The following is a 65,284-nucleotide window of genomic DNA, read 5'->3' as shown; positions in this document are numbered from 1 at the left end:
AGATACCTGCCACATTCTTCAGAATGTAGAAATCTTTCTTTCTTCTATCTATCTTTCTGGTATCTACACACATTTGGATGGCATAGATCGGACCATCTTTCCAGAAAATATATTTCCCATTAATTTGAATAAAGGTAGAAAAGAAGAGATTCGGTTGGGTTTACTGTTCCGTAGCCGTAGAAACATAGAGCACGCTATCCAAACTCAGTCTATATTAGGTACAACATTTTCCGAAGCAAACCTCTTGACAAATTGAATTTAGAGAATCGGAATAAATTAGATAATTAGTTAGACATGTAATTAGCTGCAGCGTATGCCTAGTCGGGCATGCCCGGCTTGAGTACTTCGACTTATACAATATGATTTTCCTAACAATTTCAATTCACTTGCAAGCAATTAAAAAGGGCCGATTGTTGTTGACGTTAGTTGCCGTTGTTGTTGTTTGTTGTTGTTGTTGTTGTTGTTGTTGTTGTTGCACTCCCACAGTTGCAAGTTGGCAAACACGTTTGCTGGACATTAGAATGTGACGCGGTTCAACGAACTGCCGCAAAGAGCATTATCCAGCTGGAGGAGGAAGTGTTGTATGCCCAAAGACGGGCAATAGAAATAACAAAGTCAATAGCCTTTAAGTTGCTGCCACAACAAGCCAGAACGACAACAACAACAACAACGACGAGTAAAACAACAACAAACAGCAACAGGTCTAGGCTGGATGTTGTTGCTCCTGGCCCGATCATTGCCGCTGACAACGCTGCGGCAAGCAGGCGTGCAACAAGCCCTGCCACATAACTGGTTTTTTCCGATGTAACCGAAAGCCAAAGCCTGGCCTAGCCTAGGCCCGGCCATAGATAGATAGATAGTAGACTGCAACTGCAGTACAGCATCCTGCTGCAACTGCAACTGCAACTGCAACCAGTTTACGTACAGTCCGACGTCCGACTCTCGACTCTCGACTCTCGACTTTCCACTATTCATCGCGTCCGTGTTATTGCAGTCCAAGTACATGAAGTAATTGCATGGAGCAGGCCTGACCCCAGCCGTGATGCTGCTGCTGCTGCTGCTGCTGCTGCAGCTGGGGCTCCATCAACTGTTGGCCGGGGCCGGGCAATGAACTGCCACTGAAAAGACAATAGGAGCCGGGCCACAGCTCAAGCACTTGCCTGTGGGCAACCAGTGCGGGGCGGGGCGGGGCAGGCTGAGGCCATCTGCTGGAGCCAGTGTTGTATTGCTAAATTGGAAATAATTGCAGAGACGCAGCAGCAGCAGCAGCAGCAGCAGCAGCAGAATGCACGTGTGCAGCTCTTGTTGTTGTTGCTGTTGTTGTTGTTGTTGCTGTTATCGTTGTCATCAGTTGCTGTTGTTGTTGTTGCTGTGGTTGTTTTTCTACTATGACATAAAATACGAGACAAGAGCTGAACGCGCTGCAGCAGGCATGGATAATATGAGCAGAATCAGAGACAAGCAACAGCAACAACAACAACAACAACAACATGCGGAAAATGCTGGCGAATAATAACAACAATAATAAAGTTGTGCGCAATGCCAAATACAACAACAACAACAGCTAGAACAACAACAGCTAGAACAACATAAAGGAACAAGTTCAACGACATTAGGAGATTAGAGAGCATTCACAATGCACAACAACAAGAACAACAACAGGAACAACAACAAGAACAACAGTAACATGCACATTTGAATGCGCGCCTATGTGTGCGTGTGCATATGTGTGCGCGTGTGTGTGTCAGCGAGAGATTCATCGAAGCACTCTGACGTCGACGTCGCTGTCGACGCATAAAAAAAACAAAAACAAAAACAAAAAAGTCAACGACATCATATGGATTTTCGTTAAGTTGAATGACAGGGTTGCGCGGTGCGGGGCAGAGGTTGCAGGAGCTGCCTGCATATAACAGGCTGTTATTAACAGCAGAAACAGAGAAGAAAATAAAACACAACGAAAAAAAAAAAAAAAAAAGAAGAATTGTAAGAACGCAGTCGGGGACAGGAAAAATGTTTTTCATTGTGTTGCCTTGGAAAAGCTGACTGGCGGGCGGACGCAGCAGGCATTGGAGTCATTAGAGTTGCGGGAGACATGCCCCATGCGTTTGCATAAACAACAACAGCAACAACAACGACAACAACAGCAACAACAGCAACAGCAACAACAACTGTAAAGTCAGGCCATGCAAATGATGCGCTCTGTCTGGCTGCTGCGACGTGATCCATTGGGGCCGAGCTGAGGCCGGGTGTCGCCACCCCAAAGGCAGCTTCACATTTTGGCGTGTGTTGCATAAAATGCCGCACACGGCTGCGCTGCCGTCTTGCTATTTACAGATACAAAAGATGCAACCCCTACATAGCTGAGAGGCTTGCGTTTAATTTGGATATTTCATTACGATCAAGAAGAAATCAGAGACCCAAAAGCGACGTCTGGGCGGGACTATGGGGAAAACTTTCAAAGAAAGTCGACTGCTGTATGCTCTCAGACTTGACTTAGACAGGTGCTGCTTACTTTAGACAGGACTAACTTTAAGGACTCGATCTAGTCATGTCTGTCTAAAGTTGCCAGAGACTGTCAAATATATGCTCTTCTAAATCTATATCATAAGCATATCATTCCGTATAGGGTTAAGTTTCTAATGACAGTTCACTGATGGGTATAGGGTATCTAACAGTCGGCTACACACTTGCTAATGACTCTTACAACTGTTAAATAAAAATTAAACCAAAATGTAACCTTGTTCTATTTACGACACACTCATTTTAATAGAGTATTGCATGGATGCAAGTTCTGTAAGGAATTCGTTATGGCCAACCAGTTAGGGTATAATTAGAGTAGCTGCTGCGGCGGCTGCTCAATTTGATTAGGTTTTCAAAATCAATTCCCAAAGTCAATTCTTATTTGTTTTACCGCCTTTGTGAGAAAATAAACACGGACCATCCGCAGACGCTGCAGCCCGATCTCGGTTGCTGGTTATTCGAACTGAGAGCTGGCACTGTGAAGGTGGAAGGGGCACGAAAAACTGGGGGGGGGGGGGGGGGGAACTGAGACTGGGCCTTTCTTTCATTGCGTCTCGCCTTTGTTTGTTATCACTTGGAGTTTGAGTATTTTTTACGAATTGATTAAGGCGACGTTTGTTTACAAGCAGGTAAACAGAAAGTGCTGCAAGTGGGAGAGAGAAAGAAAGAGAGAGAGTGGGGGAGAGCGCGGCAAGGCAATAGATAGAGCGAGCGAGCGAGAGAGCCGGCAAACTTTGCGTTTAAATGCTTTTACAGTTGAATTGCAAACATGTTCTGGACGCTCGTAAAGTCAACTGCGTCTCCGCCGCCGGCTCCGTCTCTGCCTCGTCTCGTCTCTGTGCTCATTAAGCAAAGCATGACGAATAACTGCAGCGTCAACGTCGACGTCGACGTTAGCACACCTGACAATTTGTTAATGAGAGCAACAGGTTCAGCGACGCGGCAGGAAGCGAAGCGATAAAACCAAAAACCAAAGCAAGCGCAACCGGGCTGCCATGATACGGCACGGATGTCCTGCTAAAGTGTATCCAAACCAGAACCAGATCCGCAGTCAAAGGTAAAAAAATATGTAAATAATGCAAAACATTTTCTCACCACGTTCCGCTGGCGGCGCACTTTTTAGGCTTCCCCCCGTTGCCGGATGGGGAAGGGCCACGGTCGAAGCTTGCATGGGAAATGATATGTAAAAAATGCAACAAAAAAAAAAACAAAGAGAAAAACGCGAGAAAAACTATGCACAACTAATGTGTGTGAAGATCTGTGTGCTTTCTATGCGAGGTGGTTTTTTTTTTTTTTTTTTTGTGCCGCGGCATGACATGGCCAAATATCAGGCATATATATACATATATATATATATCTTGAACCAAAACAACATATGGTCAAGTCGGGAGATGACCTTTTTACCGCGTCCACACACACACACACATATATACTTGGGCCAGCCCATTTGTAGTGAAATTTAATCAAGCGTTTAATGCCAAGGTGGAACGTCGAGGAATATAATACACAACACGGGCTGGCAGGGCGAGGGCGTTTTGTGACTCGTTTCTACTGAATGCTGATGCTGTACCAGAAACAGAAACCAGACGCTGTCTGGCCAGATCTCCACCATGTTGAGCCTGGGTCTGTGCCAGCTTGATGCCTGTCAGTTGTCTGTCTCTCACCTAGCGAGGCTGGTTAATGACATTCTGAGTTAATTGCTGCTGCTGCCATATGGGCCAGGGTCGTAGCCGGGCTCGGGTCCGGCTAGTACGGTAAATAAATATGACATTTCCCTGCCGGGCAACGTAATTTGACTAATGCCGAGCCTGGCAAACCGATCAAATTGGGGGGGAGGGGGTCGGACCTTGCTGCCTCGCCAGCTGATCGATTCCCGTTGATCCGTTAACATCGGATCGGACTTTAAGTAAGAAGTTTGTTTTTGAAACATGAGAACTTCGGTTAGTTGGACGTGCTTCAATTTACCTGACAAACTCAGCATTTACCTTGTAAGTGATAACCTTTTTTTTTTTTTGTTTTCAAATCGAATGGAAAAAAATAACACAACTTTCTAAATGCAATTCAAGCGTGTAATAAAACGTAACCCAAATCGTTTATCGAAAATTGAGTCGAAAGTAATTTAATTTTTTCAAATCAATTTCGATTAAGTAAAAATCTATAGATATAGATCGAGCAGTGCTTGTTTAAGGGCTTTCCCACAAAGTCTAAGTGCTTATAAAAAGTATTTCTTAAAATAGTATTCCGTCCTCTTCTAGATTTCGAATCGGATTCGGGTACATTTCGTTCCGTTTCCGTTTTTCTTGTTTTTTCGTGAATTCGAATCAATTTCGAATCATTTTCATTTCAACTGTTTCTAGCTGTTTCTTGGAATAGAATAGAAGACAAACTTGAAAACGATTTTCCAATTTAATAATCAAAATTAATAACAATGAAAACAATTTAGTAACAATTCGCTTGATGTTAAGAAACATATAGATTTCCGACAACGATGCGAAATGTAGAACAGCAAATACATTTGATTCCGAATCAGAATTTTCTAGATTTCGGAATCGAAAGAAAAGTTCAGCAAACAATTCGATTTCAGAAAAGTTTAATCGGAATCAAAAGACAAATTCCCCAATCCGTTTCGATTTCGAAAATGTTGATCGCATTCAAAATACATTACAATTCCGAAAAGTTTTCGATTGATATCGAAATCTAGAATACGCAATAATAGTTATATTTTCTTTTAAGTGTAAGCTTATTGTCATTGCCGGGGCAAAGTATTTCCGGAACCAATTTATTTTCTTCAAATAATAGACATAAGTTTTCTAGTTTTTAATTATGCTATATTAAATTTTGAATTTGCAGATTGGAAAATTAAGCAAAATACAACTCAAAAACTTTTTTCAGTGACTTCGAATAAACTTTGGTCGCAGTCAAAGCGTAGCTTATCTCTTTAACAGAGCATGTTACATAATTTGAAAATGTTAACAAGGGAAACTGTTGGGATTATTACAAGATAATGCCTTGACTCATTTGGCGCGCTTTTTTCGATATTTGTTTTTTTTTCTGTTTAGCAGCAGCTAGTTACAGGTAATGTCCTAGGGGCAACAATAGCTGCGGCAACGGCAGCAAGTGGGCAGGTACGCTGCGGCAGCAGGCGAAGGTAGGAGCAGAGGCGCTGCGTAGGACGCAAAAAAAGAAAAAGAAAAAAAAAAAAAAACAATATATATTGGCAGCAAACCAGTTTTTATAATGTCAATTCGAATCCTACACGTTCGCGTCCATGTCCAATCCACACGCATTAAGCGCGACAGTCGCAAGTCGCGACGCGTCCAAATAATGACGACAATGCCAGCGCGGGCAGCGGGCAGCGGGCAGCGGGCAGCGGGACGTCGGCAGCGACGGCGACGATTGGTTGGCGTTGAATTTGATTTTGATTTCACCTGAGTGGTTGTACCTTAGCCTGTTGCCTTTTTGCCTGTTGTCAACCAACGCAACTGCATTGCGACCTACGATTTTCGACTTCTGCTTCTTCTCCTTGTTGTTGTCGTTGTTGTTGTTGTTGTTGCCTTTGTAATTGATGATGTTTACGTTTGGGTTGCCGTTGCCGCGTTTTGTCGACGCAGTTGATTTAAAGATTATGCACCTATTGTGCGTGGGTTTTCGTAGAGTGCCCGTGACCGGCATATTAATTCGGAGGTCTTCATAATTTCTAATGTGTTTATCAAATGGCTTATGCTTGAGCTGCAAGGGGATATGCACACACTGAGCAAATCATTTAAATAATGCTTAATAATGTTTGCACATTTGCATATATATTTGTGCATTTTATGTCAATCGAACTATTATTAAAGATTCGTTTGAAAAGGAAGCAAATCAACTTAATATGCTTAACTACATATAAATACTTAAATCTCTTTATCCTGATGGACTGATTGACTGACTGATTGACTGATTGACTGACTGACTGACTTATGAAGGCGCATGTTGACTCGCGCTTTTGGGAAATTCCACCTGCAATTGTGGAATAAGCGCGAAAACTCTTTTGTTTGGTATTGGTTTCGGGTAAAAAATATCACTTATAAGGAAAATGAAAAGAATTACTTGCTATAAGTTTTGTAATATTTATTGACCGTCAATAACAAGCGTCAATTCAATATTGATTAAAATAATTGTGCACTACAATATTTTCTAGTTGAGAATATTACATTAAATGTTATTTAAATGTCTTACGAGCACTATAAAAATAACGAATCGATAGCGTAAAAAGCATATTCAACTTTATTATTATTTGAATTTCTGTTGCGCGGTTCTTTTAAATCACCCGCGTTACGGAAAATTTATAAGGTTGCCAGACTGCATTAAGACCACATAGAAAGGTGAGCTAGGTTTTTTCACCTCAACCTATGTTAACAGGGTGGACCTAAAAGAATTGTTCTTTGATGTTTAATGCTTAATTCATAAATATTTATTACCACATGCAAGTTCTCTTAAGCACATCTTGCTTAAAAGGATATACATTAATTTAACTGACTAAAATATAGCTTAAAAAAGTGCTACCAGACTGTTAAAATCAGTTCAATGTTTACGTTTCAGCAGATGTTCAACATCTTTGTTGTAAATTCAGCGCTGCCACCTTACAGGAACAGTCTCATTCACAATAGGCGAGCCCGTGGTACTCTAGTTCCGACACGGCGAGCCGGTTCAGTTGCCACCAGTTCTTTGCCAATCAATTTACGGGCCGTGTTTGTTTTAAGTTAAAATAAGTGAACAAATAGCAATATTAAATAAATTCTACTATAAAATTAATGTGCACAACTATCGACTGAGCTTCTAGCGAACGTGGGAATCAAATATTGGATATGTCTCAAGCCGTAATATAAAATTGTGTGCAAAAATTCGGCTGTGCGGTGCTGTGATTGGAGGGGTTTGTACCTAAATGAATACACGATATGTATGCGGGTGTGTGTGTGTGTGTGTGAGTGTGTGTGTGTGAGTGTGTGTGTGCGTACGCTAGTATGCCCATCGGTTGAGGTGGGCGTGGGGGCGTATGGGAGCGTGGGAGGAGGCAATGATAGCAACGGCAGCCACTGAGCAATGCAAATCCTTTGTAAAAATACTCAACAAAGAATCAATTTCTTAATTGTGAGGCGGTGGCACTTGTCGCGACAAGTTGCCTACCGTATGCATGTGTGTGTGTGTGTGTGGTAAGGTCGCCCAGTTGAAAGTGTCAAGGAATTTTACAACAACGTCGACGGCGGCGGCAGGCAAAGGCACTCACGAGCAAGGTAAAACCTTCGCCCGAGACCGAGCCCCAAGCCTCGAGCCATACCGCGCCCAATGCGCGCTCTGCATTAAACGTGACCATATATATACGTGTGTGTGTGTGTGTGTGTGTGTGTGTGTATGTCCTGGCCAGGACCTGATCCTGCCGTCTGTGAGAGCTGTGAGTGCATTCCAAATTGTTGCATTTGCCAACCTCTCAAGTTATACGTAAACGCAGTCCCGGATATCCAGAACCTGTGAGAATTTTTATGGCATTGCTTACAATGTTACGATTACAATTTTTTTTTTTTTTTTTGGCATTTTTACACGAACTTCGCTACGCGCCTGCGCTTTGAGCTACCCCCCCAATCCCACCCCGCTCTCCCGCTCTCTCTCTCTCTCTCTCTTTTGCACTCTCACTCTCGTAGTTTTGGAGTACCATCCAAAAAAGTGTGTTTCGACTTCAAGTGTGCTCTGGCCCATAATAAAACCACAACTATTATAAGCTTAAAAAAAAGAAAAAAAAAAACAGAAAAATATGAGAAGAAAGATGAAAAACTTGTCCAGCATTTAGCAGCTATTGTTACGAACCATGCTGGACAGTGTAGAGTGGCAGAATGCCTTGTTTACATTTTGTGGACGAGCAAAAGAAAGCGTTTCCGTTGCAAAATTCAAATCGTTAACTGTCAGTTAAAGTTCCTTTGGCCGTAGGAACACTTTTCGGGATCTGTAATTGATTTGGGTTTTTGTGGGCACCTGTGATTGACACATCGGCAGGACCTGATGAATGCCCATTTTGATTTCCGTTTACTTTGTTTCCTGCGCCTTGTTTACTTACATTGCCAACTTTTCTCTGTGTCATTTTTCAGTTACATGCGACGCGATGAATCTTTAACAACAGCAACAACAACAACAACAACGTAGCAAACAACAACAAAACACACACAGACACACAGACACACGCACAACTCGAAGGACTCGAAGTTCATTGAAGTTTTTGTTGGACTCAACTGTTGTTTGACCAGCAGCATTAGGAGCTAAGGCCGGAGTCGGGAGACGGGAGCCGCAGCCGTGGTGCAGCTCATCAATATTCGAAAAAGCAATTGAGCCAGGCGGGCGCACCCATTAATTCATCAATTATTCAAAATGACCGAAGACGAAATTCTCTTTGACGATGTCTACGAGCTGTGCGAGGTTATTGGCAAGTGAGTTTCCATTTGTGCCCCATACTTCTGCGCCCCTAGTCGCTGTGGCTGCCACAGCTCATTATGTGTTGCACGCACTAAATCATCTGTCGACGCCCGACATTTGCTGACTTGGCCAACAGCAGCCTGCCCCGACAGTTGGCCAAACAAGTTTCGGGTGCCGACTCTTACATTATGCATTAATATATTTATGTGCAGAATTTTCGCTAGTTTTGACACGAATATGTAAGCTTCGCGCAGCTCTAGTTGGCAAATTTGCCAGACTTTGGCCCGTTAAGGTCAGAAAGGACATTCGCAATCAGTTTATAACTTTTACTAAACATTTATTACTTTTTACATTCCATACATGCGATTTCAACACTTCGCAGAGGACCCTTCTCCATTGTGCGGCGCTGCATACATCGAGAGTCCAATCAGCAGTTCGCTGTCAAAATTGTTGATGTGGCCAAGTTTACGGCTAGCCCGGGACTGAGCACAGCGGGTGAGTTACGGCAAGCACCTTGCCCCGCAGCACTTTGAGCGAATAAATTATAATTAAGCTGCGCGCAAATAATATACAAAATGTGCGGTAACAACGGCAGAAAATTAAGAACGTGCCGTTCGCATTGTACGCGACAGGGTATTAGTCCACGAGGCCAATTAAAAAGAAATTGCTCAAATGAGCTGGCGTCTGGACCTCGGATATTGACTAAATGATATATGGCTGGCACATAAGTCAGCCCTAAATCCATTAGAGCTGCCGGCCAGCTGGTGTCAGACAAGGGCGCCGGGTGCCGGGCGCCTTTTGGGGGGAGGGGCGGCCATACAAATGTTACTTATTCTAATATCAACTAATTGCGCGCCATTACAGATCTGAAACGCGAAGCCACAATATGTCACATGCTGAAGCATCCGCACATAGTCGAGCTGCTGGAGACCTACAGTTCCGAGGGCATGCTCTACATGGTCTTCGAGTTGTAAGTAGTACACACACAACTTTCTATACATATATATATATATATATATATATACATTCGAATGTGGGCCACTTAAATATTTCATTTTGTCTTGCTTGCAGCATGGAAGGCTCCGATTTGTGCTTTGAGGTTGTGCGGCGTGCCGTCGCAGGATTTGTCTACAGCGAGGCGGTGGCTTGGTGAGCATCGACACATCGACCCATAATTATAGTATTATAACAGAAGTTCTTACTTCAAATCCCAAGTGATCTGATGCTATATCAGGGCAATCAATTAATATTTAATGAGAATACTTAGGGTAAATGAATGAGGCAACATTTCGAATTTAATTACACTATGCAACAGAATTCCGTTTCTTGTTAACGCTCAAAAGATTTGGAATCTTTAATAATGAAATGTAGCTTTTCAATGTAAATACTTTTGTAAAATTCAAAGGCAATAGATATTGTAACAAATATTATTTCAAGCATAATTATATTAGAGGTCCCAAATCTAAGAATATCACCTTAGTATCAATAGATATCAATATGCTGTTGCATAGTGTTATTAACTGTGTTTCAATGCCAGCAGAGGCAGCTTTTTAAATGCAACGTTCCAAACAATTCCACATAAATATTTTAATCAGATTGGAATGTTTTTAATATTAACTACGCTGGCATTGAAAAACCGCTTCAAATTCTTTTGGATAGCTTGCAAGATTGTCGTGTATCTCGAAAATAACCTTTTAGTTATTTATAGTTATTTCACACACTCAGAAAAATTAATGCTAGGAATTACAATAGATTCGAGTTAAACAAACAAAACAATATGTCAGCTATCTTAGAAGTTTATATTTTGTGGAAATTCTTTTTTCTATATGTAAGTTACAACTAAGTTAAGCTATGTCCAAGATTTGAATTTGTTTATCTATTATTTAGATATAATTTTTTAAAGCTGAACTGCATAAGTTACATTTCCCTATACTTTATTATTCTATATAGTTTTGATTAAGTTAAAGCTAAACATTTGCTAAAAAAAACAGTCAGCTATCTGTAAGCCAACCAATTAGGTTGCTTTTATAAGTGTTGCATGATTTAATTAATTTTTGTATTGTTATTGCCAACAGCCATTATATGCGCCAAATACTGGAGGCACTGCGTTACTGCCATGAGAACGATATACTGCATAGGGATGTGCGGCCCGCTTGTGCACTTTTGGCGACAGTGGACAACTCGGCGCCAGTGAAACTTGGCGGCTTCGGTTCGGCAATACAATTGCCGGGCACGCGGGAAACCATAGAAACACACGGACGCGTGGGCTGTCCGCACTACATGGCGCCAGAGGTGGTCACAAGGCGTCTCTATGGCAAAGGCTGCGACGTTTGGGGTGCTGGTGTCATGCTGCACGTTCTGCTCTCGGGTAGGCTGCCCTTTTTGGGTTCCGGTGTGCGACTGCAGCAGTCTATAGCACGCGGAAGGCTATCGGTAAGTGGACAAATGATTAAAAATATATAAAATATAATAATAATAATGTTAAACAATTTTCATTTTCAGTTTGAAGCACCTGAATGGAAGTCGATTTCGGCCAATGCCAAGGATCTAGTCATGAAAATGCTCGCTGCCAATCCACACCACAGACTATCGATAACCGAGGTGCTAGAACATCCCTGGATACGTGATCGCGACAAATTACAGCGCACGCATCTGGCGGATACCGTTGAGGAATTGAAGCGCTATAATGCGCGACGCAAGCTCAAGGGCGCCGTGCAGGCCATTGCCGGTGGCACCAACATGGATCCGGTCTATGCCACGGATGCGGATAGTAAGTCGGAAAATATGAAATCGTGTCGAGCAATTGCTTTAATTTTGTTTGCCGCTTTACAGTGCCAATTGCGGGCGCACCGGACGAATGGGCAGACGAGGAGGCGGGGATTGAGGCAGTGCAGCGCATACTGGACTGTCTGGATGACATCTATTCGCTGCAGGACGCGCACGTGGATGAGGACGTGCTGCGCGATATGCTGCGCGATGCTCGATTGCAACAATTTCTGCAGCTTTTCGATCGCATCAGCTCCTCGGTCATCACGACCAACGGCCGGGCGCCCAGCGCCGAGGCTGTTGCGCGCAGTCGCGATGTCCTGGAGCTGTTGTCATCGGCTAGTTCCGCTGGGGGCAATAAGTATGCCAAGGATGAGCTGATGCAGCTGCTCTCCGCGCCGCACTTGCAGGTAAGTGCATTTTTATTGTATTTATTCTGTATATGCATATTTACTTAGCATACATTTTTGTGGCTGTGTATTTTGTGGCAAGCTGTCAACTGAGGCACATGATTATCTACATTGTTGCACTGTATACTGTATGATTCATGTTAGCTACCGGCCATGCGCTCTTATCAATCTATGGTCCACTCTGTTGTTCGGTTTAACATAAGCCAAAGCAAATTTGAAATGTATTTAGTGCCAGCAAACAAATGCATAGGTAAATGGGCACGAACAGCCACCACCACCACCACGACCACCACCATAACTATTCGCTCTTGCAGAGCTGTCTCTGCTTGTCGCAGGCAGTCACTAATCCTGCACTGTGCACACACACTCCCAGGCATACAATGTACATACAATACACAGGCAAATAAACTGCGCCAGCTAATGCAACCAAAATACAAACAATTTAATCAGAATAAACCTAAATGAAATTCGGACGGTACGGCTGCTGCTGGCTGGACTGGACGGCCCTAAATCCTGTGCCAGTGCCCGTTCCTATAGCTTTCTCCCTCAGGGCTTTTTGCGCACGAAAGTATGCTACACAACTCAAGGGCCCATGTTGTTGTTGTCCTCAGCGGCAAGTGCCACACATTTGCAGCAGACCAACAGAAAAACATTTAACTACAGAGAAAAAGGTCGTATTTAGACCGTTTGCATCTCAACGATATTTAAATACACTCAAAATATTAACAATTAATTAAACATAAGAACTGTAGTTCGAAAGGCGTATAAGAAAATCCTTGCTATAGTTTCCGCTAAATAAGTTTTAGTTATTTGTCTCACAGTCGTATAACTGAGAATTGAATATTTTTTTTCTATAAAATTACTTTCAAACATTAAGCGTAGGCAGTAGCGAATTAATCTGCTCTAAATTTCAATTTGTGTCATTGTATTGAATAGTTAGCTGTTAGATGTACCCGTTTCTATGCAGAGTATGTAATTGTAAAGCTTTTTTTCAGCCTCTTTTGCCAAGCTCTGAGCCTGGCCGTATATTGATATCAACTTTATAACTCTGTGCCATTCACTGTCGTTAATTGCTCCTTGAAGCAGACTACACTTTTTTTCTGCTGGACGGCAGTGCTTTATTCTCGGCATACCCTCTATTTGCAGAGCACATAGAAAGGCATGCTAACAGCTTGACAGCATAACTTTCTGTGCTGAAAATTCACATGGGGATTAGCGCTCACTCCAATTTGTCGTATTAAAAATGTGTTGAAATAAGAAAGAAATTCGAATGCTTTCTCTTCGTGAAAATTGGGGTAAATATAGAGAAATGCAATTATATATGTGTTTATAAATATATCTTAAAATATATGAAATAGGGTGTTCTAAAATATTTGCTCCAGAATTTTTCAAGAATATATCTCAAGATTTATTTCCATAGCAGCCACTCAATACGAGCTAACTTGTCCTTCCAAAGGTCTTCTCTATTGAGATAATTATATTATATATAGAATTATGCATTCTTGCTAGTATTACACTTAAAGTTATCCCGTTTAATATTCCAAATCAGCTAAAAGGCTCAAATTGTTTAATTACTTTGGATATACATTTAAAAGATGGCATTTTTCTCTACGAAGTATCTCAGTTAACAGCTTAGTTGTTAGTAAGTAGTTAACAATTACAGGGTATTTGCCAGCCATGACTCGAAATGCGTTAGCTGTTGCGCTGGGCCGCGGTCAGTCCATCTGTCTATCTGGCTTTGGTTTGTGTGTGAAGCAAGCTGTGCTCGTGTGCCAGCGTCTCATTTTCATAAATTCATGGCAAAACAAGGAGAAGAACAAAAAAAAACAGAAGAAAAAAAAAATAGTATGATATAAATGGATAAAAATGACAGACGAGATGAAGAACTGCACAAAACGCAGGCCCAGCGAGCAGTGAGCGATTGTGTTAATGCTGCGTCCAGTCAGAGAGCAGATTGCACGACGTGTGTGCGTGTGTGTGTGTGTGTGTCTAGGGTGTTGGACGTCGGGTAGGCGTAAGTTGAAACAGAAAAAAAAAATAACAATAATTATTGTAAGGACCTCGGGCGCAGTCGAAACATCCGCTGCATAATCTCACTCTCACACTCTCATACTCTCACACTCTCTCAGCTCTCAGCGCGTTGGCGCTGCAAAGTGCAGCGAGAGCTGCTGCTGCTGCGGGGCAAATGCATATACGTGTGCATACACATTTATATGCATGTGTGTGTGTGTGCGTGCATGCGTGCGGGCGCGCGCGAATGTGTGTGTGTGTGTGTGTGTGTGCGTGTAACTGTATCAGTGTGTGCGTGTCACTATCCCAACCGAGCATTCGTGATTGACTTAAACAATAAAGCGCGCACAAATTTCAGTTTAGTTTGCGGCGCAGTCGCCGCGAGGGAACGACGACGACAACAACAACAACAAGAGCGCTGTTAGCCCGAGCCGCGTAGCGCCCCCAGTCGGATTTATTTGGCACTTGGCAAGTGACGTGTGAAAGAGGCGACTAACGAGCGATTTCGCGATAGTCTCTGCCTACCCCCCCTCCTGCCCACTGCTGCTCTGTGGCCCCTGGCCCCCAAAAGGGTTAGCAGCTGGTGCTAAACAAAGCTCTGGGAATAAGTGAGATAGTGAGGTGAAACCTTCGTCAAGTCAACTTAACTTTACTCGAGTCTATTTCTCAAGTGAGTCACTTTGCGCCGCGCACCTCTCGCTTGACCCAATTAACGGGACGCGGACGCGTATGCGAATCTGGATGTGGATGTGGATGTGGATGTGACTTGTCTCTGGAGTGTTTAGTGTCGTGTCAGTGTGCCAATTACGCGCGAATTTCCGCAGTAACCTCCAGCGCAGCAGAAGCACGTTGGCCCCGGGCAGAGGTGCACGCTCGAGCACGGGCACGGGCACGGGCACGGGTCGCGTTCGTAGCCAAGTTTATAGCCACGTGTTTGGCGTCGAAAGCCACATGGGAGCAATTGACAAAAAGGCAACCGCTGTCATTGGCGGCGTTCCGAACTCGAACACCCGCCATTTGGCGCCGGGACGGATACGGGGTCGACTGCGCCTATATAACTCAATTTAAATTCAAATGTGTGCCACAGTACGTAAATAAAAAGCAAACAAATTATAAAGCGGACGCCAATATCGAGCAAAGCAAACGAAATTAGCATAGAACTTTTGAATGGCGGACGAGGCCGTTGAGCAGGTGGAGAATGTTTGTTGTTGCTGCGACAGCACATCCATAATAACCGCAACAACAACAGCAACAACAACGGGAACAACAACAACAACAACGCCACAATACAGCGTCTTTCAATGGATCGGCCTGGAGACGGCCGAACTCTTGCCCCCGCACATAACGCGCTACTACAACAACCTTCATCTGCAGGTAAATTATTACGGCAGCAGGTGTAGACGTCTCTGCCAAAATTATGCTGCTCGCTAAAGACTTTTGCTGGCACAGTTAACAATAATAATAGAAATAAAAATAGTAAATGTTGAGCTGAACCAGTTTCTGGTTCATTTCACATTGCACATTTTATCACAATTTCTTTGAAATTTGAAATATATATTTGTTTAATTTTTCACTCTGGAACGTTGTCCATGAAATATGTGTTTTAAGTTGTTGTCAACTTTAAGGGTCGATGTATCCAAAATTAAGGACTTTATTCTAATTGATATCAATGTGATTGAAGCATTGAAAGTTGTTTGTGTGTTAATACTTATCTCTACATATATCTATAATCTATATAATTATCTATAATTTTCAATTGGTTGCATATTGTCAGAGATTCACGAAACTGCATTCGGAATCATTCGACTTTCACAATATATGTCGGAATAACTAAAATAGCTAAAGGTATTTAAGGCCTTAAGATAGCTATAAATGAATATTTACACTCAAGGACCTCTCTCTCTCTCTCTCTCTCTCTCTCTCTCTCTCTATATATATATATATATATATATATATATATATAAGCAATCAAACCAATTTATAAATACTCAAACTAAAAGCTGCTCTTAACTGGAATATGCCAATTATGCAACTGAAATACGCTAAGTAGAGTTTTTGGTTAGTGTCAGTTACCTGTTCGTAGCACTATTTTTTTTCCACTTAGTTACGAACATATCTAGATGCCAATATCAATTTGCAAATGGCCATTGAATTTGCATTTATTCTGGCTGCCGTCGTTGCTTTATTGCAATGCCCAATGTACCTTTGACTTGTTTGTGATTTGGCAAAGGTACACAAAGCAACACAGATAATCTATGTGCGAGTGTGCCTGTGTGTCTATGTGTGTATGTGTGTGTGTGTGTGTGTGTGTGTGTGTGTGAACTGCCTACGAAACGTGTCAACAAGCGTACAGGCTGCACCTGGCCAGAATTGGCCCGTACACAAGCCAACGTTATGGGCCACATTACGACCCTGTCCGGCCCACTGACACATTAAGCGTACCCCTTTTGGCCACACACACACACACACACACACACACAATTGTCGGACTGCTGCTGTTGCGGCCAGTAAATGTTGTTGGCACCTCGATGAAATGACAAATTCGTTGCCAAATTGCCCTTTGACCAAACGACTGCGACAGCTTTATGTTAATAGTTGATTGGCTGAAGTTCTCTCTCGCAGCTAGTATTACATGTGCTTTGGGCCTTGACCTACACTATTTGTGCCTTGACGATGCCCTGTTTACCCATACCCTGGCGTAGGCAGGCCTTGGCTCGAAATGCATTCCGAATCGCTGCAGCACTTGACGGGATTGTATAGCATGGCGTGCACACTTTATTGTGCATTAATTAAAAGCCTGTTATGTTGCGCATTAAACGTGACAGCATTTGTTGGGCACAGGCGCTGGCAAGGACCTGCTGTTGTCCTTGCAAATCAATCGATTGTCTGTCTCTGTGCAAACATTTCATAATTATTTGCCAGATTCCATAACTTATAAGCTGCCCAGTTTCGCCAGTTTCGCCAGTTTGGCCAGTTTGCCTACCTATCTGCCTTTGAGCATGTTTGCACACATTCTTGGCCTGCTGGGCAGCTTACCACAAGTAATTAGGTTGTGGCTAAGGCATTCTTTCCTTTTGCCCATGATTCCTTTGGCCGAATGCCCGCATGCGGTTGTCAAATAAGAAGTGGCCAGAGTGTGTGTGTGTGTGTGTGGACACAAGTCACCTACTTTGGCTTGGACTATGGCCGCTGGCATGATTTAGCAATGCGACCACAACCGAAACTAGCAGCAGCAGCAGCAGCTCGATGATGTTGATGATGATGACGGGGCGAAGCCGGCGATGATTGGGTTAACGACTACGTGGCGCAGACATTGCGCCATAAATTACGAATATTTTTTGCAAGCCCTTCACGTTACTTGCCGCTGCCGCTGCCGCTGCCGCCGCCGCAACTGCCTCTGCCGCTGCTGCTAGACAAATAGCAGCGCTGTCTGCGTCAACGCTGACAGCGCTGCTGGCAGCATAAGGCTGCCTGGCCAGCCAAAAATTGTACGTTCAGCCAATGTGCGCATGCCCTGCACAGCATCTTCTACAGATTCAGCAGCAACAGCAGCTACCCAGCACCCAGGCCCACCCACTGGCTGGCAGCGTAATAGACGCCATATATGGTCGTCTCTTTTGCGCTCAGGCGAAAAGGACATAAAGCTGCCATCTGCACCGGAAATTGATTGCTAGGTGAAAAACTGAAGCTGCGGCTGCTGCTGCTGCTGCTGCTGCCGACGCTGGCTGCTGGCTGCATTCAGCTGGGAGAGCTAAGCAGCAGACAGAATTGTCGAACGGCTGCTGATAACTCAGAGCTCAGTCTATAATTGTGCACCTTGCTGGCTGGAACTGTGGCAGTAAACCGCGAGCCTTTGCCTGGACAGGACGGGTACGCAACAACAACAACAACAATAACAACAACAACAGCAGCAACATTCAGTACGGCCAGCATTTAAACAACAACGACAACTGCTGCACACACACACACACACACACTCACACACAGACACAGAGCATCTAGAGTGAGTGTGTGCCATATATCGAGCTCATCCTCGACGTCGCCGTCGTCGTCGTTGTTGCTGTTGTCGTACTCGCTGCCATACGGCGCAAGCGAGTGCAAAAAAAGAAAAAAAAAAAAAAAAGGAAATGAAATATGTGAAGCTAAAATGTACGAAAAGCAGGCGAAACGCAAACTTTTTAATTTTGAAAAGCAAGTGCACAAAACTTTTCGCAGCCGAGCAGAAGAAATAGTTTACCAACTGCTGGCGCACAAAAGTAGGCAGTGAAAATTTGGTGGCCATTGGCAAAGTAACAAAACTGCTTGCAAAAAAAAAAACAAAAAAAAAGAAAAGTTGAACACAAATTGATTTTTACACACCACATGCTCGAAAAATAAAAAAAAAAAAATCAACGACAAATAAAGTCAAGGAAAATCGACACACACACACACAGGCACACACACACACACACGCACATGCGTTCCTTTGGCGACTTTTTCGTGCCATTGAATTTAAGGTCGCTGCGGGCTGCTGATTTTTTGCATATTGGTTCGAGGCAGCACACACACACACACACACGCACACACACACACACACACGCGCGCAGTTGAGTGTGTATGTGGGAGTTGGTCGTACGCTGGCGAGGCACGAGAGTCTCAAGCGAGCGTTGTCATTGACGGCAGCGGCTTCGTGCGAAGCAACAACCGCAGCGTCTCCCTATTCGCTTGGCATTCTGTGTCCTGGCGTGGCGTGGGCGACCAACCGGGCAACCAGCACTTCCAAAATAGATTTGCCCAAAATTATCATTATCAATGATTTCGCAGACGACAAACGACAAACGAACGCGTTGCAAATTGAATTCAATTAATTTGATTTCATATTTCTGCCTTGCTGCTTACTTGTGTGTGGTTGTGTGTGCGTGTGTGTGTGCGTGCGTGTTTGTGTGCTTGCGTCTGTGCGGTTTGTGTGGTTTTTGTGAAAATTGAATAATGCAGGCTTATTAGCTTATGCTCTGCAACTGCTTTCGTCTGTTGTTTAGACAAGTGCACAGATCAACCCTCAAGCAAAAATAATATATATATATAAAAAAAAACAAACTCTTCGCTTAATTTCATTATTGATTTTGACGCTCAGAGACAGCAACAAAGCAAAATGCTTGCAATAAAATAAAATAACTAAAAGAACAACAACAACAACACAACGATTTAAATGCGCACAACAATAACAACAACAACAGCAGAAATCAACACAAGAACTTCGACTACGGCTACAACTTTGCAGTAAGTATGAGCTGGAAAGCTGAGCAACCCCCGTAACACCTGAAGACCCCTCCCCCCGACCACCGACCACCCGTCGTCGTTTCATCTCTACACTCCACAAATTTCGTTCACTTCACTGCCTCAGCTCAAGCACAGCAGCTACCCCTCTTGCCGCTCGACTCCTATTTCCCACCTCCGTTTCCTATGCCATTTCCTTCTACTTTTGCCTTATCAAAAAATGTGTGTGTATACACACACACAAACACACACACACACACACACACACACACATAGAGTCGCTGCCAAGAGAGAGCATTGCACCAATACACAGATAATGTTTGGTATCATTTATACTTGGCCCCAGCCCAACTGCAATACCCACCCACTTTCATACACAGATACTGCTCGAGACTTCAGATTCAGACTCTTAACCCACCCACCGCCCCTGTCCATGCCCCTGCCCCACCTACTTGCCCGCCCGCCTATTTATTAGACTTCAGCAACATTTGTGTGTTGTTTTTTTTCTTTTTTGTTCCTTTTGCTTAGCTGCTGCTGTTGTGTATGAAAATTTCTGTACATTTTGTTGGCCGTTTCATTTTTGTTTTTCTTTTTTGAATATTTTATGAATTGAATTTGGTTATTTTATTCGCGTATGTTGCGCTGCAAAGCTGCGTCTGCCGAACTCAGCCGCTCCCTCCATTTACCAGGCCGATGCGAAAAGCTCGGCACGTTCGCATTCAATTATGGTGCGGAAGCGACAGGGCCACATTAGCATACTTAAAATGTGGCAACGGAAACCGGCGAAACAAACATTTCGGCACCTTTGTGTCCCTTATACAAATACCTTAGACACGCCTGACCTGCCCACCTGCGTGTCTGCCTCGACCGTAAGGATAGACATTTAAAAACATATTATTTAGGCGTACACAATTTCTTCTTAATTTAATTCGCCATCCACCAGCCTCGGCGCCTACGAGCTATGTATTTAACATAAATAGTCTCGCATCGTTATTATATACTGGCAGTCGCCAGGGGAATTCGAGTAGGGTCGAGTTTTAAAATGTCTATGTTTTTGTTCTTGTTTTCTCATTTTGTTGGCTATTTCTACAAACGGTTTTTCGTTGGGCCGTTGGGCAAATTTAGATAGCGTTCGCCTCCCATGGGTACTTTTTTCTTGCTCTTCTTATCTTGCAGGCGCATAAAATGATATTTTTGTTTTGGCCCGACAGCCCAGTTTGTTTTAATTAAAAGTCTGGATTTGGCAGCAACAAAGCAACAACTTGACAACTTTATTGAAATTGCACTTTTACGTTTTGTTAAATGTATTTATTATTAGTATTATTATTATTATTATTATTATTATTGTTTTGCTGCTGTGCTCAAAGGTGCCCCACATACATAGACCCAGTAGAGTCCATTAGTTTAGCTTAGCTTTCGTATTTCCTTCCCCCTCCCCCAAACACACAAATCCCAGTTTCGACTTAACCCTGTATAGATTTTGTTTAATTTTGGGCTTCTCAACAATTTTCTTTTGCAGAACTCGCATGCTAAATAAAAAAAAAAAAAATAAAATAAATTAACCAAAAAAGGCAACTCAAAATTTCCAACTAAATTCAACTAACGAAATAAATAGTGAACTTTACACTAGTAAACATTTTAAACACAGCAACTAAATACATAATAATAAACACAATTGTGATGCATAAACATTAAAAAAAAAAAACACAGCAAAAAAAGCAAAAAGAATTTAAACAAAATAAAAGAAAACCAACTTTAACCAGGATTATAGAAACGCGCACAACATAAATCAATTAAAGGAAACAATAATTTTTTTTCTAAAAAAAAAAAACGACGCCAAGCGAGCGCACATAAATTATTGCAACATACTTCCAAATATACATATATATATTCTATATAGATATATATATATATATATATATATATTATATATACGTATTTGTACAGACATGTTCGGTGATAGCCAAAGAATTTAAAGAGACAACAACTGGAAAATGCTTACATGTTGCCATAGTTGTAATCCCAAGGCGCATCCATAAAAGGAATCCACCTACAATATATTTGTTGATAGTTTATTGTTGTTGTTGTTGTTGGCTGTGATTGATTGATACATGCAACAAAAGCTGCCGAAGCCAAGGAACAGCAGCTACAACAACAAACAGACGAATCCAAACATTAACAAGAGCAGCATATCAGAGAGCTAAAGGATTTAAGCCAGGGGAACAGACAAAACAACATTTACTCGCGCCAATCCTCGCCACCGCCACCGCATCGATTGCAATGCTCTGGTAGCCAAGACAGTTTTACCGTGGATCACTACTGTGGTGGCGGCGGAGGCGGTGATACACACGCTGCAGCAGCGGCAGCGGCAGCGGCAGCATCTGGAGCGGCGGCAGCGGCAGCGTCGACTGGTCAATGGTCAGCGGGGGGCGTGACAGCATCCGGCGGCGTCGGCATGTGCCAGCATCATGGGCTCACATCACAATCGTTGATGTCCGGTGGCTGTGGCTCGCACATGTCGCTCCTGGGCGGCGGCGGTGGCGGCGGCAGCAGTGGCAGCAGCGGCATGAGCGGCAGCGGCGTCGGCAGCAGTGGCCAGGGCATACCGATAGCCCAATGCTCGGCTGCTGATGTTGCCATGCTATCCGGGCATTGCCGCAGCATGAGCGGTCTCAGCTCGTTGAGCATGTCGGCGCCGCCCTGCCCGCCGCCGCCGGCGCTATTTAATCCCTGCAGCTCAGCGCTGTCACTGCAGCAGGCTGCCTCGTCGCGCTGGGGACCGCGCACCTCCTGCCCCGTGCATAGTCCGTTTCGTGTGCGTGTGCCCAATGGCTCCATATGCTCCGGACATCAGGTGAGCCACGCACTCTCACAGCGTATATACCTGTATATACTTACCTGTATATACTATAGACTGTGTCTAAAATCCGTTAAATAATTGCATTCACCTAAAAACGCTGCCGAAACAGCTTGCCACAACATTTTTTGCGCCTTTCAGTTTCATTTCGTATTTAAATTGCTTTAGAAAGCCACATGTACATATCTATGTAAATATAAATATCTATGCGATATATACGATATATCATGTGCTTGTGTGTGTGTGTGCGTGTGTGTGTGTGTGTAACCAAACGCTTGACTTACACAACTACGTATTCTGTTCTTCTTCTTTCTACTGCACGCTCCACTGTTCCACTTGGAAACTGGACCCATCCGCAGGTAAGCAAATCCGTACCGGAAACCAAGTGCCCAACACATTTGGGCAACAACCAAAAATGTGTCAACGACATGTAAGATTAATTCATTTAGCTGACCCACGCGCAGCCATATAAAATGCCAGGCCAGCAGAGACAAACATGCACACACACACATGTGCACACAGACACTGACACGCACACACACACAACGCAAGACACTTGCCACACCTGCCACACTTGCCACGTGGGCGGCTTAATATATTTCGCAAACATGTGCATGCCCTGCTAGAGGGTATTGTAATTTTGTCATTTCGTGTGTAACGCATAGCAGGAGACATCTCCCCTATATACTATATATATATAGATCTGCTTGATCAGTATCAAAAGTCAAGGCGATGTGGATATGTCCGTCTGTGTGAAGTTGTAAATATCGGCAACTAAAAAATCTAGTAAATCAAGCTAGTTTATAAGATTTTTTGTATTCACTTTTTTCTTAAAAATCGATAAGTATCGATATTGAAACATGCTCTTTATATCATAACTTACAGATTATACGAGCTGGGGACTTTAAATTAGTGAATGGAGATTCACATGTAGCATAGACAGTGTCACAAAATGTATTTGTTTCTCAGGATGGTTTTTCAGACATTCCATGACTTTAATTATTTATTATTATAATTTATATTTGACATATGGTATATATACTTAAACTTTATTCTTTCTTTCAATGAGTTCTTGAGTTCGGCTCAACATCCCAGATCAGACTATCGATAATTCCTCGTATACTTCTACCTTATCCTACTTATACTTTTATCTTGTACTCTTTTTACTACTCTTCATCTGTCTTTTGACTGTTGGGTTAAGATTAATTAACTATTTGGATACTTTCCACGTACTGCTCTAAATGAAAAAAAAATTGCATGTTTCAGCTACCAAAATTTCATAAATAATTAAGTTATTCAATCCTCCAATGCAATGCATAAATTACCGAGTTTATCTATGTTCTTAACATAAAAGAATGTGTGTTTGTTTGAATGGCCTTGGTATCGATAATTGCGAAGTGCTCTTGTTAAATTCTATAATTGGAATGTGTTTTTGCTGCAGGCAGTGTTTGGTAATTAACGTCTATTGCACTCGATGCACTAATTTGATGAATGCTGTGTTACATTAAGTGTAACGCAGTAATGGTATATTGATTTATAATGACGTATGCTTGCATAGTTTGTAAATTAATTTCACGAGTCCGACTTAATGTGGCATGCGTAATAACCAAATATGAATTGTGATTGCAGTTTCAATTATCTAATTGATGGGGCGCAGGTTAATGAAGTGCATATTATTTTGGGAATTTAAGAATGGGCATGTTTTCCATAATATAAATAAATAAAACTCGTGAATTATAGTATTATTATATTAAAGGGTAAAGGTTCGACTTCTTCGCTTCCACTTAAACTCTCAATTTATTAAGTATAAATGCAAGCGAGCCAAAATCAGTCGAGATTTATTTAATTTAAAAGTTCTATTTAATGTCAATGTATTGATAGACATAGCTCTATAGCATATTGTATTTGAGAGACATTTCTAAGATTGAAAAAAGGCTAACAAGTCAAAATTGACTGTAAATACTCTCGGTGCAAAGTTAAAGAACTTAACTCAAATGTAAACCTAACGCATAAGAGCAGGAAGAGGAATGGCATTATGATTCTTGCTCAAGAAGTTCAAGTTGACCAATTTGTTTCATGAAACAAAACAATATGTTGATTGTAAAAGACCCATCGTGTAGCCCAATGTTAAGCACAATTATAGTTCCATGTCGCATTAGGCAGCTAAACGCGAGCAGCTGGAAAAACAGATCATTAGCTTACGGCGGGATTTCTTTGTGGGACTGGCACAAAATACCTAATATTAATACTAAGTAGGGGAGCTTGCGTTTTACATAATAAGCACACGCGTAAACTTAGTGACTCGCATAGTTTTGCAAATTATATAGAGCTCGATTCACATGATTGCCCAAGCGGAGCTCACAGTGGACCCCAAAGTTGGGTTCAGGTTTCGGAACCCAAATCAGTGGCAGGCGCAGGATTTGGTTGACTGCGCCCAAAAGTAGGCAGCACAAAGCACAGGGCGCAAAATAAACAATATGAAAACAGAAACTAATATAAAATAACATTAGCTCCATGACATTTACAGGGCGTGGCGGGGGCGTCTATCATAATTCTCGGTGCTCTGTGACAATTGCCGTTTAGCGCTGTTTCTCTCCGGCTCCGGCGTCAAATTGAATGTCACTAATGCAATTAGTTCACACAAAATAATTCTCTTCCACTCGATTATAGCGCCTAATATGCCTGATGTCAGTTGTATGTTCCATCTATATACAGTATATACTATATGTGTAATTATGTAAGCATATATATATATGTGTGTGTGTATATCATTTCCCAATGCACACACACAAAAGCGAACGGCGGCAGCATGAAGCAAAAAAGCGAAATGTCGTCATATGCAAAGTAGGCAGCGCATGGAACCATTACGCCTTTCAATTTCTCTGCCAGCCGGGCCACATTTACATAAATATTACACAAGCCCAGGCACAGGCACAGGCACAGGCGAGGGCACGGCAATGATGGGGCTAGACTCTGGGGCAGCATTGCAAATAGGCTCGTTATGCTGTCTTGCCGGAGCCGGCAGCCTTGACAGCTTTTGGGGAGTTAATTTCAAGGCGTTGTTGGCCCTTTTCGGCAGATCATCCGGCCCGAAACTGTCGGCGAACTACCAAAAGGTGTGGCCCCGCCATTAAGTCGTGTTTAAAGCTAAGTTGTCTGTTGTGATATTCACGTGGCTTGGATAAAACCTTTCTCGGCGCCTTGGTCACGTTTATGCAACTTTTCGTGCCCGAGTTTCATTATATTTGTTAGTTAAAAGCTTTGCTACATAAACAGATACTTTGCCTACTTTCAGGCCCTGTGCTCAGCAAAATGTCATAGTTGCGGCCATAAGTTACAATTATTCCATATAAAAAAAATATATATATATTCAATATTTTAAAACTGAAAAGAATTTGGGACATACAATAGCCCGATTGTCGAATTTTATATGCTATATATAAAAAGTGTTTCAAGTATTGGATCAAGCGCTGCATTGCCGTCGATGGGGATAACTTGGAAGGGAACAATATGGACTTAGATGAATAAACTTATATTTTCAATTCCGAAGACTTTTTGATCCAGTTGGCTTATCACATTTATCGTTGCGTTGTTTTTGACGTTGTCTAAACAAACTTTCAACATCGTCTGTCGCCATTTTGAGTTCGAATTTTTAGAGTTCACTTTCTAGCCAAAAGAAAGCGTCAGTAAAAATTTCCTCCAACGAATTATACAAGTAGTTAATATATTTATATATATTATAATTAATATAATATATAGATATCTAAATATCTATATTTCTACTTAGTCTTAAATATGCAGCATTTCAACACTTGCCATCGCTTTAAGCACTTAAAACAAATCTTTTCAATTATTCTTATCACAATTTAAGGCGCTTTCAATTTTAAATAATAAACATTAAGAGGGAATAATGGATTGTAGATAATCTGGTTGCTTCGTCGCTTCTGATGAAAGTTTTCTTATTTGAAAATTGCAATTTGCATTTATTTATTATTTGCTTTTGATAAGCGAAAGATTAATTGTGTAAGCGCAAAGAATATATTTGCCGTTACAAGTTTTGTGTTCAGGCACGTGGAAACATATTTCATTTATAAATTTTTGTTGCCTGTAAAATTATATCATACCTAATGAGATTCTATGCTCTTAAGATTTATTCAGTCAGAGAGCAACAGAAGCAATTAACGAACCTCAAATGGATTTGGTTGATAGGTACACACACACACACAACCGCATGAGTCCAATTGGGATTTTGTGGCTATTTAGTTTGTGCGTGTGTGTGTGTGTGATGTGTTTGGCGGTAATCATAAGCAGATTTGCAGCCCACAGCTGAAATATTGCCTCTTAGCATTTCTCAAAGTGTGTTGTTAATTTTTGGCTGCTTCTTCTTTTGCTTTCTGGCCCATGTCGGCCATCAAGAGTGAAAAATAAGCGCCTGATAGTAAGTCCAAGTGCTGTAAACTTTTTAATGGTTTCTGGCTTAAGCCCCCGTTTTTATGCACTTGGCTCGCAGCATTATATGCCTTTTGAGTTTTGCCTTTTAACTAGCTTGAAAAGTTTTGAAGAAACTCCAAAGAGCTTTTGCCGTCATATGTGTGTGTGTGTGTGTGTGTGCGTGTGTGTCCCGGTTGATTCATTATTGGTTTGACTTGGCCCCGAAAGAGGAAAAAGTGCCTAACTGACAAACAGACCGACTCTGCTGGCTGTTTGCCTTGACACTCTTCATTTGTGAATGCGTTAATTGCGCAAGCAAGGCACTTGCCCTAGTATGTGTCTCTCTCTCTCTCTCTCTCTCTCTCTGTGTGTGTGTGTACATAACACGTATGTAGATGTGTGTACACACGCTGGCACTGGGCCAGACGCAGCTGTTGGCGTTGCTGTTGATGATGATGAACAAGCACAATGGCATGAACAAGCAGTCAGAGGCAGTTCCAACAACATCAAACAACAATGGCGATTACAACGCCAAGTGTGTACATTATTTTGCAATTTAGCAGCACACACTCGCACACACACACTCGCACACACACATGCGAGATTCGTACATGCGCTGAGCATCTCAAGGCGAGCAAACAAGAGGAAGCACAACAAAAACAACTGCCAACCACGGACACAGGCAAAAAACAAAAAAAAAAGAAAACAACAAAAAAAAGTCGAAAAAATAATTAGTTTACTTGTTACAAAACTCAGTTATCGCCCTTTGTGTCGCAGCGCTGTTGCTCTAGTTGAAATTGAATGAAAGCAAATACATATAAATAAACAGGCACATGTGTAACAGAAATATATGTAGTCAAGTATTGAGTGTGTCCTTTAATATAATAACACACAAAAAAAAAAAAAAATGTGGACAGCAAAAAAGTGTTGCCTAGCCAAAAGGCGTCGCTAGAAAATGATGCCATAAGTAGATGCCATGCATGTGTGTGTGTGTGTGTGTGTGAGAAAGAAGAGAAAGAAAAAGTGAAAGAGAGAGACATTCGTGCCTTGACTTCTGTGCCCCTCTCCACCGTCATCGCGCAACAGGAAGCAGTTGACGCACCTCAAATAGATGGCATCTGATAAGTGCATACACACACGCACCCAAGTCGAACGGAAATTCGTGGCTTTTTAGTTTGTGCATGTGTGTGTGTGTGTGTGTTGTGTTGTGTTTGCCCGTAATCATAAGCAGATTTGCAAGCAGCCGCAAACAACCGGGCGAAATTTCGCCTTTAGCCATTGTTCGAAACTTGTAGTTCGTTTTTTTTTTGTTTTGTTCTCCTTTTTGGGTGCATGTCGAGCGTCAAAATTGAATGATTTTCACCTGACAGCAGCGGGCAGCACGGGGCTGATGCGGGTTGCGGAATAGATGGGTACACGGAGCACAGGATACAGATGACAGCGTGACAACGGCGCCAGATCCATTGTTCAACTGATAAGGCAACTGAGCATATTACCTGTGTCAATCATCGTACAGGTACAATGATGTACGATGATGTACTGCGATTTGGAGCACCAACTAATAGGCGGGACATAACATATATATATATATGTATATATATATATGGGATAAGGACAGCGAGTCGCCGCTCAATTACCGTGACATAGTCGTACGGTGAATGTTGTGTATGGAGTCCAATGTTAACTGTAAGACTGTGTCTCGGTGGTTGTTAGCTAATCAACAGCGACACATGAGACGCTGACGGAAACGCAAGTGAAAATTGTTCAAGTTGGGCCCCCAACAAAAAAAAAAAAGGAAGAGTGTAAAGTTCTTTCGTAAGTTTTGCTTGGAGCGAGTGAGAGAGGGAGGGAGGGGGAGCTCGCTCCTGGCGTTGTTTCGTTTCGTTTGCTTGCCAGCTTATCAAACGTCAGGCGCAGACATGACAGACACCCTTGGCACCCAAACTGACAGCTTGACAGACGCCTCTTCAGCCAAGAAACAACCTGGAAAAATATTCCATTTCACAAATTAATCATGCATATGATGCGTGCTCATTAGGCCATGTCCTGGACTGGGCTGGCTAGCATATGTCTATAAGCTGGCCCCAAAACTTGCGCCTGGTTGCGTTTTTGAGCCCCTTCGCGCCCAACGGCTGCTGCAGCAGCCCTGATAAGGCGCCAAGTGTCAAAACTATGAGCCAAGGGCTGCCAGCCGGAGCACAGCCGGGCACAACAATAAAACGTGCGGGCCAGACCACAAGATTAACTGTCGCACTGACTCACTCACTCTGGTTGCTCTGGCTGGTTGTCCTGGCTGCCTGCACGTTGTACTAATTAAAATTCGGCATTAATCCAGATGATTCAGCTGTCAACATTCTCCCGGCTGACTGTGTAGCTGCCCCTAATGAAGCCCGCTGCTGCGGCTGTAGCCTGTAACTGATGCCATTGCGGCCAGTGTCAGCTTCCCGGTTCCTATTGCTCTGACCCATCCGTACATAATGTACGTGTGTAATTGAAGTGTGGCCTGGCATATTAAAGAGCGAAAGAGCAAAGTTGTCGTTCTCGTTGTCGTTGTTGCTGCTCCTGTTTTTGCTGCTGCCGCTGCTATGTAATTATTAAAACCAACAAATAAGGTTTTTGTGGCTGGTGTGAGGTTTTTGTGGCTTGCACGTATCCACGTTGCTTTCTCTACTGTCGGGTGGGTGGCTTAGCGCAAAGCTGATAAAATGACCAGACAACAGACAACAGCCAGCAGCCGTGAGCCATAACTGACAACAAAAACAACAACAACAACAACAACAATGCAGTTCTATAGAACAGTGCTGTTCATTTAGCTGCTCTTCTTACCTGAACTGCCACATCTTAAATTACATTTTACTTAGCTGTGAGCTTGAAGTCATAGTGTTCTGTTCGTCTTAGTTGCATGATGTGCTATTAAAAAAAAATCATTGAAGCCTTGTTCATTCTATTTTAATGAAGAGCTTTACTTACTTTAGTTTACTTTGACCCCCTAGGACTCTTTCTTTTTGTTGCGAAAAGCGTTAAAAACTTCTGATCTTTATTGAATGACTTTGAGGCCGTTCGAATGGTAAACTATGAAAGCTGAATACAATAATTTACCTCGAGTTTTTTTATTTTTCAGTTGAAATTTCGCACAATTCCGTCCTAGTTACATTTATTTCCCATAAGCTAACTACAGTATAGTTTTCCTAGCTCCTACATCCAACAATGGATCTGCTTAAAGATTTGTCTTTTAAGATTTTCTTTAAGATTTGTCTTAAAGGATTTGTCTTTTGCGATGCTTGCCTGAATCCCTCAAAATTGAAAAAAAAAAAGAATTCATGGCTAGAGTTTATTATAAACAGCGCAGCACTTCAAGAATGCATTTGACATAATCTGGATCAAATATCGAAGAAGCATCAGAGCGCGTTTTTTTTTGCATGCATGTATGGATAAAAGCTTTTATGTAAAAGTAGCTCAGCTGTCACTTAAGGCAGCTTTCTGCCACATATTTTATTTTTTTAAAGTATCGATACCGTTTTAAACGATTCGTGAGATTCATAACTAGTCTGTGATAAATTCATGAGGCTAGTTTTGTTTGCAGAAAATAAACTATGAAAGAATGGTAAATACAAGCAAAAGATGCTCGGTTTCGCCGGATTTAGCACTTCTTCGAATATACATATACATTTTAAGGAAAATTTAACACTTCAAAAAAAAGTCTTTGCATTAAACTTAAAATTTAACCTTAAATTTGTTTTAATCTACACATGAGAACAAATTTGGCTTGGCTAAAAACGCCTTCGCTCTGCATTTTAATCAAATCATTTTCGACCTTATTTTTCCCATTAAACAAGGGCTCGAAGGGGCTCAGAAAAGCGAGCCTAAATTTATAGGCTTCACTTAGACACATATTTTCAGAGCTCAATTGTTAACCAATAAAAGTTGTTGGCTTGCTTAAATGGAACAAAGCCAAAACAAGTGAGCAAGCGTTAAATAAAAGCTTGAATGTTTTCTCTCACAGTCAAGCTGTTGCTCAACACTGTTAACCAGTGTCTCAAGTCGTGTTGGGCCCTGCCTTGCTGCTGCCTCAGCAAAGTTCGCACAAAATACACACACAGAGTCGGAGCCAAGCAAACAGCCAAATGCGGAGCAAGCGATTGTTTAGGATCAGGCCAGTATACATGGGGTAAACTAATATCTGCATATTGTGCGCCTCGTTGGGCAGCTGGGAGCGGGAACTGAGGACGGGTGTCAGCTGCTGACCGAGTGTGTGTTGGTAAAACTTTAACAAGCACTTAAGTATTAATCATGGAAATCAAAGTCAGCTGCGGGCCAGGCACACGTACCAGCTGAACATGTTTGTATAGACTGTATGAGTGTGTGTGTGCGTGTGTTCGTGTTAGCTTGGCCCAAAACTTTGTTGCTGACGCTGGCGTTGGCTATCAATGTCACAAGCCGCCGGGATTCAGATTCCGTGGCGGGGCACTGGCGACGACTAATGAGGCATTAAACCTAACTGCTCAACTTTTCGCCTGTCAAGCATTTATTAAATTTAGCGTTTTATTGGCCCAACAACTTGGTGTTAACTATGGCCTGTCGCTTGCCCAAGAGGCGTGCCGGGAGGCGTGCTTCAGTTGAAATCAGATTACGTTGTTTACCGCTTACTTCTGGCGGTTGCACATCCAACTGGGCGGCAGTCAACCCCCTGGATTCCGATCTGATGCTGTTTCCTAAGCCTCCTGCCATATTTAAATAGTTGCCAAGTTGAGCTAATTTTATTTCAAGTACGTAATTGCGTTTGCGGAAATTGTATTACCCATTTATTTAGTCGAATTCAGTCTGCATAGGCTGGCTAACGAATCCGTATATGTTGGGTTGGGAATTCGTTTTATGCCAGCATGGCTAAGCTCTCCGGGCCTTTTTTTTCCCGTGCCGGGATACTGATAAAAGTTCCGGTAATGAGATAGAAATTTGCGCAAACAGCAATTCCACGTAGGAACAACTGAAAATCTTGCATAAGCCCCTATTAGAAATATTTGCTGCATTTCGAACAGTTTTCAATTACGAAACGCAGTCTGTCTGCACACCAAAATAATATTGCATTTTGTGTACCCTGTGTTGGCTGAGTCAAGTAAGAATTGCAGGTATATAGGAGTATATATTGAATTTGAATTGGATGTTGAAAGGTTCAAGGATTCTAGTTAGAAAATTCATAAACACATTTGAGTTTGCATTTAGGTTTGGCTAAGCAAGTTACATATGCAATTTCTTACTCTGACAACGCGGGTTAATTTCTCATAGTACAATATAAATTATTGATAGGCATGAATAGAGTAAGTTCTTTTTCCATTTCTGTTTGTTTCTCACAAAACATTCCAGGTTTTTTATATGCATAAAATGAACCTTTTAACAGGGTATCTACCAGCAGTCCACGCCCTGCTGCAAAACTCTTTTTCGTTTTATGCTGTCACTAATTAGAATTTTTGTCTGACAGTCACCGAATAGTTTGCAAAATTAAAAACTTGAAGTATGCTCACCAAAAAGCACCTCGTCAGTTTTTATTTTTGGGAACAATATTAATTTACAGAATTTAATGAAATAACATGCATATTTTATTTAACGCAGTCTCGCAGTCAGTTTTAAATGTATTTTATTTGTTATTTGTTTCAAGTTTCCATTTAATTAAAATGACATAAATATACATTTTTCTACATGCACATATGTTCATTTAAGCTGCATTTATTTAATGCTCATTCTAATTATTTGCAACAATATCAGCAAAAGTTTGTAAATACCAAACGTGAATATTATTGTTACTTAAAAATTAATCAAAAAATAGGCATTGTTTGAACGCATTGTTCAATGGCAAGTTTGTTTAAGGGGAAAACATTTTGTAAATTATCCGCATTTCAATTAAATTTGAATATATATTTCGGCAATGAATGGAATACGGTGCAGGGCTTGCCAAATATGCTGAATGTATTCATATATTAAAATGAATGTAATTTCAATAGGTGTAATGATTCCCTAACTTTAAAATAATTGGTTTTTAATAGAAACTTATTTACGATTCGCATTCCTAATGGCCTTTAAAAAAATTAACTCTTTTCTTTTTACTTTACATCGAGCTTAAGGTTGGCTGAAAAGAATTTATGAAGCTATTATCGATGATAGAGTCGGTAAATTTTTCATAGCTGGATTAAATGTCCTTTAAAAGTGTATTTTAATGTTTACTAGCGGGAAACAGAGCTGCAGATTGTAACATATTTTAAAAGGAGGCAACACTTTCTTCATGTTCTGTTGTTAAATTTTAGTAAGTGTTGACAAGCGAGTAAAGTAAAAGGCTTTTAAAACTGGCAAAAACAGTTGATTTTTCTTGTAGATATTTGTTTTTGCACACATAAAAATAAACTAAGAAATATTTGACTTAATCTTGTCGAAGCACATTATGCCATTAAAACTTAGCACTCGCAGTTTATGTTTTGTCTATAAAATACTTGTTGAAACAAATTAAATTATGAGCTGCCAGGCTTTTACATACAATTTTTCATTCAGCTGCCATGTGTCTATGAGAAGTGGATGGAAAAAACCATTTTAATCTTCTATCAATTTACCAAAAGTGTTAATGCATGGAAATAACAATACATAAATGTTTATATTTATATTTATTTGTATATCTAATATTAAAGAGCTAAGGCAAAACATTTGCTTTAATGTAAAGAAACTCTGATTTGGCATAGAGGTTAAATGGACCTCGTAGCAATTCAATTACATTGATTCGTCTTGATGCGTTCTTATAGCACAAATATATTGGCAGTAGTTAAATCGATTGCGTTTGCATTTGACAAATACACACAGAATCTGGAGCTAGCTAGATCCCAGCAACAAAATATGTTGATATCAACGATTTGTTAGTCGCAAATATGCAAGCAATGGCAGAGCATTAGAGGCATTTTTGTGTTCCCCCAAATCGATTAGGTAGCCAGGAATTGAGTCGTGAATCAGATTCACAAACTCAATCAGCCTATTGCTAGCAAATGCTGTAACTATGCGTAGTCTACATGCCTAAATAATTTCATATTTTGATTTACTTTGGCTCGCTGGCAACAAATCGCAGTGTGTTAAAAGCATTATGAAATATTTATGCACTCTCGGCATTGCGGATATTTGTACACGAAGTGAATGCCATGTGATGGTGATTGTGAAGCTGCCAGTGACTGTGACTGTGCCTGTGCCTGTGCCTGTGACTGGAACTGTGACACTGACAGTGACGGTGTGTGAAAGCTGCTTAGGCTTTGTAAAAGTACTCAAAGAAGTGAGAAGCGGAGAGAGAGGCGCACGGAGAGTGGCACTGAAAAAGCCAATTTACTTTTAAGCAGCCTAAAAGCGAGCAACGAAATTTTTTTTCCATGCCAACCCCGCCCACCCGATTGACTGGCCCGCCCGTCTGTCAGCAAATACAGAACCAACTAGTGACAGACCAACTAAAAGGCAACTGCGGCTGCTTTTGTAATGTTAAAGCGGCGTCGGCGTCAGCGTCAGCGTCTGTGGCGGAAATGAAACGTGCAACTGAGTGGGCGTCGGAGGGAGACCGCTGCGTACGTGCCTCTGCCTCTCTCTGTGTGTGTGTGTGTGTGTGTATAAGCCTGTTTGTGTGCTTGTGGCATTGAGTAATCATCAACGATGAAAATTGCGTTTTTTTTTTATGGAGCCATCCGCAAAAGCGCTGACAAGGCCTAGCTATACTTAGCATATGTATATGTGCATATCTGAGTGAGTGTGCGTGCATGTGTGTGTGTGTGTGTGCGTGCGTTTGTGTAGGTGTGCGTCGTTCGTGCGACACAGCATGGGCACGCATTAAAATCCTTTTTTATGACCCATCGTTCGCCCAGTTGAGGTCCTGCCATTGTGTGTGTGTGTATTTGTGTGTGTGTGTGTGTGTGGGTATTACAAATTCTGTGCCTTGTCTTGCCATCTTGCGGTTTGTCGGGGACACCGCACAAATTAATTTCCACAGCATATTCAAAGTGTTATTAAACATAATTTATTAAAAACGAAATTGTATAAAGTCAAGCCGTTGCTCTCGTAGGCTCCGACTGAGCCGAGGACTGCTGCACTTGAGCGCCTGTAATAAATTTTTGTGATTTTCGTTGTTTTTTTTTTTATTTTGGGGAGGAAGGTTGCTCGGGATCATGGGCTTCATGTGCGTGCCCTTTCGTAGCTGTGTTTTTTTTTTTTTTGGCTTGGCAACAAATGTTGCCAGTTAATGCTGTAAACAAGTTGTGTGTGGGCGTTCGACAGCGCTTGAACCCGTCTCTGTGGCCGGGCGTGCCCTGTCTGCGCCTTTGTGTGTGTGGGTGTGTGTGTGTGTGTGTTTGGGTTATGATATATGAGACAGGCATAGCAAATCGGAAATTTAATTTCCACAGAAAGTGGCTTTGAAATGGCTTTTAGCCGCATAATAACTGGCAGCTTAATTGCCGGCCATAATTTTGCGAGTCGCCTTCGTTCGTCCAAAAGGCAAATGCCCAAGAAAAGGCTAACAGCGAATGTGTTTCATTTTGCTTCTTCCTTGTTGTTCGACAGGCGCTGCTGCATACACACGATGTTGTCGCCCGGGATGTTTATGGCGAGGAGGCGCTGCGCGTCACCCCGCCGCCCATGGTGCCCTTTCTCAATGGCGACGAGCTGGACAATGTGGAGGGCGGCGAGCTGCAGCATGTGACACGCGTACGTCTTGTGCAATTCCAAAAGAACACCGACGAGCCCATGGTAAATCAAAACAGCCACAACAATTAGCCCGTTGATGCTCACAACTGTTTTCCCATTAACCACTTTGCTGCAGGGCATCACGCTTAAAATGACCGAGGACGGGCGCTGCATTGTGGCGCGCATCATGCACGGCGGCATGATACACAGACAGGCCACGTTGCACGTGGGCGACGAAATCCGGGAGATCAATGGGCAGCCGGTGCAGCATCAGTCGGTGGGTCAATTGCAACGAATGCTGGTAAGCTTTCAACTTGTATTTTGGGCCAACTTTTCTCTTACCAATTTATTTCATGCAGCGCGAGGCACGCGGTTCCGTTACCTTTAAAATAGTTCCTTCTTACCGTAGCGCACCGCCACCCTGTGAGGTAAGTTTGCCCTTTAACTAATAAAGATTTTCTTTCATTAGAATGTATCATTTTGTTAAAATTCAATATTAAACACTTTTCATATTATTTACAAACAGTTTGTGCACTAATTTAAACGAATTAATTTAAATTTTAAATAGATTTTAATTTGAACAATTTATTGCAATGTGGGCAAACGATTTTATTGTAATAAATATGATTAGCCGGGGGTTAAATTAAATATTTTGACAGGCGAAAAGGCTTAACCTGCATATACATAAATTATAAACTTTGGTCAATCAATTTCATTTTATTTTTTTTTTAGAATTTAAACTGATTTCGGTCAATGTTATTTTCTCAATGAAGCCTGTCAATCAAATGTCACAAATTTCTATTTTTTTTTCTGCTCGCATTGGCATTTGGTAAAGGGACTTACATGCAAACTGATATTATCTTTTTGGGTGTAAAGCAAACATAAATATGAGAGTAACAAAAAAAATAAATAAATAAAGCTCAACGAGTATCTCTAGTTGACAAATGAATCAATAGCTTGCCCAACGAGTATCTCTAGGTGACGAATGAATCAATGGCTTGCTTTGCGAAACTCGTTACAAAGTCGCAGCCTTGATTTGATTTTGTTGGCCTTGATAGTTGAAAGTAAATTAGAGATTGCCGCATTCTGATTGTAAACTAGCATTAAGCATAAAGCACATTAATCATTAAAAAGAATCACTTTGAAAGCATCAATGCATCAGTGCATCAATGCAGTATTCGTTTGTCTCGTTGCCTGTAGTTGAAATCCATTAAGCAATTATTTTGTTTGCCATTAACATTAACATGACTCCTACTCGCTCTTCACTACTCCCTTCCAACCTGAACATGCAGCTATTCAGGATAAGACCTGCTCCAGTGCTTGTAAGTATCACGTTCAAACACACACACACACACACACACACACAGACACACACACACGTGCATGTCATACCAATACATGTGCATACATGTATGTACATAAGCATATGCATTTACATCGCTGTTGAGTCTGCTCATTAGATTAAATCTAAAAGCGAAAATTGAACTAATTATTAACCATCGGCTATCCATTAGTCGCAACATCAGCATAAGGCAAAATAGCCAAATGTCCTTTGCTCGTCCTGATGCTGCTCTGTCTCCGGTTTCAGTCAGATTTCGGTTTCAAGGCAAAGCCTCTGTCGGTTTGGTTGCTTCGACTTCAGCTACTAAAACGTGTTTCTTTGTTGTCTTCTCCTTTATTTTTCATTTCCCAATTTGCTGTGCAGATTTTTGTTCGTGCACAGTTCGATTATAATCCCCTGGATGATGAGCTTATACCGTGCGCCCAGGCGGGCATTGCATTCCAAGTGGGCGACATACTGCAGGTAGGTGCATTAGGAGGACGCAGCCCGCAGTCTGATGGCATTCAACTAATGACTGGCTACGTTTTTGGTGTTTAGATCATTAGCAAGGATGATCATCACTGGTGGCAGGCGAGAATTGATACGGTGGGCGGTTCAGCGGGCCTGATACCATCACCTGAGCTGCAGGAATGGCGCATTGCCTGTCAGACCGTTGACAAGACCAAGCAGGAGCAGGGTAAGTGCACAGTTCACAAATCTCTAACTAACATTTACATAAATACATGTAAACCAACTATGTGTACTATTTTTATGTGTAATTGGATGCCAAATATATAATCGTATGCTTTATAATTCTATAATATTGGAAAGTGTGTGATCAATTCGTAGTTAGCCAGAAACCATCATGAAAACGCGCTCTCTCTCTCTCTCTCTCTTTCTCTCTGTCTGCCAAAAGGCAGTGTCCAGCTTACAACTAGAAAACACACACACACACGCACAACCGTACATATAGACACACATGAATACGCACACCAGAGAATTGCATGTCAAAAAATAAAATAGTTTCAAAAGTGCCCTAAATTTCGTCAAAATATTACAAATCAACACCAAAAATACATGTTGCTTAAGGGATTATGACACTCTAGAGTCATTCAAGAAATCATAAAGTCACTTAAAAGAAGAAGTTTATAAATTATGTGGATTTACTAAAGAAACGAATATGTTCCTTGTCCAATTTCCAGGCTCTTCAAAAATATATTCTTTAAGGCATCATATTTTGATATATATAGTCAATATATCAAAAATATGTATATAAATTAAATAGTTAATAACAAAATAGCTATGCAAATTACAAAAATGTAGCTGCTTCTATAAAGAATTTATTTTCTAAGGTGCATGTAAAATTTGGACTGAAATTGTTCAACCAATTGATTAAGTCAGCTCGAAAACTAAGTTTTTATCCTTCAATGAGTTATGATTAGGATCCTTAGAGAATCCTTAGGGAACCCAAAAATGATTTTTCTTAAAATTCTAGAGTCTTATAAGCCCTTAAGTGTAAGCAACTTACACGTAGATCGAACACAAATCCTACGTCAAGATATATATAGTGACATATCCATAGTCGCACCCACCCTTTAACATAACTTAGCACATAAGCATAAGCACAATTATAAACATTTCTAATATTGTAAACAAAGAGCCTGGTGATAACATCGACATTGGTCAAGATCAAACTGTCCCCCTTTGGTAGACATAAACAATTCACCCTAAATATCACGCCACTGTCAATGTTCCCATCAGAGTACTATCCCACGCATAATTGCTGACGCAGCTCAAACTTCACTCAATTTTGACTCAAACTCTCTCAAAGCGAAGTTTGCTAAGCGACCGCAACAGTTAGATAAATCAGTTCTTATTCGGGAAGCAAATCTGAATGTACTCAACAAAAGTAGCCGTTAAGTGAAAATAATAAATTGAAATATATTTTTTATAGTAACCTAACGTGTAAAACTTAATTGGCGCAGCCGGTAGGATACGTCGGGAAAAATTAAAGATCGCTAAAGGATAATTAATTCCCAGATCTAACGCACAATCACGACCGAAAGTGTTGTCGGAGTGTAATAAAAATTTTCTCGAATACGTATCCGCACAAGAACCTTCGGGTCACTAGTAGCTTAATAATATTGACCCTTTGGGCAATAAAGCTACTACAGTTAATAACGACTGGCTTTGCATATCGTTTGATCCCTGCAATACGTTATTACTGAGTCTTTTTAAGACACACACACAAAAAAAAAAAAACATTTACACAATAATCCATCACAAACTTTAACTTAAAATAAAAGTGCAAAATCAAAGAACAATAAAGTTCAAACCTACAAACTCAAAACTATTCAAAAAAAAGTGTATTACACCAAGATGACAATGGAATTATCAGAACAACACCTCAACCAGGCCCTTTCACAACTTAGACAGGTGCCAAGCTTTGACGGATCAACGGATCAACTAAACGCCTTCATTAAAAGGATAGATTACATCCTACACCTGTATCCAACCCGAGATGTTAGACAACATAGCATCTTATACGGAGCCATCGAATTGCAAGTCACAGGAGATGCTCAGAGAATATCACAAAGGACAGCAGCCAACACTTGGCAGGAGCTGAGAAACGCATTGATTGAAGAATACAAAGTGCAGACACCATTTGAAGAACTCCTTCGACGCTTATACAACACGAATTACCAAGGAAACGTCCGTAAGTTCATCGAGGAGCTCGAGAATAAATCTTTTGTTATATTAAATAAGTTAGCACTAGAAAATATACCTAGCAATACAACCCTTTATACAAATGCTATGAATAACACAATCAAAGATGTTATTACAAAAAAATTACCAGATAGGCTTTTCATGATGTTAGCCAGACACGACATTACGTCGACACAAAAACTAAAGCAAGTAGCTCAAAGAGAGGGATTATATGAAAATAGCTTTACTGAAAAACCTAAAAATAATAATGTTCAGGGAAATCCAAATAACAATCGTAGGAACATGGGAAATTATCAGCAAAATGCTAACCCAACCACCATTTCAAGTGGTTATTCCAACACAAATCAGAGTTATCACGCACAAAATAAACAGCACAATAAGTCCGAAGACAATCAGAAAGCTCACCACGAGTTCCAACAGAAATTAAGTCAAGGTAGATACCAAAATCCCTTAAACTACCAAAATCAGTCCCATTCACGCTTGAATGCACCAAACCCTCCGACTAAACGTCAAAGAGATAGTAACAGTGGGCAGATGAAAATGGATACATCCGAAAATTTTCATCAGCAAGCCTCGGAACAAACAGAAGAAATCCATTCATAAAATTGATTATGAATGACGAAGTTCTAAAATGTGTCATCGACACAGGTTCAACCATTAATCTAATGAAAACTAACCGCTTAAATTTTCCAGTTTACAACGAAACATTAAAGGTTCACACCATAAATGGTGTTATTGAATTAAAACAAAGTATACGATTAGGAGCAAGCAAAATTTGTCCGAGCAAACAAAAATTCTATATTCACGACTTCTCAGAGCATTATGATGTTCTGATTGGGAGAGAATACCTTGAGGCATGTCAAGCAAAAATAGACTATGCACAAGGATCCGTAACCTTAGGAGAATTTAACTTTTGTTTTAGATATAACGACGAAGAGGTCGAAGAGGACATGACCGCACAAGAGTGCCTTGATCCACCCTCAACAGAGGACAGACCATTTAACTTCGCTATAAATAATGAATTAATAGAAAACAATGAGTTTAGGCTAGAGCACCTAAACTCAGAAGAAAAAGAAAAAATAAAAAAAGTTTTACATGAATTTCGTGATATCCAGTACCATGAAGGTGACAATTTGACTTTCACTAGTACAATTAAACACAAAATTCTAACAAAACATGAGGACCCAATTTACAAGCGTCCATACAAATATCCTCAAATATACGATGAGGAAGTAAATAAACAAATAAGCGATATGATAAAACAAAATATCATACGTAAATCCAAATCCCCTTACTGCTCACCAGTAATAATCGTTCCAAAGAAAAACGATGCATCTGGAAAGCAAAAGTTCCGGTTAGTCATAGATTACCGCAATCTCAATGAACTAACTATTAATGATAAATACCCTATCCCGATCATGGATGAAATATTAGACAAACTTGGAAAATGTCAATATTTCACAACCATTGATCTAGCCAAAGGCTTTCACCAAATCCAAATGGATCCTGGTTCAATACCCAAGACCGCATTTTCGACTAAACATGGCCATTACGAGTACACTCGCATGCCATTTGGTCTTAAGAATGCACCTGCAACGTTCCAACGTTGTATGAACAATCTCTTAGAAGATTTAATTTTTAAGGATTGTCTGGTCTACTTAGACGACATTATTATTTTTTCCACTTCATTGGAGGAACACATTTTGTCGCTACAAAAGGTATTTAAGAAGCTTAGAGAAGCTAACTTAAAACTACAGTTGGATAAATGCGAGTTTATGAGAAAAGAAACTGAATTTCTCGGTCACATCATCACAACTGAGGGTATAAAACCAAATCCCAACAAGATACAAGCAATTGTCAAATTCCCAATTCCAAAAACCCCAAAAGAAATTAAATCATTTCTAGGATTATGTGGTTTCTATAGGAAATTTATACCAAATTTCGCTAATATAGTAAAACCATTAACACTTAAATTAAAAAAGGGAGCAAAAATCAATATAAAAGACAGAGACTACGAACTAGCGTTTGAAAAGCTAAAAGTACTCATAACATCCGACCCAATTTTAATATACCCTAACTTCGAAAAACCATTTTCATTAACTACAGACGCGAGTAATATGGCAATAGGGGCCGTCCTTTCGCAAGAGCATAAGCCTATATGCTATGCAAGTAGAACTCTCAACGAGCATGAGTTAAATTATTCAACGATTGAAAAAGAATTATTAGCAATCGTTTGGGCCACTAAATACTTTAGGTCCTATCTCTTTGGTCGACAATTTCAAATCCTTAGTGATCACAGACCACTCGTCTGGTTAAATAATATGAAAGAACCTAACATGAAATTACAAAGGTGGAAGATCAAGCTAAATGAGTTTGATTTCCAAATTAAATACGTCCCAGGAAAAGAAAATTATGTGGCAGATGCTCTGTCCAGAATTCAATTAAACGAAAACTTCTTAGGCGAAGATACAATTAGCACAAGAGCAACAATACATAGTGCTCAAGAAGACAACAGTAACCATTTACAAATCACAGAAAGACCACTTAATTATTATAATCGACAAATAGAATTTGAAAAAGGAACCGAGAACGAAACAAAAGTTACGAATTACTTTCACAAAACCAACATAAAAATTACGTACAAAGACATGACTAATACGCATGCCAAAGAATTAATAAAAGAATACTTATGCACAAAGAAAAGTGTGCTATACTTCCACAACGAAGCAGATTTTCCAATTTTTCAAGAAGCCTACTTAGAAATAATAAGTCCGAATAATTCAACAAAGGCAATGAAAACTAGTACAAAATTAATAGACCTTCAAACATACGCAGAATTCAAAGAATTAATATTAAAAAAGCACAAAGAATTATTACATCCAGGAATTGAAAAAACTATCAATTGGTTCAAAGAAACCCACTATTTCCCAGATTATCAAAATCTAATTCAAAATCTAATAAATGAATGTGAGATTTGCAACATCGCAAAAACAGAACACAGAGATACAAAATTAACTTTCGAAATAACTCCGGAAATCGCTAATATCCGAGAAAAATATGTAATGGATTTTTACATAGTAGGAGATAAACAATTTTTATCTTGCATTGATATCTATTCAAAATTTGCATCATTAATAGAAATAAAAAGTAGAGACTGGCTAGAAACCAAACGAGCTATATTACAAGTGTTCAACCAAATGGGTAAACCCATCGAAATAAAGGCAGACAAAGACTCAGCTTTTATGTGCACAGCTTTACAATTATGGCTAAAATCAGAAGCAGTAAATATTAATATAACCACTAGTAAAAACGGTATATCCGACGTAGAACGATTTCATAAGACAGTTAACGAAAAACTAAGAATCATTAACAGCGACTCAGACGTCGAAAATAAACTTACAAAATTTGAAACTATACTCTACACGTACAATCATAAAACAAAGCACAAAACGACTAACAGAACACCAGCGGACATATTCATATATGCAGGTACACCAGAGTATGACACTCAAGCTAATAAAGAAAAACTAATAAATAATCTCAACAAAAAACGAACAAATTATGAAATTGACACTAGATACAAACACTCACCGTTAGTTAAATCAAAGACGACAACCCCGTTCAAGAAAACAGGAGAACTAAGACAAATCGACGACAAACATTTTGAGGAAACTAACAGAGGCAGGAAAATAACACATTACAAAACCAAATTCAAAAAGAAAAAGAAGACTAATCAAAGCAAATATAACAATTACAGGTCAACAACAGACAGCGATCAAAACATACAAGCACCAGCTTAAATTAATTATTATAATATTACTATCAATAACTGTAAACTATATAAATGCACAGAGTATTGAAATTAATCCTATCAAAGCCCATAACGGATATCTCATATTTAAAACAGGAACCATAGACATTCCGACAGATTACGAATTCCACTGTTTAACGGTTAATATAACAAAAACCGAAGAAACTTTTAACAATTTAATTGAACAAAGTAAAGAATTCAATAACCTTATACAAATCGAATACCTAGTAGAAAAATTAAACAGAGAAATAAACGGCTTAAAAATAGCCAAACGCAGCAAAAGAGGTTTAGTTAACATAGTAGGAACAGCATATAAATACTTATTAACGAACTAGATCAAGAGAAACAAAAAGGAAAGAAATTAGATATCCTTATATTTAACTTACAACACTTTACAGAATATATAGAAGACATTGAGATGGGAATGCAGCTCACAAGATTAGGAATTTTTAACCCAAAATTACTAAAACATGACTATTTGTTGCATGTTAATTCTGAGAAATTGTTGAATACAAAAACTTCCACTTGGTTTAAATCAGATACAAACGAAATACTTATAATATCCCATATTCCTCGAGAAATAATAAAAAGCCCGGTATTCGAAATAATTCCATACCCGGATGAAAATAATAATATTTTGACAGAAATAGCTCATGAAAAATATTTTACCCAAGATAAAAAAGTTTATAGCAGAGAAACAAAAAAATTAATTAATAATGAATGTTTAACAGGAATTTTAAACCAAATAACATCAGAATGTAGTTATACTAAAATTTTGCAAAATTTTCAAATCAACTACATAGAACCAAATATAATTTTAACTTGGAATTTACCAAAAACTATATTAAACCATAATTGTATAAATAACGAAATAACAATAGAAGGAAACAATATAATAAAAATCTTTAATTGTTCATTGCAAATTAATGAAATTTCAATTTCAAACAATATGTTAGATTATACTCAAAGCATTTACGTAAGCAATGATGTTATAAAATTAGAACCACTTTCGTTTGTACAAACGAAACAAATTATAAATGCACATACAAAATTTAACAATGTATTCCAGATAATTACAATAACCATATTTGTAATCATATTAATAAGTTTAACACTGTATTTGACATATAAGTTCAAAAGCATACCTAAGAAATTAATTATAAAATATAAAAAACCCAAAGTAGAAGAAACACCTACAATAATAGGAGATATACCAATTGTAAAAGAAGAAAATGTTACACTATATCCAAACTTAAACACCTGAGGACAGGCACTTTTCTAATGGTTGGGGGAGTGACATATCCATAGTCGCACCCACCCTTTAACATAACTTAGCACATAAGCATAAGCACAATTATAAACATTTCTAATATTGTAAACAAAGAGCCTGGTGATAACATCGACATTGGTCAAGATCAAACTGTCCCCCTTTGGTAGACATAAACAATTCACCCTAAATATCACGCCACTGTCAATGTTCCCATCAGAGTACTATCCCACGCATAATTGCTGACGCAGCTCAAACTTCACTCAATTTTGACTCAAACTCTCTCAAAGCGAAGTTTGCTAAGCGACCGCAACAGTTAGATAAATCAGTTCTTATTCGGGAAGCAAATCTGAATGTACTCAACAAAAGTAGCCGTTAAGTGAAAATAATAAATTGAAATATATTTTTTATAGTAACCTAACGTGTAAAACTTAATTATATATATGTATATTATAATCAATCTCGTGAAATCGCCAATTACACATTTTATATATATATATATATGTATATGTATAACAATGTTATGCAGGAGAGCCGGGTGCTGGATGTTCCGCTCACGCAGATGGGTGTGATGGATCAGCAGGTAGCTAATACTCATAAGACCCAAATAAATAAAATGACAACTTGCCAACAACCGAAGTTTAAAGTTTTTTCTTGAGTTTTCTATTTACTCAAATATCGTTCATCACCAAACGTAGCAAAGCAAAGCTCATTTCAAACGGCACTTCAACACCCAAAACTCTAGAAAAGTACCAACATGTCATCCAAAACATAAAGTATAATCGGACACCGATTACTGAATACCCTTGCAGAGCTTTCGGATTGGCTAAAGATTGTAATAATATGGGTTTTTTCTAGTGAAAAGATCAAATTTAAAAATCTTTTAAATTAAAAATAATAATTACAATTGTATTGCTTGATACTAAATACAGAAATCTTTATGTTATAAGAGTTCCTGATTTTGTAAGGCAGCTTAATACATTTCCGATCGGGTTTTTAATAATATTTATAAATTTATTACTTAGACCACATTATGGAGGATTCATTATACCCTTATTTACAAATATCTCAAGCAATTTACATTTAATTTATTATTATTATTTATGACTATTTCTCTCTGCAAGCGTATCAACCGCAATTAACCAAACGCAAAACTGATTATCACCTGTTCAATGCCATTAATTAAAATGTTATCAAGCAGTACAGACATTATATGAACATCATGCATATATTTAAAAGTAGGCGCGCTTTAATATTAATAAACAGCAGCTTATATGTAGATCCATTATCATCCGCTTCGAATTGAAACAGTGCATGCTAAATCATTGGTGTTTCTGAACAATTGTCGGATAAGTACATACTTTGTACAATTGTATAAAGTAGGGATAAGAATCAAATTAAGGACTTATTAACTCGCCATGTGAAGCTTTTTTGCATTTACTTAATTACAGCATGCAATGCATGTTTTTTCAATTAATTGAATGTTAAACAGAGCCAATAGATTTAAAACATATCACTCGTATGTAACCCACAGTAAACTGTTCCATCTTTGGGCGTAAGAAGAAGCAATGTCGGGACAAATATTTGGCAAAACATAATGCCATATTCGATACGCTTGATGTGGTCACATACGAAGAGGTTGTCAAAGTGCCAGGTAATATTTAATTAACCAACTAAAAAGCTAGATAATAATATGTTGTCCCTTGTACTTAGTGGGTGATCCGAACTTTCAGAGGAAGACATTGGTGCTATTAGGCGCACATGGCGTGGGCAGGCGGCATATTAAGAATACTTTAATATCAAAGTATCCCGATAAGTACGCCTATCCCATACCACGTAAGTTAAACTAATTAAACAGATTAAGAGCAAATAATTAATACAAACTTGTTTTATGAACAGATACAACGAGACCTGCTAAGCCCGAGGAGGAGAACGGACGCAGCTATTACTTTGTTTCACATGACGAAATGATGGCCGATATTGGTGCCAATGAGTATTTGGAATATGGTGAGCATATGAAACTAGTTGCCTATAGTTTGCATTCAAACAAAATGTTTATGAATAGGAACCCATGAGGACGCCATGTATGGCACCAAGCTGGACACGATTCGACGCATACATACCGAGGGTAAAATGGCTATACTAGATGTGGAGCCGCAGGCACTTAAAATACTGCGCACAGCTGAATTTACGCCCTATGTGGTGTTTATAGCGGCGCCATCGCTGCAGAATATTGCGGATGTAAGGCTCGAGTGTCGCAAGAGTTTTTAATTAAGCATTTGTAATTGAAAATTTGTATTTTGAAATGCAGTACGATGGCAGCTTGGAGCGTCTGGCCAAGGAATCGGATATGCTGCGTCAACTGTATGGACATTTCTTTGACTTGACCATTGTGAACAACGATATAAGCGAGACGATTGCCACGCTGGAATCGGCCATTGAGCGTGTGCACACCACACCACAATGGGTGCCCGTCTCTTGGCTCTACTGACAAGACAGTGAGCTGGAATGCCCCGACTGTCTCGATGGCTGCGATTGCGAGTGGGATGCATACACAAAGGCGTCCAATGTGGCGCTATACTGAGTACACATACACACACCATTAAAGTATTAACAAGGCACAAATACAACACAGCAAACAAGCATCTACAAGAAACATACACACGCAGTCAAATTGGAGCGCATGGCGCCCATTTATTTACATAAAAACAAAACACACACACACATACATCTATAGAGAATGGGTATTATGGGAATTGCAGTCGCAACGCAAAGACAATTTGTAAAGCTTAAAAATACTTATTTAAATTTGAGTTTCTGTTTTATTGTTTATATTTGATGTTTTTTTAGTCAACATAAGTTAAATATTAATTGTATTTGCCATTCCAGCAAGCTGCGCACTGCGGCCTGTTAATTGTTTGTGTTATTGTTTTATTTAATATTGCTCTTAGTATTCTTTTGCCAGACAGCATTAATCGCTTATGTAATTCCTTGCACTTGTTAGTGGTTAAGTTAAGTTGAACAGATAACAACAGAAGCACTCCAGCAACAAAATACAAAATTTAAAAGTTATACAATTTTTTGTTTTGTTTGCAACTTAATTAAAAGTCTTTTGAGAAGCGAGCGTGAAACGAGTTAGTAAATTATAGCGAACTACGTAATTAAATTTAACTAACATAGAACAAAATGAAAAGCATGAAGAGTCATAACGAGCAACTGCAACAATATGAGTATAAAATATAGTATGATGTGAGCAATTTCAAGTGTTTCAAACAAATTAAAAACAATTAAATACACATTGCAAAACAAAAAACAAAAACAAAAAAAAAATTAAAAACAAAATAAAATACAAACATTTAAAAAATATATTGTGCACGGTTTTAAATGCAATAAAGAAAATACATCATGCAAATGATTTACACGTACATACACAAAGTAAAACTGCGAAAATGTCAAAGCATTTGCGAATAAATTGTTGAAGTTGAATTAATTTAATTAAGAATTTAAAAGGAAATGCAATCAAACAAAATAAGCGTAATTTATTTGCCGCAGCGTTAACATTATAAACGACACTTAATTAAAGAAAGGCAAATAAAAACATAGAGTGAGCACAAAAATGAACACACACACACACACACACACACACACACACTTACTAACATCAACAATAAAGTAAAAGTAAAAGTAAAATAAAACGAAAACAAATGGTAAAATTAAATACCCTTTGAACCACTATTTAGTAAAGAGTAAATAATGTGTGCATGTCAACGCACCAAACACATAGACAAACAGACACTCGTATAAATAAAAAAAAAATATACACATATATTTTTGAGCAACTCAAACTCAGGTTGGATACATTGAAAATCAGACATGTTGAATAAGATTAATATAGCGAGCGCTTCCTTTTAACCCACAGCCAATAAGCCAGAACAGACAGCTAAATCTAGTGAACCAACACAATGAGCCCACAATCCAAAAAAAATATAAAACAAAACAAAACTTAATAAAAAAAATCAAGAACTACAAAAAAAAAAAAAAAAAGAACCACCCAATAGCGTCGCAGATTTAAGTTTTTAATGCTTTGTATTGTGTATACAAAAGATTGTGTAGAAAAACTATGAAAACAAATTGAGGCAGCAGCAAAGGAGCTCATCAGTTTTACAGGTTTGCTAAAGGCACCTGCTTTTATATAGTGGAAAATACTTGCTAGTTTTGATTATTTACATAAATGTATGTCTGATCTTTTTTTTTTCAAATAATTCTGTAATCTAAAAGACAAACAAATGAAGTGTAGATAAACCAAGACTTCTGTGTACGCTGTTAGAGCCAAATTGCATGTGCAAACTTATGCATGAAAGCAGAGTCTGGAAATTATCTGAAGATTGTGCACAACTGAAACAATCATAAAAAGCTCATAATGTCACTTAAATATATGCAAAAGTAGATTGAATGCCATGCGTCTCAGGGTAACCTGCAGCTGGATTTCTAAGCTACGTGGAACACTCTTACTTTAGGCCAACATAAAAGCGCCAAACACAAACAGAACAACATATTGGACAAGAAAAACGCGAACACGTAATTCTTCTAGAATAAAACCACAAAAAAAAAAAAAAAAAAACAATTACGAAAAATCGATGAAAAACATTTAAATTTATAATCATAAAGCACTTTTGGCGGCAGTCAGCAACCAATTAAACCCAATTTGATTCCCAACCCAATTGAGCCGAAGCTTATTTTGAGTACCACTAGCCTCCATCCAATCCACACAATAGTTAACATGAAGTTACCCACAACAACTACATGAACAATTCTATGGTTTCAAGATGGTTGAACAATTTACGCATATACCACATACTATATAGTATGCACAGTGCTTGTCTATCAATTTTACGTTCCGAGCGTTACAGCTGACGACAGGCAGGCAGGCAGGCAGGAAAGAGAGCAGGCAATGTAAATCATAGATGTATTCCCAAAGACAAAGAAGAACCTACCCAAGAACAAGAACTAAAATACCTACTACCCACGACAAACGCAGCCGAGTGGCCAAATTAACTAAGTAGTAACATATACCTAAAAATCTAGAAAGTGTATGTATTGTATGTAACATATATTTTGCAGCCCCCAGTTGGCTGGGTGTATCACAACACCAATGCTCAAAAATCAAAATCTTATATTTTACGATAATTGCGTAATACGTGTGAATGTATGATGTTAGAAAAAGGGGGCCCCTTCCGGCTAAATATGTATAATTGTCATTATTACTTATTATTATTTTTGTTTTTGGTTTTGTTTTTGTTTTTTGTTTTCATAGCAAATGCGAGCAAATTGTAGCGATTATATTAAGAATAATTTCACATTAAATTTAAGTAAAAATTTATTGTTGATATTAAATAAATTAAAACCAAAACAAACAACTCGAGCGGATTAGAATTTTTCTCTAATTTCCTGAGTTGGCTAACAAATGGCAATGAAAGGATAATGATGTATTCATAAGGATAATACTGATACTTATGATCCACAATGTCAATACAAAAAAAAAAAAAAAAAAACAAAAAAAGAAGAAAAGAAAACAGAAATTGACTATATTTGAGCTATTTGAGTGAATTGTTATTAAAATATAAATGGAATAAGATCGATATGTGCAAATAATTGAGACGTTAGTAAAAATCATTTAAAATTGAATGATGAAAATGACATTATATATACACATAGTTTAAACATGGGATTAATAATAAATACAAATTGAAACGAAAACGGAATGCAAAATTGAAAATTAATAAAAACCGAACAGCAAATAAATCAAGACCGAATTTTCAATACATCTCGAGCTGAACCTAAAATGAAATAAACGCAATTTATCTGAAGGTACGCATATGGCATATAATTACATTGAGGCGAAAGAGAAACACATTGAATATGTACTTCAACCAGTTTTAGCACCGATTTACTCGGAAACGGCTACATCAAGCAACAAGTACACCCGTTCTTTCTTAGAGGTTGACCTGCGGAATTCAACGAAATGCACCGAAGATCGTGACAACTTAAATCCGGTCGTCGCTGGAGTTTCTAATTGAAACATTTTGTATAATAAAAAAGACTAAACTTCAAATATCGTCGACAGCTCTAAATTTGACCCAAATTTCGGTGCATATTTTTCAAGGTAATGCGAATTTGATACTTTCGTTTTTTTTTCGGATCTTGTTTTTTTTTTTGGGCGGAGTGTGTTGACCGGCAACGCGACTGTCAAAAGGTTTTTAATTTCAGCAATTGCTCCACAATTCTATTGAAGTATTGCGCAAGTTTTAGCTAAATTGCAATCATTTCAATTTGCTATACGACAATTTGTTCGTCCCATGCGACACGGGCTACGGCCCAGGTCGCGCTTCCCAGTTCCCAGTTCCCAGTGCCCAGGTCTCGGGCCTTTTAGTATGCCAATGTGGAAGCGTCAGACGTGCTGGGAAATATTAATAAGCGGAAAAGCTGTGGGGGAGCTCACACATGCACCAACACAACATAGACAACAAAAGACATTTAGACATTTGTGTCATGTGCTATTACCGTTGTTGCGCCCCACTGTGCGTGTGTGTGTGTGCGTGTGTGTGTGTGTGTTGTGGGCGTGACAGTGGCAGGCAGGCGACCAGAACATCTGCCCGTCAGTCATTGAACTGCGTCTGCAGCACAGTGGGCAGAAATACCTTCAAAATTATAGTGCAAATAAAATTCAAATTTAATTAATTGCTCTGCTTTGATCTTAGATCAATAGATTTTGTTCATTTTAGTTAAAACAAATCAAATTGCGCTACTTATTTTTGAACATTTTTACCATGTGTCAGGGAATATCTTTTTATACTTTGAAAAAGCATCTCTAGATAAAAAAATAACAGTGTTTATTTTTTAACAAAGTACAAAAAAAAAACAATAGGATTTTTAAAATAAATTTTAGAAGAATAATAATTGCTTGCATTTGGCTACTTGAGTTTAGGATATTTACTATTCTGGTTGGAATATGGAATTACTAATGCGAAAGTAATTAATATTTTTTATATGAAATTATATATTATATATATGTGACCTAAAACGAGATTAAGGTTTTAGTAAATTGTAGTAAAATATATAATTACTGTCAATTTATCGCATGGACCAGTTTTCATTCATTTTCTCTCTCTTCGCTTGGATGTTTGCGGCAGCTGTGCATTCAGCTAAATTCAACCGATCGCAAGCGATTGTAGACCACTGTGCGCTGGAGCGTCGCCGCTCAGCTTATTCTCTCAAGCGATCGAGTTTTGGTAGCTGGTCGCTGGTCGCTGGGCAGACCGGCAGCCAGTTTCAGTTTAGCTTCGAGTCTGCGCGGTTGAAGTTGTGTCCGTTGGCACGGCTCGTTTTCGAGGTGTACTCGTAAGTGCTTAGAGAATCGACAACGACGTCAGATTCCGGCTTTTTAAGTGCAATTGGAAGGCACGTGTATGTGTGTGTGTGTGTGTGTGTTGGTGTGTGTCTGAGTGTGCTTCTGTTGTGTGTTTGTGTGGGCAGCCGGAATTTCAGTGTGCTATTGCTGAAACCTCAAAACAAAAAAAAAAAAACAAAAAACAGTGCGCGCAAATGTAACGGCAATAACTATCAAAATTAATTCTATTTAAAATTAATTGTTATTTGTCTGTAAAGTCAGGCGCTGGCTTATCAAATTCCGCAAAGGTCAATGGCGGCGCCTTTTAGCCATGCTTCATCTGTATCTGTTGCGTCGCCTTCAGAATTATGTTCTCCGCCGGGCTTGACCTTTAACATCAGTTGTATTTATGTACAGAATATATATATATATATATATATATATATGTACATTTAATGATGCTAAACGTGCCTTGTGCATTGGCCCCTGGTGTCAGTTAGCCGCGCGATAAGGCAAACCAGTGGCAAACAAGTCGCCGTTGTCGTCGCTCAATCGGTTTTTAGTACCAAGACTAAGTCTAAGCTCCTCTGAGTGCGTGTCAAAAAGCTTATCGAAATCCGTAAGTGTGTGTGTGTATAGATGCTTCTGCTGCCTAATGTTGCTTCGTGAATTCTCGTGTGCAGTCAAAAAAAAATAAAAAAAATAAAACGAAATGAACAGAATTAAAAAACTTTTAATGTGAGCTCAGCTTATGCTAAATGTTGCTCAAGGAAAATGTATATACAAAAAGTATTAACTGCAGACCTTATGCGTGCCCTTCGTGCGACGAAGCGCGTCACCCTCCTCCCGCCCCCCTCGCGACCTGGCCACAAAAGAGCGCATAAAGAATCTCCAATTGGCTGACGGACTGACTCGCTGCCTGATGTCTCTGTCCCGCCGATCTGGTTAGCTGTAGTCAAACTGTAGTCGGACGCAACCGTCAACAACTTGCGCGCGTATTGAATTTTTGATTTTGGATTAATTTGCACCGTCTCCGTCTCCGTCTCCGTCTCCGTCTCCATGCCTAACTCCAACTCCGTCGGGTGTCCGCGTCTCTTGGCTTTCGGTTTCGGTTTGGGTTTTTGGTCATTTTGCACAAGGTTATGCGTATGCTGCTTTTGTATGCCCCGCGTAGCATACCCAAAATATCATTATATCATAAATACACGAGAGCATGCCGCCAATGCGTATTGTCCGAGGGATGACTTTTAAGCTGTTCACAATTGTCAATAAGTGTCAGTTATCAATAAGGCGGCGACAAGTTGCCAGCTTATGTCAGCATTAGGGGTAGTCAGGCATAGTTGGATCGCCGCAATACGCATTTCTGTGGGTTGTTGTTAGTTAGCACACACATTACCACAGGCCTTAGCAGTTTGTGGCTGTATTTTTAATTTATTAGTCAGAAATTAGCAACAAATGTGTATCGTTAAAACCAGTTCAAGTTCTATTAGCATAAGGCATAGTCGCAAAAATTCAGACTAAATTTGCTGTTAATTCATTTTTTTGTAATGGAAATTTGTTGACCAAATGTCCAGAAAGCACTCAGAACTTTATTGCGATTCGCATTAGCCATTAGCCTGCCATTATGTGGAGTATCACGAAAGTAAATGGAGCATAAGATATGCATACAGTAGAACTTGTTCTTGCTTGGTTTACTTTCGTTGCAAAATCTGAATTAATGACAATAAATGAACAAAAGTAGGTATCATTAAAAGCAGCTCATGTCGTTCTTATGTATTACAATGACAAGCATACACAATGACAATACGATTAAATGTAATTAAATGGAACATTTATTTTTCTCGTCAGTTGAAATAATTATAGTTTTATCCATAGAGATGCCCTCGAGGGCAGGCTTCATAGACTGAGTATTATTTTTGTTGCCATATTATTGCCAATGCATTGCTCGATCGGTGATGATCCGTGTTAAAATGTTTAATGTACCATTATTACTACTCGATGGGTAACTCTTACGGAACATTTATTTTTTCCTAAGCTAAAATAATTATAGTTTTAGCTATAGAGATGTCCTCGAGGGCACAGTACTAAACATAGTATTACTTTTGTTGTCATACTATTGTCAATGCATTGCTCGATCGGTCATGATCAATAGTAAAATATTTGATTATACATAAGTAATACTTGATGGGTAACTTTATGGAACATTTATTTTCTTTGCCATTATAGTTTTATTGGTAGAGATGCCAACGAGGGAATGTCATATATAATATTAAATTAATGCATTGTCGAACGATGATGATCCGTTTTACCATTAATACTACTCGATGGGTAACTCTTGGGCAACAAGTACAGCAAATCTGTTGCGTTTGTTTACCGAACTGCTGATCGATTCAAGTAGTCCACACAAAGTATGTCTGTCATTCAGGTGAGGTGCATGTTTTGGCGCCTTTCACAGTTTGCAAGAGGCTGTGCTTAAGTTAGGGCATCGTCATGTGTCGACTTCGTCGACTTTTTTGTCGCCTACATTTTATGGTTCGCTGCCAAAGCTCAAATTTTGACCGTCACCATTGTCGGTTGTTTGGCAAATGTTGCGCTTCAGCGCACAGTCGAGCGACAGAGGCAGCGGCAGGTGTGAGTCATTTGAACATGGCTAACACCCGACACCCGAGTGTATTATGGCTAACCTTTTTATTTTGACCGGTTCAACACGTCTGCTGCGGTCGTTTCAGTTATTGCTGCTGCTGCTGCTGCTGCTGCTGGCTGGCAGCTATTGATAACGACTGCAATTCTAAGCAGTATTTGACGAGTTTGCGCAACTAGTTGCAATGTGGTTGGCAGTTGTCGTTTCGCCTCGGCTTAGTTGTGCCAGTTTATTGATATTGTTGTTGTTGCTTCTGTGGCTTCCTCGTCCCAGTCAAGAGATCGGTAAACACACACACACACACACAACCGGTTTAAAGTGGCGCGCCAAACTGTTATAAAAGTGTACGAGCCATACAAAAAACCATCTTGAGGAAATAATTTGCATACGAGAGACAACAACGACGACAACGACAACAACACGGTCACAAGCACGATCTGTGCCTGATCCAATTTGGATGTGTCTATGTCTTTGGGTATTCGCTGGCTAATTGCAGCCGCTGTCAGTTAAGTGGCTCATCTCGTTGCAGGCCTCACCTTGCCGCGGTTCAAGTTCAGCTCTGCCACCGGTTCACGGTCAATTAGAGCTCGCACCTCAAAAGGTAGATCTGCCGCTGCCCCTGCCCCTGCCCCTGCCCTCCTCTCCGCTACGACCAATGTCAGTCTGCATAAATTATCGCTAGCTCATATATACATATTTTAGTAGAAAAACAAATAATAAATATAAACGACTAGGCAAGCTAGTCAACGTATACGTAAGTAGTTAAGTTGTCTGAGAAAAATGCTTACCTGTGCCTTCCTCTGCCTTCCTCTTTATTTGCAGCCCCCCCGTTGCATGCCGAGCAACAACAGCTGAGCGATGAGCCCGAGCCCGAGCCCGAGCCTGAGCCTGAGCCCGCGGCAGGGCCTCTTCTGGCTGTGGCTGTTGACACTGGCGCTCCTGGTGCTGGCGGCCAGCGGCAGTCGCGAGTCCCAGCTGCGCATTGGCAAAGCCATCAACTTGTTTCTACGATACGGCTATCTGGGCATATCGATGCGCGTGATACCCTTCAACGACAGTGCCGAAAGCGAGCGCTGGATATTCAAGGAGCCAACGCGAAATATATATAAGGTACATTATCGAAAATACTTTTAATACTCGAGCCAAAGCATAATTACCTCAGACTCAGGCACATGCATTATTCATGTGATTCGAATAATAATTAAATATTTTGCTTACCAATAGTTTGTTGGCTCGTCTTATAATTTAAAGACGTCACACCTCACACCGATCATTAAACGGTTTCTAAGATTAGAGAAGCCGAACAATAAAAAAAATGTATACTTAATTGCCGTGGCAAGAAAACGCAAGAAACAAAACAAAGTTGATTTAAATAAGCATTTTAAAGCCAATTCATTGGCATTTCCGGAGTTGAAGATCGATTAACAGTTTTAAAATGATATTTGCATTTACTTTTGAGAATTCTTATTGATTTTACATAAATAATATAAATTTATGCATATATCTCTGTGGCCTTCCAGAACATGAGTCAATTGTCGGAGAGCCATGAGGACACAACGCCCGGCATTTTCCATGGCGATTTCCATATGGAGTTTTGTGAGAATCGCCGCCAACTGTTTCAGGCGTATTTCCGTGACTTTACCATCGAGCGTTTGGACAAGCCGTGGGAGGCTTTCACGGGCGGCTGGTTTGCGGATAATGCGGCCAAGAAGCTGGGCATCAACACCTCCTTCATACAGGGCGACTACTCCTATGTGCTGGTGCGGGTGGTGCGCTTCCGTGAGACGGGCAAACTGAATGCCGAGATCCCGATCGATCAGCCGCTGGAGGCGGAAGTGCGTGCACGTGTCCAGCAGCTGGAGGTGGGCAATATAACGTCGGCCATGCGTTTTATGGAATCTTTTGGCACGCACTATGTGAACTCCTATACGACGGGTAATTCGCTTTACCAGGTGTTCGTGTACAGTCGCAAGAACTACAAAATGATCAAGGAGCGCATCAAGAGCAAGGGCCTCAACGGCCTCTCCAAGCTCGATCTGTACAACTATTTTGCGCCGTGGTTTGCCGAGCATCTGGGCCAAATACGCTCGGCCAGCGCCAATGCCACCGTGGAGCGCTGGGCCCGTCGCAAACTGCAATACGAGTACTATGTGGTCAAGTACGTGACCCTGCTCAAGTTGCATGGGAACAGCACGCTGCTCAGGTCGCTGGACAGTCTGCTGGGCAACGATGCCATCTTGCAGCTGGACCTAAAGGCACTTAATGTTGTGTTCAGGGATCATCCGCAAAAGGAGAGCTGGTTCCACGAAGTGCTCGACAACAACATGAAACTGTGGGAGCTCAACATGCCACTCAATCATCCGAGTCGATAGGCCGGATTGGGCATTGGACCGGACCAACAATAGGTTACTTTCAAGTTCCTAAATGCAAGTTGTGCAAACTGGCGCGCTTCCAGCTGCTATCCATAGGTAGCATATATATCTATATATATATATATATATATACATATATATATCTACTCGTGGTAGTTGAGTAGTTGTAGTTTAGTTCTCTAGTGCGTAATTACTGTTCTGCCTGTGATAGCTTTTAGATAGTTTAATTAAACCTATGTAACTATGTATTTTGCATGTGAACTTTAGCATAGTTCCGAATAATAATTACTTGCATTTATGCAGTAAACATTTGTAATATGAAAGACAGCCTATTCTTTTCATTAACTGGGTATAAAACCAAGTTATCAACAAAAACTTAGCTTAATAATTAATCACAATAATACGACAATTTCTGAGCAAAAAACACGACGGCACGTTTCAAATGATGCGACTCTTCTCCAGATACATATATATAAAAAAGAATGTAACGACGTTGGAAAACGCACAAAATTAAGCAACATATTCTATTAAAGATTTTCATGAAATTATATATACTGCTCTCAATAATCGGCCTTTGCTTAGTTCATCTGCAGAGGGTATCTACATTCTATACAAAACTTATTTAAACAAAAAATATGTTTAATTAAAATGAATCGTCAAAATATAATTCCGACCAGTGCATCTCAAAAACTGCTTGAGCAAGCAGTTTGAGTGCGACTGTTAAATAATTTAATTGCTTAAAACTCCGTTTCACAGTTTGAATATTTTGTGCAATTCGGTTCACATCTGTAGTTTGATGGTCACTGTTTCGCTGCACCAGAAAGTGTTCCCAATTGTATCAACGAGAAGCATGGGAACAGTTACAAGAATAGTTTGTTTTCAAACCAAACACAGTGGTCATCAAGCTGTGCAGCTGGTGTGTGTCTTTGCTAGCTGAGTCTCCGCTTAAATTTCTTGGCTAAAAACTGGGGCATAGCGACATACCTCCGCAAATGTCGTTTCAAAACGACATAATCTCGCCATCAACGCGATCAACGGCGGATATATGTCGTTTCAAAACGACATAATCTCCCCATCAACGCGATCAACGGCGGAGGTATGTCGTTTCAAAACGACATAATCTCCCCATCAACGCGATCAACGGCGGATATATGTCGTTTCAAAACGACATAATTAGTAAGGATCAACGGAATGTCGTTTTCAAACGACGTATCTCCGCGGCGGAGCTATGTTCTTCTCGCCATCGCGCCATTATATCTCCGCCATATCTCCGCCGTTAAGTAATTTAACTAATTATGTGGTCAAGCTGTGCAGCTGGTGTGTGTCTTTGCTAGCTGAGTCTCGGCTTAACTTTTTTGGCTAAAAACTGGGGCATAGCGACATAGCTCTGCAAACATATATATAAATCTCCGCGGAGGTATGTCGTTTCAAAACGACATAATCTCGCCATTAACGCGATCAACGGCGGATATATGTCGTTTCAAAACGACATAATCTCCCCATCAACGCGATCAACGGCGGATATATGTCGTTTCAAAACGACATAATCTCCCCATCAACGCGATCAACGGCGGATATATGTCGTTTCAAAACGACATAATTAGTCAGGATCAACGTAATGTCGTTTTCAAACGACGTATCTCCGCGGCGGAGCTATGTTCTTCTCACCGTCGCGCCATGATATCTCCGTCATATCTCCGGCGTTAACTAATAGAAGCTCTTATGTTCTTCTCGCCATCGCGCCATGATATCTCCGTCATATATCCGCTGTTAACTAATAGAAGTAATTGTGTCGTTTTGAAACGACATACATCCGCGCGGAGATATATCGTTTATGGAGCCGCGGAGATATCTCATTACCCCAAGTTTATTGATTTTAGTTAGTTTAATGCAGAACCGAAATATCAGTTAATTTAATTAGATTCTCTTTAAAAAAATATATAAAAAATTTTCCACAATATGCATACATATTTAATATGTATTGAAACATAATTAATAATATAAATATTTGATTTTTGTTGGCTTCTTTATAGTCCGAAAATTAACACAATAAACGCTTGTTCTAGTCCGAGTGTAGTTCTAATTGGGGTAACTGCGAATAGATGCATTATGAGCTTGAAATTCTAGACTCCATTTTGGCAAAGCCGGCCGGATATAAGTTAGCCAATACAGTTATCAGTTATCAAGGGCTGCAGAGCAGCAGTTGGCAACGGGCTGACAGACAAACTTCGGACAGGCAAGCAAAGGCAATCAGTCAGCTGGCTACGCATGTGAATATGATGATGTTTGGGATGGGGAATGGGCAGGGGAGTGGGAATGGAGATGGGATTGAGGATGGGGATGGGGATGCCATTGCTGCGACGTCGACTACGCTGTTGATAAACTCATCCATCTCCAATCCACTTACGAGCGCAAATATTTACACAATTTACTCGAAAACGGAGGTATGAGCATATAATATTTCCAAAAACGATGGCAAACACACAGACACACACACTCGCACAGTCGCACACTCGCACACACACGCACAGAGATACGCACACATAAAGAGAAACTACGGCCGAATGTTTGGCAGTTAGGCATAGCACAACAGCAACAAACCTCATCATTAGACAGACACATTTCGGGCATTGCAAATCAATGATGATGATTCGGCGGATGGAGAGGCGCATAGTTCGGCGCATGCATGAAATCACAGGCCTTCCTGCTCCTGCATAGCAAATGGTCTAAATAAGTGTGCCTGTGTGTGTGTGTGTGTGTATGTGTGTGTGTGTGTGTGCATGTAAAGTTCTAAAACTGAGCGAGCGGCAAGCAAATCAACTATGTACATAATACATACAAAGTATGTGGGAATCGTTATTGGGCATGGGCTGTGGAATATGATGCACCCCCCTCACAGCAGCCAGGCATGCATACTTACCATATATAAGCACAGATCGGAGGCAGCTTAAATATAATGGCTGCCAGCCAGCATTTGTGTCTGCGTTTCAATCAAACTGGTCAGCCAAATGATACTCAACCAAATTGAAAATTGGCCATTGGCTTGGGGTGTGGGTCTCGGTTTTAGTAGTATTGGAATTGGCGTCCGGCGTGTGCTGGGCTTGATTGGTGGTCAATGCCCAACATCAATAATAATTTCATAAATGTAATGTGAGGGAGGGGAAGGGGGAGGGGGAGGGTGAGGGGCGGTGACTCGAACGGAGTCACTTTGATTGAGCTCTTAATTGCACTGCATTGTTAAGCCTCAAGTTCTGGCTTAACTTCTCATACTCATTTCAGATTTTTCATTAATTTATGTGAAATATCTCTTGTTTCAAAAGCGACGAATGTTCCAATCTAACATCTTATTTCAGATTAATAATAGGAAATGCTTTGATTTGACTTTTGATTTGTTGATTTCTCTTTCAAATTTGAAATCTAGTTTAGCGACTGCATTACAGCTAATATAAAAGTTTGTCACGTATTTCCATTATATGAGATATCAGTTTTTTGCCTGTTGACTTAAGAGTCCATGATTTAGTGGCTTACCAATAGATTTAGCGTATCTGGCGCGTATTAAATGTATCTTTATGATATTCTCTAAGTTTTTGAGTTTTCTAGAATGTGTAAGGGACTCAATTGTTGGTATATACTCCTTCTTTTAGCTACGGTCTTGGGTTATGTTGACATTCACACACATTCGGAGAGAGGTTAAGATAAAGAGCACGATTGCCACAGTTTGGGGCTAAGGGATCGTCTCTCAGTTTCAAAGCTTTCGTCTTGCAAATTTGCATAGGTCCGTCTTTCTGTTGCAGGCAGTGGACTACTATATTATATGGCTGCCATGGGAACGATCATTGAAAAGTAGGCTCTTGCGTTTTATTATTTTTTATTTATTTTCTTCCCTATGCTTCTTATAAATACAGAATATAGAAAGTGATGGATCTACTGGAAGGCTGTTTTTTCCAAACATATAACTACGTTCCGAACATTTCGCGGATGTGACTTTATTACTAGATGTTATAATAATGCTTGTTTGGCTTACTCTCATAGTTTTAGAGTTTATTTAAGAAGCAGAAGTTAATCCTTGGTTCCTACGCAGGTAAAGGATCTCATATATCTGTTCACTTCCGACATCAACAATATGATAATATGCTGGTCTGTAAGCCATGCTTGGAAAACTATTACAAGGTAAATGTTTTGTCAAAGAGTCAAGCCAAAACCAAAACACAGAACAGCACAGATTAAGGCTGGAGAAATTGAAAATTGGGAAAATCCTGCACACAAGCCGAAAAACACGTTGAAAAGTCAAAAGTCCGGCTTACGCTTAAGCGCAATTAGCGTTAATTGCGCCGGGCCACAGGAACAACAAGATGAAGGACAACAACGCCAACAATAAGCATTATGGCAAAAGCAAAAGCAAAAGCAAAAGCAGAAACAACAACAGATTCCCACAGTCAACAACTGAGTTGCATGAGGCCACATCCACATCCTGGCAGAAGCCAGGACCTGCCGCTGTTGCCGCTGCACACACGCAACATTGCGGCCACTTGAAGTTTAATTTAATTTTTTCTTGCGGCTGCCGTCGCAGCGTCGCTTGATTCAAGTGCCAGCACCCAGGGATTGGCTGTTCATTGGCGGGTCATTCGGTGGGTGGTCGGGTGGTTGTGTGGTTATAGTTAACAACGACATCAACATTATCATCATCATCATCATCATCATCGACATCGACATCGACAACGGCAACAGCAACGGCAGCCACATCGAAGACGACATCGGAGCGCCATCGCAATCGCAATCGACGTTCGTCAAGCTCGTGTCGCAACTTGCGATGATTGATGGTGCGTAATTTGGAAAATTAGAAGCACATGAAAGGACAGGCAGGCAGGATATTCAGGAGCAACTCGAGCTACAGAAAAGGGGTGGCTCAGGTTTTTTGGGCCATCGAATGCGAGGCGCAACGCCCTTGCTAATGTTGTTGGCACAACAAGGTGTGTCCTGGCTGGTCGGCTCGTATGCCGCGTGTCCTGGCGCGTGCAGCCCAACAAAGTTGCGCGTGGTTATTAGAAAACAATTTAATTAAATATTCACTTGAAACAGCCGAGCCGCAGCAAAAACTCCAGCGTCGCTTTCTCATCATAAAGAGCTCTAACAATGCCCATCAATATTAAACGATGTCCATTTAGACCGATTCAGTTCACGTCCTGCGTCCCCGTTCCCGTTCCCGTCCTCCGACCCATCCTCGTCCTCGTCGCTGGTCCGTGATGTAATGTGAGAAAGTTTTTGTTTTTTGTTTTGTGGGTGGGCTGAAATTAAGAGTTAGACCCTGACAGCAAGGAAACGCCTTTGATCTAGTTTGCAGCCACTTCTTTTAGGCGCGGGATACGACTTTTTGTTTTTAACAATTAGAAAGATTTATTAGTTAGGAGATGGGGAACTCTAAAGATTAGAGATGTAGGTTCAATTAGGTTCCATAAGATCGCTCGGTCAAAAATTGAATTATTCAAGATTGATCGAAAAGCTTTCATTGGATTGTTCGCTAGCAATTAAGTTGTATAAGTTGTATCGGACTTTATTGCTAGAGCAACATTAAGATCATATTGTATACATTCCTTGGAGCCTTGGATGCAGGCAATAATAAATCTGTTCTTGTTAATCTGAAAACAAATTTATAACATGTCATGTTATCAATCTAAATAATTAAAATGTTCACTAAGCCACGCTAAAAATCTATAATAAATTCCTGCAAGTATTAAAAAACGTTACCTTAAAGTAGCCAAAATCTCAAAATAGCTCAATAGCTGCCTCGATGCAGCCACAAAACAGCTTTGAATGCCTCAGTGTGTACATCCGAAAAACACACCACATTCAGAGATACACGGATAGATGGGCACTGGCATTGGGAGGACCCGCACAGCCGGCTGAGAAGTCATTGCAGGACAATGGAAAAGTCGTTGGCTGTCTAATTGCATCATCGGCGCTTCCAGAGTTACGGCCACGCGCCCGGCGCGTCTCTCACCTGCAATTAAAGTGTCACATTAGGAACACGCAGCCGGAGTACACCACATGCAAGGCGATGACAATGCCCAAAAAGCGATTCAAACTACATCCGACAGGGCGGCACATCGGGCCGGGGAATGGGAGGGCAGGAAACAGTTATGGGTCACGTGGCGGGTGCGGCAACTGCACGAGTTTCTGCTGAAAGTTGGGCTTTCGACAGAATAGCAGGAGCAGCAGGAGCAGCCCTTCTGACTGGCAAAAGTTTTGCTTTGGGATTAGCCGCAGCTGAGAGCGTGTCGTGGCTGCGAATGCTGCTGGTTGTTCCTGCGATTGCCATTGTGTTTGTTTACAGTTACATTTGCGCCCGGCAAGCCAACTAATGAAAGCAAATCTGCGCATTAATTTCAAACGAATTTGTTTTGATGCCGTGATAAGCCGGCAACCAACAACCGCCAGCCGACAGCCGGGCAAAAAAACAAAAAAAAAAGAGCCGTTCGCCATTTGGGCGGCTGCTGTTGAGCCATCGAGCCGGCGACCCACCGTGCCAGCGACCCACCGAACCATCGAACCGCTGAGCCGCTGAGCTGGCCCGTTTTGATTTCTGTCAATAGCCCTGCGGGTCGGCACTTGAGAGTCGTCATCATCGCCGTGCACTGAAACTGAATTTTGCAATACGCTCGCGGCGTTCAACCTGCACACCCACACACGCACACCCACACACACACACACAAGCACACACATACGCACCCTCGTATCAAAACTAAAAAGCACGCTTTGCATTACAATTACAATTGCCATGCGGCACGCCCTCCCCCCGCCGACCTGATGCAACCCCATTTAAGCTTTAATGCCGCCGGCTTGCTTCAGTTGTTAATCTGAAAATACACTACGCAACCAGATTTTGTACTGAAATAACATTCATTGTTTATAGCTTATGTACGACAAATATATTAAAAGATTTTAGAGCTGCATGTTTCAATTAAGTCATACGAGAATAGATAAAATAGAGAGCTTAATCTAATTAATAATAATCTCTGTAATGGAAATTTAGTACAGCATACTTTTTGGAGCTCATATTAAACCACGACTAAGATATGTAGATGCACAAAGAATACATTTTTAAGTATTCTACATATTTTGTAGAGCTCATCACATATGCACATTTTACACTTTTTTCTCAGGCTGTAAATCGCTGCAACTTTGTAAAATAGTGTAGCTTGCCGGCGTGTGCCTGTAGGCTAAATGTGTAATTAAAATAGTTGCGGTTCATAATGTCGATGATGATGATGAGCTGCACTTGTCGCTGAAGGACTCGCCCGAATCCGGCGAGCATGTCCTAGCACTTGCAGTGGCCGCGTGCGCTGCACGTGATGCCGCTTGATAATGATCTCACATGCACTTGCCAGACATGAACTGTGAGAACATCTTTAAATGCTCTCGATACCCATCAATATCAGGCTAAATTATTGATTGTCAACAATCCAACATATATATAAATAGCAAGCATAGTGTATGCCAGTCGGGCATTGTTGTTGCGTCTGTTTGCGTCTCAATGTCAAGATTAATCACCAGCTGTGACGAGGTTAGCCGACTGACTGACTGACTGACTGACTGACTGAGAGACTAAAAGCCGGACAGACGGGCAGGTAACATCAGTCAGAGAGTTCAGCTTCTATATAACAATGAAATACTGTATTGTAAAACATATATGTATATATATATTATAAAAAATATTCAAGTTCGGCAGCTTGTCAAGTGCCACTTGTCGTCAGTTGAACGTCACGGCGTTCGGCCACTTTGTCAATTCAAGTGAAATTTTTATTAATTTCGTCTTACACATCCATATATATATATATATATGTATATAAACATATATTGTTTTGTTTTTCGATATAAGTACGTATCTATGGGTTCTCATCGCTGGCAAACCAGTTGAAAATTAGTTTGTTTCCTAATGCTAACAAATTGCATGCAATTCATCAGCAGCTCCCTAAAAATTCGACAGCGTCGTCGGCGGTGCCTTTGTTTGACCTGTATCCTTAATTCTTGGCTGCTGCTTTGTTGCCAATTGACAGTTGTAAATGTTTGTTGTAAATTGTGCTTTAGAGGTGCTAATAGAGTGCCACCGCCGTGCGCGTTTCCCCATGTAGTTTTTGATTGAGTTGGCCAGACAGAAATCAATGAACTCCACTGCCAGATACAAGATACAAGATACAAAGATTTTATGATGCTTTTGGCTGCTTGGCCACCAGGCCAGCATTGGGTCTCTTTGATTTCGTACCGCAGACAGCGCGAGTGAATCACAAGAACTTCACACCGCATTCCATATGCCGCTTGATTCTCAATGCTGGAAGCTGGATGCTGGATGCTGCAGTAGCTGCCCAGTGCAAACTATTT

General features: G+C 40.3%; 2 protein-coding genes across 12 annotated transcripts; both read left to right on the top strand.

Annotated features, from left to right (window-relative positions):
• The first annotated feature begins 7,209 nt into the window (after positions 1 to 7,209).
• On the top strand, positions 7,210 to 49,132 carry CASK (peripheral plasma membrane protein CASK). Of its 11 annotated transcripts, XM_032438928.2 has the most exons (20): positions 7,214 to 7,432; positions 8,640 to 8,975; positions 9,344 to 9,456; positions 9,826 to 9,931; positions 10,033 to 10,110; positions 11,037 to 11,394; positions 11,464 to 11,731; positions 11,794 to 12,137; positions 35,260 to 35,445; positions 35,519 to 35,683; positions 35,742 to 35,810; positions 36,675 to 36,704; positions 37,088 to 37,186; positions 37,262 to 37,400; positions 45,038 to 45,091; positions 46,043 to 46,162; positions 46,222 to 46,344; positions 46,408 to 46,515; positions 46,574 to 46,749; positions 46,820 to 49,132. In XM_032438928.2, the coding sequence occupies exons 2-20, from the start codon at positions 8,917 to 8,919 to the stop codon at positions 46,997 to 46,999; spliced, it is 2,775 nt and encodes a 924-aa protein (XP_032294819.1). In that variant the 5' UTR covers positions 7,214 to 7,432; positions 8,640 to 8,916; the 3' UTR covers positions 47,000 to 49,132. The 11 variants fall into 11 exon arrangements, with proteins under 11 accessions (XP_015024823.1, XP_015024822.1, XP_032294819.1 ...); XM_032438929.2 differs by lacking the exon at positions 36,675 to 36,704; XM_002058674.4 differs by lacking the exon at positions 45,038 to 45,091 and having other exon boundaries at positions 7,215 to 7,432.
• Positions 49,133 to 51,813: 2,681 nt separating this feature from the next.
• On the top strand, positions 51,814 to 57,456 carry tsl (membrane-attack complex domain containing protein torso-like). Its single transcript, XM_002058673.4, has 3 exons — positions 51,814 to 51,906; positions 55,359 to 55,646; positions 56,057 to 57,456. Exons 2-3 carry the CDS (start codon positions 55,395 to 55,397, stop codon positions 56,906 to 56,908), a joined length of 1,104 nt encoding a protein of 367 aa, XP_002058709.1. The 5' UTR covers positions 51,814 to 51,906; positions 55,359 to 55,394; the 3' UTR covers positions 56,909 to 57,456.
• Positions 57,457 to 65,284: the final 7,828 nt, after the last annotated feature.

Source organism: Drosophila virilis, chromosome 2, assembly GCF_030788295.1.
Source record: "Drosophila virilis strain 15010-1051.87 chromosome 2, Dvir_AGI_RSII-ME, whole genome shotgun sequence".
In the NCBI taxonomy this organism is placed as follows: domain Eukaryota; kingdom Metazoa; phylum Arthropoda; class Insecta; order Diptera; family Drosophilidae; genus Drosophila; species Drosophila virilis.
This window is presented reverse-complemented; position numbering and strand designations above follow the sequence as displayed.

Bases quoted from the DNA above. Each gene is read 5' to 3' on its own strand.
- CASK (XM_032438928.2), top strand. From the start codon at position 8,917: ATGACCGAAGACGAAATTCTCTTTGACGATGTCTACGAGCTGTGCGAG. The intron at 9,457-9,825 runs GTGAGTTACGGC...GCGCCATTACAG, and splicing joins CCCGGGACTGAGCACAGCGG to ATCTGAAACGCGAAGCCACA. The intron at 36,705-37,087 runs GTAAGTATCACG...TTTGCTGTGCAG, and splicing joins TAAGACCTGCTCCAGTGCTT to ATTTTTGTTCGTGCACAGTT.
- tsl (XM_002058673.4), top strand. From the start codon at position 55,395: ATGAGCCCGAGCCCGAGCCCGAGCCTGAGCCTGAGCCCGCGGCAGGGC. The intron at 55,647-56,056 runs GTACATTATCGA...GTGGCCTTCCAG, and splicing joins CAACGCGAAATATATATAAG to AACATGAGTCAATTGTCGGA.